The sequence below is a fragment of the Bos mutus genome, chromosome 15, assembly GCF_027580195.1.
Source record: "Bos mutus isolate GX-2022 chromosome 15, NWIPB_WYAK_1.1, whole genome shotgun sequence".
NCBI lineage: Eukaryota > Metazoa > Chordata > Mammalia > Artiodactyla > Bovidae > Bos > Bos mutus.
The window spans coordinates 78,938,317-79,010,405 of record NC_091631.1 but is presented as its reverse complement, the minus strand read 5'-3'; the positions used below and the strand labels follow the sequence as shown (position 1 = coordinate 79,010,405).

General features: G+C 36.9%; 2 protein-coding genes and 1 pseudogene across 2 annotated transcripts; 2 read left to right on the top strand and 1 right to left on the bottom strand.

Annotated features, from left to right (window-relative positions):
- The first annotated feature begins 3,702 nt into the window (after positions 1-3,702).
- Positions 3,703-4,392, top strand: LOC106701221 (olfactory receptor 4C13-like). Its single transcript, XM_070383120.1, has one exon. It carries the CDS (start codon positions 3,703-3,705, stop codon positions 4,390-4,392), a length of 690 nt encoding a protein of 229 aa, XP_070239221.1.
- A 25,411-nt stretch (positions 4,393-29,803) lies between these two features.
- Positions 29,804-30,736, top strand: LOC102267058 (olfactory receptor 4C16). The gene is given in 1 exon segment (XM_005903399.2): positions 29,804-30,736. A coding segment is annotated over 1 exon segment (933 nt).
- Positions 30,737-53,487: 22,751 nt separating this feature from the next.
- Positions 53,488-54,430, bottom strand: LOC102266777 (olfactory receptor 4C16-like; annotated as a pseudogene).
- Between the last annotated feature and the right edge of the window lie 17,659 nt (positions 54,431-72,089).

The window sequence follows — 72,089 nt, the reverse complement described above, 5'->3', positions numbered from 1 at the left end:
ATGAGTGCTGATCTATACAGAAATATTTCTGAGGTGAATTTATTTAAATTTATTGATAAAATTACTTCAAATATCAAATTGGTATTTATTTATTTACATAGATAATTGTAATGGGCCTTACAGTAGGTGGTAGCAAAAATGTGTCATGTCACTTCACTTGTAAAATAATTTAGATAAGGATCCTGGTCCAAGATTTGGTCTCCTGGCTTCTTATTTCTCTTTGTCAAATGACATTCTTCTTTCCTGTCTTATATTTCCTTGTTATAAGTTGTGAATATTTTTGCCTAGTTTTCATATTCCATATGAATATTGTACAATTAATTTAAATGGCTTCAATAAGTGCATTTCAACATATCTCAGTATAATTGAAGAATAGAATTACCTTCAACATTATCATGCTAATTTAATTCCAAAACTGACACAGGAAAGAACTAATTCAAAGAAGTACAGTGCACTTTACCTGGTGGTGTGAAATGACAATATTGCAGCAGGATTTATAATTATAAATTAATGTATATAGGAAAGCAATATTTTAAAATTATGATTAGCATGAATAGTAAATCAATTTAAAAATAATTATTATAATAAAATATAAAAATCAGTTGCCCACAGATGTTTAAATTGTATAATACTAAATAGTAAGACCTCATAATAAACACATTATCAAATATCTAAATTCATAAATACTCAACTATTTTCTTACTCTTATGATAGTGTTTTGTCTTCTTGTAGACACAAGAGGAGGTCAAAATTAAAGATGGGTTCTATAAAAGTTCTCCTGTGCTCTTCAGTTAATTTACATGAAGTAATTGAGTACTTGGAAAGGTCTGCTAGTGATGGTGGAATACCTCGCGGGTCCTGTTAGCCACAGCTAAGAAACTACAGATTTTCCTACAAACAAAATATATGGTAGTACTTTTAAGGCTCATCCAAAGGTATCATTTATACATCAACAAAGATACTTATTGTAGCTGAGCTAGTTGACAATTTAAAATCTCACAACTTCGCTTTTTTCTCAGTGAACTAAGAGCTGCCTGAAGCCCTGGACATGGATCCATGTCACATATATGTGAGCACAGATGAGATTCTTTTTCTAGGAAATTGTATAATCATAGGTTTTGGGGTTTAAATGGATCTTACAAATCATGTAATCACCACTTATCTTCACCTGAAATCGAAATCCCATTTTCAGCATACAAAATTTTAAGAAAGATAGACACATATATAATATCATTAATTCAGAAATAGAAAGTTTTGGGCCTTTTTTCTTATTAATATATATTTAAACATAGTTTGAGTAATACACTAGTTATAATTAGAATAGTTATGCAATTCAAATTCGCATCTAGACTTTCTCTACTTTATATTACAAATTAAGAATCTTTCAGTGATACTGCACAATTTAAAAAATCTACACAATAAGCAAAGTGATGCCCTACATTTAATTATCCATTTCTCCAATTTTTAACATTCCGTGTTGTTTCTAAAATTTATGCAACTCTTAATATTTGTGTTGAACATAATTATTTTTGTCCTTTAAATATATTTTTATGTTTTATAAATATATTTTTTTGTATATTTTAAATATATTTTTGTAAAAGCCCTGTATTTTCTGTCAGGGTTTATTCTTAGAATGAATATTGTAGAGCCAAAGAAAAATGGAAAAGTGGTTTATACTTTTTCATGTTTATTTCAAAAATTTTTATTAAGTAGGAAGTATATTATATCCTTTTCTATTCTGTTGGGGGAATCCAACCCGAAAACAATAAAATGCAAAGGAGCTGCTGCATAGTTTTTACATAGGTATAAAATTTTTCTCCAGATAATTAAAAAATAAAAGTTTATCCATTTATCTTTGAAAAGAAAGACATATGTTTTGCAGAGTACATTTTACATTTATGTTTTCTCTTCTATTTTATTTGGAAAATGTTCCCCAAATTTTTAATTCTATTATTAATGGTAATGCGGTAGCCTAGGACCAGTGAGATGAATACCATGGGAAGTTGGGAGAAGACATGAGTCTGTATGCAGCGGAAACATAAAGGGATGGGAATTCCATTCCTACCATGGATGGACAACTTGGTGCTGTTTGGTAATGAAACTTCAGGTGTCAAAGGCATCTAACTAGGACACTCTTCATGCATGACATTGTGTGAATAAACATACATTAACATACACAATATTTGTTGTATGAGTAAGCATATAATAGATACTTAAGTAGAAGATTTCGTTTGTGTTTGTGTTAGTCTGTGTATACATGTTTAAGTGTAGCAGGTTAACTTTCTATCTTACCTACCAATCTATTTATTTCTGTTTTCCACATAAAATTTTTATTTTCAGAACTTTGAAAATAAGGATATCTTCTGTGTGAAAGATCTGTGTGTACTTAACACCTACATGAGTTGTTCGTCCACATCTACAGAAGCTGTAAATTTACTGAATATGTTAAACTGTATGTGGAACACAAATTTGAAGACTAAATAACAATAAACAAACACCATAATTAAATTGAAGGTAAAATAACCCACTAACATGCTCTTTCCTAGAGATAACTAAATGTATTCATATTTATTACACATATTTAATAGTGTGTCAGGAACTATTAAACTGGAGTACAGCTTCCTTTCAAATATTTATGGTTCTCATAAAGTCGAGACTAATGGTAAACAGAGCAGGGGGAAAAGAACACTTGAATTTATCACAGGTTTATGGTCAGGGGAAGCAGTCATACTTTACTCACGGCAAATGGCAATTCACTAAGTATTTATTCATCACCTAACGGATTTCAGGGGTTTCCCAGGTAGTGCAATGGTAAAGAGTCTATCTGCCACTGCAGAGATGCAGGAGATACATCTTCAATCCCTGGATGGGGAAGATCCCCTGGAGTAGGAAATGGCAACCCACTCCTGTATTCTGGCCTGAAAAATTCCGTGGACAGAGGAGCCTGGTGGGCAGACTATAGTTCATGGGGTCAAAAAAAGTGGGACACAACTGAGCACCCATACAATAGTTTTCAGACACTGCAGATATCATATCAGGCACTAGAGATAAGTGAAGAAACAATGGGATAGTTTATGTGTTCTGGTTGATACCAGGTAGAGTGTCTCCCAATGACTGATACACATTTTCTTAAACTCCCTTCTTATAACATATAATTATTGATGGCGCCTTTCCATCCACTTTAGAGCTGAGAATTTAAATGTAAATTCTCATGGAAGGGGGAAAAATTCTTAACTTTGAAATGATTGTAAACTTAGAAAGTTACATCTGAGAATTATAATTTGTGACTGCACAGACACAGAGGAAAACTCAGAAGCATGGGACACTCTGAAGCTTTGCAGAGTTACATTGAGTGAGAACTAGAATGAGAATTCAGATCTCATGTAGACATCCCAGTGTTTTCTCAGCAAATTACACATAAAATGTTGTTCTGGAGGTGTTTCACATGACACAGGGGCTAAGTGTCTGAAGAGATGGAAAGCATTATGGAGAAAATAAGACTTGAAATAAGTACTGGGGCAAAGTGCTAAGGAAATGCCCCACAGTTACAGTGAATAGACTGTTTTTGTTTTGTTTTTTTTTTGGTTTGTTTGTTTTTGTTTTTTCCTAAGAAGTTTAGAACACAATCCTTTCATGATTAATAGGTATCATTCTTTATTCCTTTGTAGGTAACTGAGGCCCGAGGAACCTGCTGCTTACTAAATGGATTTCTTCAGGCTTCCCAACAATGTGACTGAATTTGTTCTCCTGGGACTCACACAGAATCCACACTTGCAGAAAATACTCTTTGTTGCCTTTATGTTCATTTTCCTATTCACCATCTTGGCCAATCTTTTCATCATCATCACCATCTCCCTCAGCCCCACGCTTTCACCTTCCATGTACTTCTTTCTCATCCATTTGTCTTTGTTAGATGCCTCCTTGACCTCCATCAGCACCCCTAAAATGACTTTTGACCTGCTGTACAAGAGGAGAACCATCTCCTGGGGTGGCTGCCTGAGTCAGCTCTTTATGGGACACTTCCTTGGAGCATCAGAGATCATACTCCTCACTGTCATGGCCTATGACCACTATGTGGCCATCTGCAAACCTCTGCACTACATGACCATCATGCGACAGGGGCTCTGTCAGCTCCTGGTGGTGGTGGCCTGGATTGGGGAGATCCTGCATGCCACCAAGCAGATTCTTTTCACAGCAGATTTGACCTTCTGTAGTACCAATGTCATTGATCACTTCATGTGTGATCTCTACTCACTATTGGAAATTTCCTGCAGTGACACCTACAGGCCTGGAATTGTGGTGGCAGCTAACACTGGGGACATGGCCTTGCTTATTTTTTTCCCTGCTTCTCATCTCCTACATCATCTTCCTGAGCTCCCTGAAATCCCATAGCTCTGAAGGATGACGAAAAGCCCTCTCTACATGTGGCTCCCACTTTACAGAAGTGGTGCTCTTTTTTGTTCCTTGTATATTCGCTCACACACATCCTGCAGCCACTAACCTGCAGACAAGGTGGTGACAGTGTTTTATGGAATTCTCACTCCCATATTAAATACTATCACTTACACAGTGAGAAACACAGACGTGAAAAATGCCATGAGGAGTTTGTTGAAGAAGAGAGTAACTTAGGCTGCTCATGATGCCAAGAGAATAATGATTTACATAATAGAGACAATTATTTATGTTGTTAGTTATGGGAGACAATTAAGAATTTTTTCCATCATTGACCAAAATATAACACCCAGAAACTAACATTTGTTGATTATTTAATATTGACTATGCATTTTTTAGGCATTTTGGTAAGTTTTAATATATTTTCCTGAGGTTTCCAAGTTAGTGTTATTGGATTCAGAATAAGCAATGGAAAAAACAACTATACACCCTTTTTTTATGGTTTTATGATTGTACAGGAAGTTTTTCTCCATAATCTTAACTATTTACCACAATATATTTATGTGGTAAATATATGTTAATTGGATGAAATTGGCTTGTCCATAGGACTTTGAACTCAGAATTTCTTCCATTTTTCTTCACCTGATGTAAAGCAAATAAGGGGTAGAAATTCTTAGGTAGATATGTGGAGAAGGGACAATCGAGGAAAGGAACAGCAGCTGGAATTTTTTCTGTACTATGAACTAATCAAAAGGAAATAATAACTCACTGTCTTTGTGTGTGTTAGTCCCTCAGTCATGTCAAACTCTCTGAGACCCCATGGAATTTAGCCTGCCAGGCTCCTCTGTCCATGGAATTTTTTAGGCAAGTATACTGGGGTTTGTAGCCATTTCCTCCTCCAAGGTATCTTCCTGACCCAGGGACTGAATTCACATCTCCTGTGTCTCCTACATTGCAGGCATATTATTTTACTTCTGAGCCACTGGGGAAGCCTGAATAATTCACTATCTGAAATTATTTTCTTAACAAAAGAAAATTTGTAAGTATTCTTAATTTGCTCTATTTTGTTAAACACCTTTATGAGTCACATTTTTATTTTGTATAAAGGAAATATTTTCATGTTCCATACCAAGACTTTAGGAACCATTTGAAACAAAGTATGAATCTTTTTATAAATCTCAACAAAAAAAGCATATGGGTAGGTTCCAAAGCTATTGTGCTGTAATTCAGTTCAGTTCACTTCAGTTGCTCAGTCCTGTCCGACTCTTTGCGACCCCATGAAGCACAGCACACCAGGCCTCCCTGTCCATCGCCAACTCCCATAGTTCACTCAGATTCACATCCATCGAGTCAGTGATGCCCTGCAGCCATCTCATCCTCTGTCATCCCCTTCTCCTGCCCCCAATCCCTCCCAGCATCACAGTCTTTTCCAGTGAGTCAACTCTTCGCATGAGGTGGCCAAAGTACTGGAGTTTCAGCTTTAGCATCATTTCTTCCAAAGAACACCCAGGACTGATCTCCTTCAGAATGGACTGGTTGGATCTCCTTGCAGTCTAAGGGACTCTCAAGAGTCTTCTCCAACACCACAGTTCAAAAGCATCAATTCTTCTGCCCTCAGCTTTCTTCACAGTCCAACTCTCACATCCATATATGACTACTGGAAAAACCATAGCCTTGACTAGATGGACCTTTGTTGGCAAAGTAATGTCTCTGCTTTTCAATATGCTATCTAGGTTGGTCATAACTTTCCTTCCAAGGAGTAAGCGTCTTTTACTTTCATGGCTAGAGTCACCATCTGCAGTGATTTTGGAGCCCCAAAAAATAAAGTCTGACACTGTTTCCACTGTTTCCCATCTATTTCCCATGAAGTGATGGGACCAGATGGCATGACCTTAGGTTTCTGAATGTTGAGCTTTAAGCCAACTTTTTCACTCTCCACTTTCATTTTCATCAAGAGGCTTTTGAGTTCCTCTTCACTTTCTGCCATAAGGGTGATGTCATCTGCATTTCTGAGGTTATTGATATTTCACCCAGCAATCTTGATTCCAGCTTGTGCTTCTTCCAGTCCAGCGTTTCTCATGATGTACTCTGCATATAAGTTAAATAAGCAGGCTGACAGTACTTGACGTACTCCTTTTCCTATTTGGAACCAGTCTGTTGTTCCATGTCCAGTTCTAACTGTTGCTTCCTGACCTGCATATAGGTTTCTCAAAAGGCAGGTCAAGTGGCCTGGTATTCCCATCTCTTTCAGAGTTTTCCAGTTTATTGTGATCCACACAGTCAAAAGCTTTGGCATAGTCAATAAAGCAAAAAGAGACGTTTTTCTGGAACTCTCTTGCTTTTTCGATGATCCAGTGGATGTTGGCAATTTGATCTCTGGTCCCTCTGCCTTTTCTAAAACCAGCTTGAACATCTGGGAGTTCACGGTTCACACATTGCTGAAGCCTGGCTTGGAGAATTTTGAGCATTACTTTACTAGTGTGTGAGATGAGTGCAATTGTGCAGTAGTTTGAGCATTCTTTGGGACTGGAATGAAAACTGACCTTTTCCAGTCCTGTGGCCACTGCTGAGTTTTCCAAATTTGCTGGCATATTGAGTGCAGCACTTTCACAGCATCATCTTTCCTACTTAAATTCCTTAAAAAAATTTTTTTGGGGGGGTGGGAGTTGATTTTATTCTTTTTTGTAATTTTACAATATTGTATTGGTTTTGCCATAAATGAACATGAATCTGCCATAGGTGTACACGTGTTACCCATCCTGAACCCCTCTCCCACCTCCCTCCCCATACCATCCCTCTTGGTCATCCCAGTGCACCAGCCCCAAGCATCCTGTATCATGCATCAAAACTGGACTGGTGATTAGTCTCTTCTATGATATTATACATGTTTCAATGTCATCCTCCCAAATTATCCTACCCTCTCCCTCTCCCACAGAGTCCAAAAGATTGTTCTATACATCTGTGTCTCTTGCTGTCTCGCATTCAGGGTTATTGTTACCATCTTTCTAAATTCCATATATATGCATTAGTATACTGTATTGGTGTTTTTCTTTCTGGCTTACTTCACTCTGTATAATAGGCTCCAGTTTCATCCACCTTATTAGAACTGATTCAAATGTATTATTTTTAATGGCTGAGTAATAATCCAATTTTGACACTATACTCAGTATTTATCCTTGGTGGGGGATAATGATAAAACAATAGTGTAGTCTTTTCCACATAAAAGTAAACTATGGCTGACATCCCCATTGTTCCAAAGTTCATTTGAAAGTATAACATTATGCAAATAGCAACTAAATTTTTTTAAATTTTATTTAATTTTTAAACTTTACATAATTGTATTAGTTTTGCCAAATATCAAAGTGAATCCACCACAGGTATACATGTGTTCCCCATCCTGAACCCTCCTCCCTCCTCCCTCCCCATACCATCCCTCTGGGTCGTCCCAGTGCACTAGCCCCAAGCGTCCAGTATCGTGCATCGAACCTGGACTGGCATCTCGTTTCATACATGATATTTTACATGTTTCAATGCCATTCTCCCAAATCTTCCCACCCTCTCCCTCTCCCACAGAGGCCATAAGACTGTTCTATACATCAGTGTCTCTTTTGCTGTCTCGTTCACAGGGTTATTGTTACCATCTTTCTAAATTCCATATATATGCGTTAGTATACTGTATTGGTGTTTTTCCTTCTGGCTTACTTCACTATGTATAATAGGCTCCAGTTTCATCCACCTCATTAGAACTGATTCAAATGTATTCTTTTTAATGGCTGAGTAATACTCCACTGTGTATATGTACCACAGCTTTCTTATCCATTCTTCTGCTGATGGGCATCTAGATTGCTTCCATGTCCTGGCTATTATAAACAGTGCTGCGATGAACATTGGGGTACACATGTCTCTTTCCCTTCTGGTTTCCTCAGTGTGTATGCCCAGCAGTGGGATTGCTGGATCATAAGGCAGTTCTATTTCCAGTTTTTTAAGGAATCTCCACACTGTTCTCCATAGTGGCTCTACTAGTTTGCATTCCCACCAACAGTGTAAGAGGGTTCCCTTTTCTCCACACCCTCTCCAGCATTTATTGCTTGTAGACTTTTGGATCGCAGCCATTCTGACTGGTGTGAAATGGTACCTCATAGTGGTTTTGATTTGCATTTCTCTGATAATGAGTGATGTTGAGCATCTTTTCATGTGTTTGTTAGCCATCTGTATGTCTTCTTTGGAGAAATGTCTATTTAGTTCTTTGGCCCATTTTTGGATTGGGTCATTTATTTTTCTGGAGTTGAGCTGTAGGAGTTGCTTGTATATTTTTGAGATTAGTTGTTTGTCAGTTGCTTCATTTTCTATTTGAACGTATAACATTATGCAAATAGCAACTAAATTTTAAAAATCTTTATTTCTGGCTTCATCTGGTCTTAGTTGCATCATGTGAGCTTAGTTGCCCTGTGGCATGTGAGATCTTAGTTCCCCAATGTAGTGTTGAAACTGTGGCTACTGCTTTGGAAAGTGGGATGTTAATACTGGGCCATCAATGACGTCCTGGCAATTCAATTTTGAAAGAGTAATGAGTCATTCTAGTGACAACACAAATTATAATGTTACAATTAAAATCATATTGTACTTCTGCAAAGATAGATATAATGTAAATGAGTAACAGGACTTAAAAATTCACCCAGTTTCATAGGATTTTTCCATAGGATACTTTTGGTTGTAAGTGACAGAGAGATCAACTGATTTTTTTTTTTTTTAATTTAAGGATATTTGTTGAATGGCTAACATAACGACAAACTTCAAAAAAAAAAAAAAAAAAACTAAGCTTCAGTTAGTTGATATATTGGATCAATTATGCCATAAAGGAATCCTTTTCTTGTTGTTTTCTTGTCTGACTTATCTTAAATCTGACTTACCTGGCACTTAGAAGGATTGCTATTGTAACAATTCAGAGAAAAGTCTCTTCTATGACTCTGGCAGAAGTAATTGACCATGATCATCACATACATACATGTGTTAAACCACAGTGGAGATAGGGCAGAATATTTTGCATTTCAGGCCATCTATTAACACTTGGCTACCTCTTGCTACTCATATTGTGACAGCAAATAAGAAACTATAGGAATCTGGCCTGCATTTTGGGTAGATTGAAGACATGAGTAGACATTGCAGGGGTGAATTTCTAGGCTATACCTATAGCTAAGCCACTAAAATCCACTGAGAAATTAGTGGAAGGTGAAGGGAGAAGATCAGAGTTGATAGTGAAGAAAAAGACAATAGGTAGACATTGCAACTTTATGATCAGCAGCAGTGTCAAGTGGCACAGTTCATTATTACTCTAGCCATTCTCCTCTAATCTGTCAAGAAAATATTTTTACTTAGATTCACCACTTCTGAATTCATCATCAGCATTGAAATGAAAGAATACAAGATGAATGTGACTGAATTCATTCTAATGGGACTTACCCAGGATTCTCAGATGCAGATAATTCTATTTTTGTTGTTACTTATCATCTACATGGCAAATCGATGGGGAAAAAAATGGAAACCATGACAGACTTTATTTTCTTGGACTCCAAAATCACTGCAGATGGTGACCACAGCCATGAAATTAAAAGACACTTGCTCCTTAGAAGAAAACTATGACAAATCTAGATAGCATATTAAAAAGCAGAGACATGACTTTGCTGACAAAGATCTGTAGAGTCAAAGCTATGGTTTGTTCAGTAGTCATGTACGAATGTGAGAGTTGGACCATGAAGAAATCTGAGCAACAGAGATTAAATACTTTCAATCTATGGTGCTGGAGAAGACATTTGAGAGTCCCTTGGACAGCAAGGACATCAAACCAGTTAATCCTAAAGGAAATCAACCCTGAATATTCATTGGAAGGACTGATGTTGAAGCTGAAACTCTAATAATTTAGCCAGCTGATGTGAAGAACCCACTCATTGAAAAGGACCTCGATGCTGGGAAAGACTGAGAGCAGGAGGAGAAGGGAGTGACAGAGGATGAGATGGTTGGATAGCACCACTGACTCAATGGACATGAGTTTGAACAAGCTCTGGGAGATGCTTAAGGGCAGGGAAGCCTGGCTGCTGCAGTCCATGAGGTCACAAAACATTGGACACGACTGAGACACTGAACAACAATAATAACAAAAAGTTTCCCTGCTCTGGTATAGAGAGGGATAGCTCAAAAGATCCTGATACTGCCTCTGAGTTGAGAATCTGAAATTCATGCTCAAGGAAGAAAATCCATCTATAGTCCTGGAGAGGTTAGATGTGAGAAAGACAAAGAGAAAATTATGCAAAGCTAAGAGGATCCATCTCAAGTATCTCATCAAAATACTGATCTGTGTGTGCATCTGAGGAAAATATCTGGGCCTGGGGAAAGATTCACCCAAATGAATTAGAGAGAAGAGTGCTTGGTTCTCAAACTAGGCCAGAAAGAGAGCCTACTCTTGTTAGCTGGAAAACCTCATAGTTCACAGGGACAGTGCTGTTGGTTGAATGCTTAGAAATATTTTCATTAGTTGTGGGATGTGATTACCTCTAGACTGAGCATATCCCATGACCTACTTCAAGACCTATATCAGCAATATATTAAAAAAAAAAATCCTAAAAGAAAACACCCAAAGGAATGAAAACAAGTATTATGTTAAAAATTTTGTGTTTGCTATACTCAGTTGTGGATGTGACTGGTGATAGAAGCAAGGTCCGATGCTGTAAAAAGCAATATTGCATAGGAACCTGGAATGTCAGGTCCATGAATCAAGGCAAATTGGAAGTGGTCAAACAGGAGATGGCAAGAGTGAACGTTGACATTCTAGGAATCAGTGAACTAAAATGGACTGGAATGGGTGAATTTAACTCAGATGACCACTATATCTACTACTGCGGGCAGGAATCCCTCAGAAGAAATGGAGTACCCATTATGGTCAACAAAAGAGTTCAAAATGCAGTACTTGGGTGCAGTCTCAAAAACGACAGAATGATCTCTGTTCATTTCCAAGGCAAACCATTCAATATCACAGTAATCCAAGTCTATGCCCCAACCAGTGACACTGAAGAAGCTGAAGTTGAACGGTTCTATGAATACCTACAAGACCTTTTAGAACTAACAACCTAAAAAGATGTCCTTTTCATTATAGGGGACTGGAATGCAAAAGTAGGAAGTCAAGAAACACCTGGAGTAACAGCCAAATTTGGCCTTGGAATACGGAATGAATATGGAATGAAGCAGAGCAAAGACTAATAGAGTTTTGCCAAGAAAATGCACTGGTCATAACAAACACCCTCTTCCAACAACACAAGAGAAGACTCTACACATGGACATCACCAGATAGTCAACACCAAAATCAGATTGATTATATTCTTTGCAGCCAAAGACGGAGAAGCTCTATACAGTCAACAAAAACAAGACCAGGAGCTGACTGTGGCCCAGATCATGAACTCCTTATTGTCAAATTCAGACTGAAATTGAAGAAAGTAGGGAAAACCGCTAGACAACTCAGATATGACCTAAATCAAATCCCTTATGATAATACAGTGGAAGTCATTAATTGGGACTCAAGAAAGGGAAGAAGGTTTTGAGATTTTAAAGACAGAGGAAAAGATGGGACTATCACTAGCATGTATAGCCCTTTATCACTGACAGTCCTAATAAATAGTCCTGTAAGCACTTTAGAATAGTGAGAGAGTAGATGGAAAGTGAAACTGCAGTGTGATGGTTTAGTAGCTTCGACTCACTTGACATCCAGGTCAAGAACTTAAAGAGAGATTGGTCAGTGTGGTCTGAAATACTACTCACAGGATGAACTGCAATTTAGTGAAAAATTCACGCAGTCTATTAGTGTTTATCTGAAGACAGGGAAACCTACAAAATTTCTAGGTGAAATCTGAAGTTGGATTTAGCTCACTATTTGAGTTGAGCACCACCTTGTGGGAAGATAGCGTAAGTGTCAAAGGGTTGTAAAAATTGCAGAAATCATCAGTAAACAGATTATCCTAATCTGTGCAGAGTTTGGATTGTGTGATTTGCCCCCCTGTCTGTTTAGGTAAAAAGGGTATGAGGAATGAAATTGCATTTTGTGAAGGGAAAAGGAAGTAAGCCTGACTTACAAGTGGCTTTTTAGGATCGAAGATGACAGTAATAGGTACAGAAATGGAAAAGGTTTGTGAAAAGTGAACCCTGAGGAAGAGTTTTGTATATGGTATGTTAGGTAGGTAGAATAGGGAAAAGGAGTTCAAAATGGCGGTGGCTAAAAGACAAGGAAGGGAAAAGCCTGCGAAAATAGAACAAAGGAAGGTCCGAGGACCAGAGTGAAGACCTCAAGTAGAACAAACAGCACTCCTGGCTAAGCCCAATTTGCATAGGGCAGGCCCAGGGGGAGGAAAAAACATATAAAAGGAGGAGACAAAGCACTCGCGTGCTCTCTCTTTCTCTCCCTCCCTCCCTCTTCCTGCCCCCACCCCCCAAACCCATCCCCTGTGCATGCGCTCTTTCTTTCTCTCTCCTGCGTGCTGGCATGCTCTTCCACTCTCTTCTCTTCGTGTCTTAGGGTTGGCATGCCCTAATGCTTTGAGGATGGATTCTCCTGCTATTTTCTAAGTAAAATAGAGCTGTAACACTGATTTGTCTAAGAGCTATAACACGGTTTGTCCAAGACCCGAGAGCTGTGATGCACCGAGGGCTTTAAATCCGTTGCTCCAAATCTTTGATGTGAATGAGACAGAACCAAGGAACATATACTTGCCTGACAGTTAGGACTAAGTTTGGGGCTTCCCTGGTGACTCAGACAGTAAAGTGTCTGCCTGCAATGCCAGAACCCGGGTCCCTGGGTCAGGAAGATCCCCTGGAGAAGGAAATGGCAACCACTCCTGTACTCCTGTCTGGAAAATTCCGTGAACAGAGGAGCCTTGTAGGCTACAGTCCATGGGGTCGCAAAGAGTCAGACATGACAGAGCGACTTCACTTCACTTCACTTCTGTTTAGGAAATAATCCTGGGAACTGATATTTATCTGAACATTTATCATAGTATTGTCTTAGCTTATTTGTCCTCAGATGTGACAAAGTCTCCACTTAAAAAAAAAAAAAAATGTGTAGAGAACTCTGTAGTAATAAGTTTTCCTTTTCCCTCCAGATTAAAAGTCTTTGTCTCTATTTTTTTTTTTTTTTTTCCCCTAAAAAGTCTGAACAGAAGTGTTGTGCTTCGGTTAAGAATACTGTCAATACTGTATCTGGCAAACTCTCCAGATTTCAAAACAACTCAAATCTGGCAGAAAGCTATTATTACTTCAAGAGCAGTCCCCAGAACACTATTCCTGATTTTATCCCACATATTTGTTGCTAACTATTCTTATAATGGGGGGGGGGGGAGGCGCTTCCTTGGTGAATCAGATGGTAAAGAGTCTGCCTGCAATGCTGGAAACCAGGGTTCGATCTGGGTCAGGAAGATCCCTTGGAGAAGGGAAAAGCTCCCCACTACAGTATTCTGGCCTGGAGAATTCCATGGACTGTATAGTCCAGGGGTCGCAAAGAGTCTGACACTTTCACTTTCACTTCAGTTTAATACCCCATTCACATCAATGGACAGATCATCCAGAATTTATGACTAGATTATGGTGAACTCTTCCTCACTACAGAAACAATGCATTTCTGAATACTGTACCTGGTGCCCAGTGACTTAGGCAGTTTTCTATTCTGATGGGTAGGAAACCAGAACTATTACAGGTCCTGTGTGAATTCTTAGGATTACTTCCTCTAGGAACTAATTTTGCCTAATATCCTAAAGATACTCAACATCCTTAGGATCTCAACTCTCCACAGTGTTACTTGCACATAAAGAGTTGTTCTCCAGTAAAATCATTAATAATACATTTTTTAGTCAAACAAGTTTATTCATGTTGAAAAATAAATATCCAAAATATGGGCTGGTAACTCTGGACAAAAAATGAGGGGAAAACCTACCAGATACCAAAAATATAGCAGACAGCTACAGTGACTATAAAAATGTGGTATTAACACTAGAATAGGCATATCGTTTAAACTGAAAACAAACCCCTGAAATTGAATATAATGGATAAAGGACTTACCTGATGGCTCTGCATGCTTTCCCATGCAGGGGGTGTGAGTTCAATCTCTAGTTGGAGAGCTGAGATCCCACATAGCTTACAGCCCAAAAACCCAAACATAAAACAGAAGAAATATTGGAACAAAGTTCAATAAAGACTTTAGAAAATGGTCTGCATCAAAAAAAAAAAAAAAAAAAAAAGGCTTAAAATAAAAGACAGTGGATAAGAGATTTTGGAATAAGGTTAAAGTGATATCTCAAATTATTGGAAAAATATAAACTATTCAAAAAAGTTGTTAGGACAATGTGTAGCTATCTGAAACACATTCTTTTTACCATGGTAAAAAAAAAAAAAAAAAAAAAAAAAACTTTAAATGGAAAATACCTGTCAAATTAGCAGAGAAAACTATGGCAAAATTATTTTATGACTGTGCACTATAGAAAGTTTTCCTAATGATGATGAAAAGGAACCTGGAATTGGAAGGGTTACTTATCAAGATTGATACTTTTGAACTCTGGTGTTGGAGAAGACTCTTGGGAGTCCCTTAGACTGCAAGGAGATCAAACCAATCAATCCTCAAGGAGATCAGTCCTGAATATTCATTGGAAGGACTGATGCTGAAGCTGAAACTCCAATACTTTGGCCACCTGATGAGAAGAACTGACTCATTGGAAAAGACCCTGATGGTGGGAGGGATTGGGAGCAGGAGGAGAAGGGGACGACAGAGGATGAGATGGCTGGATGGAATCACTGACTTGATGGACATGAGTTTGAGCAAGCTCTGGGTGTTGGTGATTGACAGGGAGGCCTGTCCTGCTGCAGTCCATAGGGTCACAAAGACTCGGACTTGGCTGAGCGACTGAACTGAGCCTATCATGATAAGCGATTTTAACAACCTATCCCATGAAAACTGAATTGAACCACAGTTGCAATTATAAGTCCTAACAGTAGAATATGGCTATTATAGGAATGAAAGTGAAAGAGTTAGTTGCTCAGTCATATCTGACTCTTTGCAACCTCATGGATTGTAGCCCACCAGGCTCCTCTGTCTATGGAATTTTCCAGGCAAGAATACTGGAGTGGGTTGCCATTCTCTTCTCCAGAGGATCTTCCTGACCCAAGGATCGAGCTCTGGTCTCCTGCATTGCAGGCAGATTCTTTACCATCTGATCCACCAAGGAAAGCCCTTATTATAAAAATATAGCAACAAATATTTGGGATAAAATCAAGAATAGTGTTCTGGGGACTTCTCTTAGGGAAGTAATAATAGCTTTCTGCCAGATTTAAGTTGTTTTGAAATCTGGATACCGAAAATGGAAAAGTTTAAAGAATGAGAACAAATGAGAAGGAAAGAAGAATGGTAAAATTAGTCATTTTCTTAAACTTATAGTGAGAAGAAGGTCCTGTGCTTATATTTTGGGAACTTCTTCTAGCCATGTGAGTATTTAGGCAAAGGCATGGATAATCAAGGAACCTAGCCTCATGCTTTCAGGAGAGCTCAGCTTCCTATGATCCAATGTGTTTGAGGATTTCAGTGAGCACAGAAGCTCGTCTTGTCTTAGATTATTCAAAACTCTATGATTATGGGGTAGGGTGGTGGTTGGATTCGGGGGCATTTGTGGCAATTGTCTCTCTAGTTTTCCATTAAGTTTGTTACATTCAGCAAGTAGAGAAAGACAGCAGCTGGGAAAGTTCTGGGAATCTGAGCCTCCATGCATCTTCTGTGTTTTGACATTTTATATGCAAGTTGAGGTAAACGTAATGAAAGTGTTAGTCACTCAGTTGTGTCCTACTCTTTGCTGCTCCAGGGACTGTAGCCAGCCAGGCCCCTCTGTCCATAGAATTCTCCAGGCAAGAATGTTAGAGTGTGTAGCACTCTAACATAGAGTGTTAGAGTGTGGAGTGTTAGAGTGTGGAGAAGATCCCCTTCTCCAGGGGATCTTCCTGACCCAGGGATCAAGCTGGGGTCTCCCAGGTTCTCCCATGGACAGAGGAGCTTGGCAGGCTACAGTCCATGGGGTGGCAAAGAGTCAGACAGGACTGAGCAACTAACACTTCCACTTTCACTTTGAAGTATATGCATATATTTATCTTTGCAAGGGCAAAATTCTCCAAGATGAGTTTCAATCATGAAAGCTGTGAGGATTAAATAGCTCAAAGAAAATTATGATCTCTTAAATAATTTTAAAAAATAGGAAAATAGATTGATAATTTATGTGAATATTTAGAGTTTGTTGACTATATATTAGGAGTCTGTTATTGCCTTTTTGACCTAAGAAATGTCTTCAAAAAATTAAATCATTTTAAAATTGGGATAAATATTAATGGTTAGAGGATGCCAGAATTCTAATCATGTGAGAGTTTGATTTCTAGCATGTATAACAGCAAAACACATAACTTTTAAGAACTTTAATTCATTTAAAATTATTTAATTCACTTAAGTCAAGGATTCTTCAAGAAAAAACAAAACAACAACAACAAAAAAAAAAAACACTCTGAAAATTCTTCACTTGGATAGTGGTAAATTAAACAAACAAACAAAAAACAGAAACAGAATATCTTCTGGGCCAGTTCAAAGTATAAGGAGGAGGAAATTTCTCAAAATGTACAATAGCATATATGGTAAATCATAGTATTAAAAACGAAGACACAGTAAATAATACAGTATAAAGGAAAAGATGTTAAAGAAAATAAGGTAGCTAAGGTCATTGATCCAGTTTATATCCAGCCAGCCTTAGACAACTGAGATGGGAACAGGAATGCCAACGTACAAGGAACTTGTAGGCCCTGAGGTTAGAGTTCACCAGAGCTAGCATCAAAATGACCAAAAGCCAAACACTGAAGATTTCGAATTTAATCTAAAGCCACTCTAATCTGATAGCACAATTTACTATGGATTTTTTATGATCCAATTGGAGGAAGGAGCTCTGCTCACATGTTCCCAGAAGGCTGGGGCACCACAAAATGTTGCTCAGATTCGGTTCAGATGATCACCCATGATGAGTTAGCTTTACTACACCCCACTGATACCACAGTGGTCTCGCTACAGACTCAGATGGGCCAGCATCCTTCTCTGACACCACACAGCAAGAATGGAAATCTTGGCAGTTGTCAGTTTTTCAGTCATAATTCAGTAGCTGGAAACACCAGCCAATTATGTTACAGAATGCCCTGGTGAGAACCAATGCAGAAAGATAATTCTCAAAACATTTGTGAGTACAGAAGTGGTACCCAGAGCATGAGCCATTCTCAGTTAGTTCCATGAAGAACTTACCTTCCCTCCCTCAAAAGCCTATGCATTTTTAATCTGATCCATCCCACACCCTAAGTTTTCTTTCTCCTCTTCCTGTCAAGTTGTGATAACTTTTTGCCAGCACCTTCACATTCACAGAGAACCCTGCCAATAATCATTATTACATACAAATCTTCAAACCAAACAAAAAGTTAATTTTTAGAGATAAATGTCATATATTTTAAAGGATTTTCTATGTCTGTGTGTACATGCGTGCGCGTACACACATGCACACAATTCAGAGCAGTTCAGTTGCTTAGTCATGTCCAACTCTTTGTGACCCCATGGACTGCAGCACGCCAGGCCTCCCTGTCCATCACCAGCTCCCAGAATTGGCTCAAACTCATGGCTATTGATTTAGTGGTGCCATCCAACCATCTCAATCTTTCCCAGTATCTGGATCTTTTCCACTGAGTCAGTTCTTTGCATCAGGTGGCCAAAATATTGGAGTTTCAGCTTCAACATTAGTCCTTCCAATGAGCATTAAGGACTGATTTCCTTTAGCATGGATTGATTGGATCTCCTTGCAGTCCAAGGGACTCTCAAGACTTCTCCAACACCACAGTTCAGAAGCATCGATTCTTCAGCACTCAGCTTTATTTATAATCCAACTCTTACATCCATACACGACTACTGGAAAAATCATAGCCTTGACGAGACAGAAATTTTTTGGCAAAATAATGTCTCTGCTTTCTAACATGCTGTTTAGGTTGGTCATAACTTTTCTTCCAAGGAGTAAGAGTATTTTTATTTCATGGCTGCAGTCACCATCTGCAGTGATTTTGGAGCCCAAGAAAATAAAGTCTGTCACTGATTCCACTGTTTCTCCATCTATTTCTCATGAAGTGACGGGACCAGATGCCATGATCTTAGTTTTCTGAATGTTGAGCTCTAAGCCAACCTTTTCACTTTCCTCTTTCACTTTCAACAAGAGGCTCTTTTGTTCTTCATTTTCTGCCATAAGGGTGGTGACATCTGCATATCTGAGTTTAATGATATTTCTCCCGGCATTGTTGATTCCTGTTTGTTCTTCATTCAGCCCAGTGTTTCTCATGATGTACACTTCATGAGAAGTGTACACATTCATATAAGTTAAATAAGCAGGGTGACAATATACAGCCTTGATGTACTCCTTTTCCTATTTGGAACCAGTCTGTTGTTCCATGTCCAGTTGTAACTGGTGCTTCTTGACTTGCATACAGAGTTCTCAAGAGGCAGATCAGGTGGTCTGGTATTCCCATCTCTTTCAAAATTTTCCACAGTTTATTGTGATCCACACAGTCAAAGTCTTTGACATAGTCAATAAACCAGAAATAGATGTTTTTTTCTGGAACTCTCTTGCTTTTTTGATAATCCAGTGGATGTTGGCAATTTGATCTCTGGTTCCTCTGCCTTTTCGAAATCCAGCTTGAACATGTGGCAGTTTATAGTTCATGTATTATTGAAGTCTGGCTTGAATAATTTTGAGGAGTACTTTGCTATGTGTGAGATGAGTGCAATTGAGCAGTAGTTTGAGCATTCTTTGGCATTGCTTTTCTTTGGGATTGGAATGAAAACTGACCTTTTTCAGTCGTGTGGCAACTGCTGATTTTTCCAAATTGGCTGGCATATGAGTGCAGCACTTTCACAGTATCATCTTTCAAGATTTGAAATAGCTTAACTGGAATTCCATCACCTCCACTAGCTTTGCTTGTAGTGATGCTTCCTAAGACCCACTTGACTTCACATTCCAGCATGTCTGGCTCTATGTAAGTGATCACATCATCGTGATTATCTGGGTCGTGAAGATCTTTTTTGTAGAGTCCTTCTGTGTATTCTTGCCATCTCTTCTTAATATCTTCTGCTTCTGTTAGATCCCTACCATTTCTGTCCTTTATTGAACCCATCTTTCCATGAAATGTTCCCTTGGCATCTCTAATTTTCTTGAACAGATCTCTAGTCTTTCCCACTTTATTGTTTTCCTCTATTTCTTTGCATTGATTGCTGAGGAAGGCTTTTTTATCTCTCCTTGCTATTCTTTGGAATTCTGCATTCAAATGGGTATATCTTTCCTTTTCTCTTTGCTTTTAGCTTGTCCTCTTTTCACAGCTATTTGTAAGGTCTCCTCTGTCAGCCATTTTGCTTTTTTGCATTTCTTTTTCTTGGGGATGATCTTGCTCCCTGTATCCTGTACAAAGTCTCGAACTCCATCCATAGTTCATCAGGCTCTGTCTATCATATCTAGTCCCTTAAATCTATTTCTTACTTCCACTGTATAATTGTTAGGGATTTGATTTAGGTCAGACCTGAATGGTCTAGTGATTTTCCCTACTTTCTTCAATTTAAGCCTGAATTTGGCAATAAAGAGTTCATGATCTGAGCCACAGTCAGCTGTTGGTCTTGTTTTTGCTGACTGTATAGAGCTTCTCCTTCTTTGTCTGTAAAGAATATAATCAATCTGATTTTGGTGATGTCCATATCTAGAGTCTTCTCTTGTGTTGTTGGAAGAGGATGTTTGCTATGACCAGTGCATTCTTTTGCAGAACTCTGTTAGCCTTTGCCTTGCTTCATTCTGTACTCCAAGGCCAAATTTGCCTGTTACTCCAGGTGTTTCTTCTTACTTTTGCATTCCAGTCCCCTATGATGAAAGGGACATCTATTTTTGGTGTTAGTTCTAAAAGATCTTGTAGGTCTTCATAGAACCATTCAACTTCAGCTTCTTCAGCATGCACACACACACACACACACACACACACACACAACTGAATATCACAGAATTGTGAAAGTCCTATTGGGTAATTTTACTAATTAATTTGCAGCAAGAAACTGAAGTGAAAAAAATGAAATGAATAAGAAGATATTGTCTCCTAGTCACACCTAAAATGTTCACCAATATTTGAGAGTAAATATGTTATCTTAGGGCTTCCTGGGAGCACAGTAATAAAGAATCTGCCTGCTTATGAAGGAGACAAGAGAGACATGGTTTTGATACCTGGGTCAGGAAAATCCCTGAGGTAGGACATGGCAACCCACTCTAGTATTTTTGCCTGGAGAACTCCATGGACAGAGGAGTCTGGTGGACTAGAGTCCATGGAGCCAGAAAGAGTCAGACATGACTGAGAGACTGAGCACACAAACATGCACGTATTAACAATGAATCTGAATCTTGTGACTGAGTTGTGATAGCATGATTATGGAGATTGTACATGACAGTAAGTTATACAGTCATATCCTGGAGGGCAGAGAGGTCACAAACGACACTAATGTCGGCTTTTAGCTCTTCCACCTTTCAAATGCTGAATTCTAAGTTGATAAAAATTTTTGGCTGAAGACCAGGCATGAAACTGAACTTCAGAACTTACCTATTTAACAGTCTTTTGAAAAATACTCAAATTTGAGAAATAATTGACTACACATTGAAAACTACCCTTAGGTGCCATGTATACAAACAAAGAAAACTTCCCAAAGGGACACACAGTCTTGAATGTGAAGATGGCCATATGCCCATGCTCTGAGTGACAGGAAGTGGGAGAAGCGTGATCTTAGGAAGATGCTCTAGGTGAAAGCAGAGAGTTGGCATGAACTTACAGATGGGGAGAAATGAAACGGACCTCGGTCTCCATCCCTGACTGTGCAGAGCACTAGAGACAGAAGCACCATTCAAGATGGCTGAGGTAATGTCTTCAGAGAACATTTTATTACGTTGGGGGAATTGCAGCCTGCTAATAGGAGCCATTTTCAGTAGCTCAATAGTAGGATTAAGTCCAAAGCTTCTTGTCAAGAAGCCACTGGTTGATAAAAGAAGTTGTCACTGGGGAGCTGATAGACCAAAGTGCCAATTAGAGTGGGTAATGCTTTGGCACCGAGTGTTCTGACTAATTAAAGCAGTGCATAGTCCATGGACACCACAGACTGCACTGGAAGGAGGCAATGACCATGATTTGCCACATACTTCAGAGAATGCACTTTTCCCTGCCCTGATCCATGAGCCAAAGGCTGGGACTGGAGTCCCAAGGCATCTCTAAGTAAGGCTGATCTAAAGAATATGCCATAGTCCTTGCCTCAGTGTAGCTCATAGCTCCAAGAAATTACACTCTAGAGAAACACCTGGCATTTTCATGTAGAAGCCTCTACATCAAGGAGTAAATACATTGGATTACATTTTAGTAAAGCCTTTTTTTTTTTTTTAAGAACAGTTTTAGGTTCACAGTTTAATTGAAAGGAATGTACAAGTTTCTCATATACCCCTACCACTATACATATGTAGTATCTCCCATTATCAACTTCTCCTAGACTTGATTTGTTCCAAATTTGTTACAAATGATGAACTTAAATTGACACATAATAACCCAAAGTCCATAGTTTACCTTAGGGTTCTATCTTGTTGTTGTATGTTTCATGAATTTGGAGAAAAGTATAATGATTTGTGTCCATCATTATATCAATAGTATCATACAGAGTGTTTTCACTGCTCTGAAAATCCTGTGCATTTCATCTATTCACCTATTCATTTCATCTATTCCCACTAATTCATATTGAATCTCTAAATTATGAGATAGAATAAAGTTTAATATATTTTTTTGAGTCCATCACTCAATGTAAGCAATCTGTCATAGTTTAAAGTACTTCCAGACTGTGCTTGCCATGATATGGTACTGCTACTTCTAAGTCACTTCAGTCGTGTCCGACTCTGTGCAACCCCATAGACAGCAGCCCACCAGGCTCCCCCATCCCTGGGATTCTCCAGGCAAGAACACTGGGGTGGGTTGCCATTTCCTTCTCCAATGCATGAAAGTGAAGAGTGAGAATGAAGTCTCTCAGTCATGTCCGACTCTTAGGGATCCCATGGACTGCAGCCCACCAGGCTCCTCTGTCCATGGGATTCTCCAGGCAAGAGTACTGGAGTGGGGCGCCATTGCCTTCTCCGATTATATGGTACTAGGTACTAGATTTACTTGGGATTCAAGGTCCTGGAAGTTAGTCTATTTATAGAGCTCTTTAACAAACCAATGGGAAAGTAAATATTATACATCTCTTCATCATTTAAACAACAGAATATATTATTCTACTTGGCTAGGGTTTTGAATCCAGGCCATATTCAGGTGAAAAAAGAACTCTGATACTATGCAATACTCTAATTAATATCCTTCATTATAATTCCTCTTCTCCTAAATTCTAAAATGTGTCTTTAACTGATGTAAGCATGCAGCAATATGGAAATGCTTTTATAAATATTTTCTTTAGTAATAGAAACAATCATAAACCTCTAATCTGATTGTATAGATCACATATTTTAATAAACAATAATAAGTTTTTCTGCCTCAAAGAAACTATTTTTCCTTCACAGGACTCTGGATCACATTAGCGTTGAAAAAAATTATCTTACAAATGGCAAGGAAAAAGAGGTTAAAACTTGACATTTTTAAACTGACATTCAAAATTATGAACTCTGGTTGTTTTGAGGATTTTAATTTTATCCATGTTCTTAATTAAAACAACAACAACAAAAGAGAACATACTTCTATTTAATTCTTTGCTAATCGTGTGAAAATTTTTAACTCTGTTCACAAATATTCTATTTGTTTTCTTTTTTTGGCACATAACTGGATTGCATCTCCTTTCTCCTTACTGAAATTTATATTAGTTTGTAAATCTGAACACTGGCATATACTGAAACCTATTAATTACACTCCTAGGAAACATATTTTTATGTTCATAATTACTGTTCATAGTAGTCCGTCAAAGATCTATTGACTGGGTATTGAATAAATACATTTTGAAATAATACCACAATGGAGTGTAATATATCAGTGGAAATGAATTTACAACTAAATTCAACAACCAAAATAAAACATAGTATTGTTGGATGAAAAAAAATAAAAGCAATTCCAAGAAGTCTGCATAAAGGATGTAAATTTCTGTAAAATTCAAAGCCAGGGAAAATATATATGATAAAAGTATTTTATTTTTAGGACAAAATTAAAATACTTCTTACTTTTAAGAAGAGGTGGGCAGCAGATAAGAAAGTGGTTTAAAATGTTTTATTATGGGTAATATTTTACTTCTTGAGATGGTAGTAAGTTTACTAGGATTCATTTTATTATTTACATAAATGCAAAAAAGCAGTATGGAGTAGGAAATAGCAACCCACTCCAGTATTCCTGCTTGAAAAATTCCATGGATGGAAGATCCTGGCAGGTTAGAGTCTACAGGAGTTGCAAAGAATTGGATGTGTCTGAGTGGACACACCTGAGCTGGCATACATGCACAAAAAAGCAATAACATAAAAAGAATAAATGAAAGATGGTAAAATTGTTTGGAAATGAGTGAATTCTACAGTTGAAAACTTATTATAAAAAATGGGTTTCTTCTGTTGTTTTGTTCTTCTTCCTTTTTTTGTTAACTTCATTTTTAATCAGACTGTCTCCATTATGGTAAAATTAAGCAGGAGTTCCCAGTCTACATTTTTGGCAATTCTATTAGGAAAAAAGATACTGACTTTTCTCAATAGTGAATAAAAATTATTTTAATAAGATGTTTTCCTTAATAAGTGTCTCTTTATTAGTTAGCAAAACAAATGGAAATTAATTAGAAAAAAAAAAAAGATTTCTACTCAGTGCTCACGTACATTTCCATCCTCAGACCACTTGCTACAAACCTGTGGTTTCCAGGTGAAGGAAGGCTCTAGGCACAGAATGCAACCTAGATTGTAATTAAACATAGTTTTCAAGAGTTAGAGAATAAGAACAAAGGGGTACTCTAGAGCACTGGGTGTAGCAGAGTAGCTTCTTGGTGATCCTTTTTTTTTTTTTTTAACCAAAGTCAATTTTTTTCTTCTTCTTCTTCTTCTTCTTCTTCTTCCTCTCCTCTGTCACCATCCCTGCCATCCATCTGAATTTTCCTCTTTTTCCCTGGTATCTTTGGTCAGCCTGAGGCACCTAATGCCTTCAAACCCTTTTCCATACTTGGTTCCTGAGTACAAGGAGGGGCAATTTACTCTTCTACTGGCTAAGAGGACAAACCAAAACTTAAACTTATTACAACATTGAGGATGTTTCTGATGAGCAAAGAAAGGGAAACATTAGGGAATACTACTCTCTGTGATGCTAATATCTAACATCATTATGTCTTAAAATATTCCCTTTAGAATGTATTATTTTTTTTTCAGCATTCCATGAGAAGGCTGTTTTCAAAAAGGGATGGAAAGCCTGATGCTAATTTAGAGGGTTCTAACAGGTAAGTGACAGACTACTCACATGATTGTAATGAGAGAAGCATCATGCAGAATAATTTAGCAAATTTAAAAATATATTTCCATATGTCTTATTCCCCTTAAGAAGGATGTAGAAACTAATACAGATAGTGACTGCGGAATAAGCTCTTTGGAGAATGCCAACTTCTCCACATCTAAGAGACAGCTTTAAATAGAAAGTTGTATATCACATATGAAAAGTATTACTCCTTGAATGTTTCTAAAATGATATTTTAAGCATATAACTTGTAGTTGACATGCATCTGGATTTATTTTGAAAGAGTGGATAACTACACCTGATGGAAGGTTCAGAGGAAACATAACAAAGTGGAGGTTAAGAACTGCATAATGAAGGTGAAGCGTAATATGCCATATATGTGTGAGAGAAATTTCCATCTTTCTCTGTTTTAAGCTTTTGAGGGATAAAGAATCTTGGGTTGATCTGTTCACCTTCCCACAGAGAAAGGTACTTTTCATAGAAATTAAATGAATGTAGAGATTTTCCTCGGAGAAGGCAATGGCAACCCACTCCAGTACTCCTGCCTGGAAAATCCCATGGATGGAGGAGCCTGGTAGGATACATCCCATGGGGTCGCTGAGGGTCGGACACGACTGAGTGACTTCGCTTTCACTTTTCACTTTCATGTATTGGAGAAGGAAATGGCAACCCACTCCAGTGTTCTTGCCTGGAGAATCCCAGGGACGGGGGAGCCTGGTGAGCTGCCATCTATGGGGTCGCACAGAGTCGGACACGACTGAAACGACTTAGCAGTAGCAGCAGCAGAGATTTTCCTAAAGATAAAAGTGAAATATAAACATATCACAGAGGATGGTATAGTTTAAGAGAGTCCTTAAGGAAGCCAAAGTTTTCACTGTGGCTTCTGCAATAAAACAGATTTGTCAAGTAGAAGGGCTTCCCTGGTGGCTCAGACTGAAAGAATCTGCCTGCAATGTGGGAGACCTGGGTTCGATTCCTGGTTTGGGAAGATCCCCTGGAGGAGGGCATGGAAACTTACTCCAATATTCTTGTCTGGAGAATCCTTGTGGATAAAGGAGGCTGGGAGGCTACAGTCTATGGGGTCGCGAAGAGTCAGATATGACTGAACGATTAAGCACGCACACACAACCCTGTCAGGTAGAAGGATCAACATGACACCTTGTGTTTCACTCTTTTTTTCCGTCACCTTTTCTGTGTGTTTTTCTTTCAGCTCATCTCTTTTAGCTACCAGCTCAACACACTCTCTATTACTGTTTTGAGAAATTTAGCCATTCTAAAACTGGCTAAATTTGTTTGAAAAATTTAAAGTAAGTGCAGTAGTTAGTAGAAGGTAATGCTGTTTTATCAGTGCAGTTTTGTCTCTAGATTATTACAATTCATTTTTGTGTCAGATACCTTTGAGAATCTGACTTCTGGGAAAAGTTGACATATGGTTATACAGAGAGACATAGAAAAATACCCATCTATGTTAGAAGAATAGGAAGAATACCAAGACTGTCCTTGTATTCTTGAAGGGCCACGGATTCATGTAAAAAGTGTAGAAAATTCACAATGATCATCTTAGGCATGCCAAAGTCCTAAAATCTTACATGGCCAAGTGGTGCTGTTCTGAGTACAACATGTTCTACTCCAGGTTGTGGAGCTGATTAAATTATTTAAATTTTATCTCATTTTGTTTTTTTCAAACATATAAATTGGGAGCACATTTACCTGTTCACCATACCATATATACTATACAGATGGCCACAGTAAGTTAATAATGTGAATGTATCTTTAATCAGAATAGTACTAAAACAATCATATGATTATTACAAGAAGTAACTATGATGGTTCAGCTTAAAAATACTTATTAAGCATGTACATTGTACAAGGCATTTGGTTTGAATCTGGGGAGAGCAGAATCCTAAAGACTTCAAAAATTCTTCTACGAAAGACGCTAAAGGAAGCTCACACAGTTTTGATTTTAAGCATAGTATATGATAGCATAAAAAAAGCTATAAAAGAAGCTTTAAAGAACTGGAGAACTTCCTTCAAAGCAATCACTGATGGCTTTCATAAAAGATTACTTTTTTTTAATTAGTTTTTTTTTTTAATTGAAGGATAATTGTTTTACAGAATTGTGTTTTCTTCTGTCAAACCTCAGCCCGGATCAGCCATAGGTACTCTAGGCAGTTGGGTCCTGAGTTTCAAGACAGAGTGCTGCTGCTGCTGCTAAGTCACTTTAGTCGTGTCCGACTCTGTGCGACCCCATAGACGGCAGCCCACCAGGCTCCCCTGTCCCTGGGATTCTCCAGGCAAGAACACTGGAGTGGGTTGCCATTTCCTTCTCCAATGCATGAAAATGAATAGTGAAAGTGAAGTTGCTCAGTCATATCCGACTCTTAGCAACCCCATGGACTGTAGCCCACCAGGCTCCTCCATCCATGGGATTTTCCAGGCAAGAGTACTGGAGTGGGGTGCCATTGCCTTCTCCACAAGACAGAGTAACTAGAAATAAAATTACACTTAAGGAAGGAAGGAGACTACTGAATACACTGTTGATTGAATATTGGATAAAAATTCACAATTATTTGCAAGTTAATGATTAATCTTGTGCATTTATGGGCTTTCCTGGTGGCTCAGGTGGTAAAGAATCTCCCTGAAAGGCAGGGGACCTGGGTTTGATCATTAGGTTGGAAAGATCCTCCGGAGAAGGGTATGGCAACCCACTCGAGTATTTTTGACTGGAAAATTCCATGGACAGAAGCATCAGTCTGTGAACTTGCAAAGAGTCAGACATGACTGAGTGACTAACACACACACATGTACTTATAATGTTAAAAAGCACATGTATTTATGATTCTTAATTTATCTTACAAGTGTATGTCCTAATGTATAAATAAGGTTGTTCTAGAAATGGACAATTTAAAGAGATTGATAACATACAAAACAAAAGCCATATACTCAAAAGAGTGGCCACAATCACAGATAATATTTTCAAGTACAACTACTTCATGATGGATCACTCATTCAAATGCACATGGAAAGGATGAGTTTATTGCACTGACTAAAATACCAAGACTTAGTTCCCTGACCATTTAAGATCTTTGCCAATGATTGCATGGTCTAAGAGATTATTTTCTAAAATAAGAAATATTAAATAACTTTGACACTTTCCCAGTAGGAGTTTTTGATTTGCAGGAAGATAATACATGATTCAACTACTTTGAGGGGAAGAAAATTTATTGAGGGGGAGAAAAATAACAAATACGGATCATTGTCTATTTGGTTTATCAGTTTGTGCTTCGGTGGCTCACAGCTTTCAAGATGATGCACTGAAAATATGGTGGGACTGAGGATGGATACAGTGGGGTAAGTTTTCCAAATTATACTTAAATTTGTCACATTCAGTTTATATGTTTACTTGCAAATGGTGTTCTTTTCACTATCATATTGACAATAAAAACCTAGAGGAAAAATTTTGTTCTATGAAGTGAAGTCAGTGATAATATTTCTTTCCACATGTGAAAAAATACTAACTCTTCATTGAAGGAAATGATGTTTCAAAGTTGAATAATGATTGATTTTGCAAAGACAGAAAACAATTTGAATATAGGTATTTACTGACTATCCACTGTTCCTCTTGACTAAAATTATATGTTCCCCTCTCTTCTGAATATTTGTTCTATTACAGTGATGTGGAGATTCCGGGTGCCCAGATAAAACAAATCCTACTGGGGATCACAACCATGGTTAGGCCCGAAAAAAGCTATCTGCTGACACCTCTTTAAAGGCCTCAGTTCTAAAACGCTTAAGCAAAGCATCTGAAGTTTAAGCATATAAACTATTGAATGAATACCCCTAGTAATTTACATGTAAACTCTGGAACTATGCATTTTTTGAAGGGTGTTTTCAGAAATGGGAAAAAAGAAAACTGGAAATGGAAATATTTGTGATATTATCAACCACTGAAGAATGTTCACTTCTATCCATTGAAGTTCACTTCTCTCCATTAGTGTATGTCAAGTAGTAAATATCATAAAGTTGTTTCAAAGTAAGGACATTATATTTAAAGATTATAAGTGCTTTTTCTTCCTCTTTTTAAGCTGTCACATATGGAACAGAATGCACAACGGAGTGGATCACATTATAGACTAATAAAAATAAACATTTATATAAGCAAATATAACAAACAGTGATATATATAAAATATATAATATATTATATTATAATATAATAATTATATAATATATAATTATTAACATAAAATTGTATTAAATAATATGTAATTATATAATATAATTTATATTATATTATAATTATAATATAATAATATATATTATATATAATTGATATATAGAGGCATTTTTTTGGGTATGAGACTGGGCTATTTTTTACATTTATATTATGAACTTCCAAAGGCAGTAAAATATATACAAAATGCCAACTGATACAGTATCCAAACATACTCTCTCCCCTCTGATTAAATGAACATGAAAGTAATTAAATTAATATAATGGAGCTGTATTTCTTAATATTCATTAGGCAAAATTAATGATAATCATGTAAATTACACAAATGGTTGTATTTGAAGAGTGCTATAGAAAAGTTTAATTTTCACAGTCTTACAAGGGACTCATAATGACCCCATGAAGTTGTCATTACAACTTAAGTGTTGAGGTGCCTTGTTAAGAAACCACAACTAAAATGTCCATGATGAAGAATATTTGTCTCACTTAAAATATTCCAAAAAATCACACCTCACACCATGAATTAATTCTTTTCTATATTTTGCAGATAAAGCATTTAACACCCATCCCTTCTCTGCATTGATAAGATCATGCAGCTGAATAATAATGTGACTGAGTTTATTCTGCTTGGGTTGACACAAGATCCTGTTAGGAAGAAAATAGTGTTTACCACTTTCTTGATTTTCTATTTGGGGACCTTGTTGGGGAACTTTCTGATTATTACTACCATCAAGACCAGCAGGGCACTTGGGAGTCCAATGTATTTCTTCCTTTTCCATTTATCTTTGTCTGATACCTGTTTCTCTACATGCATAGCCCCTAGGATGATTGCTGATGCCCTTTTGAAGAATGCCATTATCTCTTTCAATGAGTGCATAGTACAAATTTTTTCATTCCATTTCTTTGGCTGCCTGAAGATCTTCATCCTCATCCTCAAAACTGTTGACTGCTATGTGGCCATCTGTAAGCCCCTGCATGACATGACCATCATGAGTCATCAAGTCTGTGGTGTGTTGGTGGCTGTGGCCTGGGTGGGGTCCTGAGTGCATTCTTCAGCTCAGATTTTTCTGACCCTGAGTTTACCTTTCTGTGGTCCCAATGTGATTGATCATTATCTATGTGACTTGCAGCCTTTGTTACAACTTGCCTGTACAGACACCTATGTGACCAACCTACTCTTGGTGTCCAACAGCGGGGCCATCTGTACAGTGAGTTTTGTTATGCTGATGTTCTCCTATGCTATCATCTTACATTCTCTGAGAAACCACAGTGCTGAGGGGAAGAAAAAAGCCCTCTCCACCTGCATCTCCCACATCATTGTGGTCATCTTGTTCTTTGGTCCTTGCATATTTATATACACTCGCCCTGCAACCACCTTCCCCATGGATAAGATGATAGCTGTGTTTTACACACTTGGAACACCTTTGATCAACCCTCTGATTTATACACTGAGGAATGCAGAAGTGAAAAATGCCATGAGGATGTTATGGAGCAAGAAGCTGGTCTCAGATGACAAAAGATGAATGGAAGTTTCAAAGTGTTCTTCATAGTTTGGATTGATCTAAAAGAAGCTCATAGACAATAATATCCTCTTATTATGGAGTTAATAAAATCCTAACTCAGAGCGTGAAGATTACTTCCTTTAGTAAAATGGGCAATGTGCCCACACATGCTAGTTAGTATTGAGTCAAATATTTGTAGAACTGACAGCATCAGGTACACAAAGTCACGTAAGATCATGGTCTTAGTTATTCACTGTTGTCTCTGCCTCTCTTGTCTGTCTAATATCACTGTGGTTTTGATCTACTGTTTTCTTCCCTTGCATTTACTTCTGGATTTCTCTGTTTAACATTACACTATATGCTTTTATCTACAGCCTGACATATTTTTGTCTCAAAGAGTTTATTTCTTAGATATTGTGATCAAATGTCTGATTGTTGACCTTCAGCTTGGTTGTTCTTACTGACTTCAGCATAAATCATCAGGTTCAAACAATAATAGTATATACATATTATAAAGACAAAATATCCTGCATCGAACCTGGACTGGCAATTCATTTCATATATGATATTATACATGTTTCAATGCCGTTCTCCCAAATCGTCCCACCCTCGCCCTCTCCCACAGAGTCCAAAAGACTATTCTATACATCTGTGTCTCTTTTGCTGTCTCGCATACAGGGTTATCATTATCATCTTTGTAAATTCCATATATAGGATCACCCAGAGGGATGGTATGGGGAGGGAGTAGGGAGGGGGGTTCAGGATGGGAAACACATGTATACCTGTGGCAGATTCATGTTGATGTATGGCAAAACCAATACAATATTGTAAAGTAATTAGCCTTCAATTAAAATAAATAAATTTGTATTAAAAAAAGACAAAATGTTTAATCTAGGAAACCTCTCTTCTTTTTCTTGGGTTATAGTTCAATTTATTTTATTTATTTTTTTTGTATGTTTGCCTAATTGTTCTAGAAAAGTGACAGAACATTATGACAAAATTCACACGTTTGTAGTATTTTTTCCTTAGGTAGGTTCTGACTGTTGGGGCTGACCTCATATTAACAATCCTTCTATTAAAAAAAAAAAAAAAAAACTTTTTGCTATTAAAATGATTCCTTCTATTTTGAGGGATCTATTAAGTTTTATCTTGAGCCATACCAATTATAATAGTATGTTTAAATATTACTTTATTATGATTATAGCATAGAAGCTGTAAATTAAGGAAGATATATCTATGTGAGCTTTAAAGAAATGTGTACATGTAGTCAATGGTAGGGAATTTATAAATAAGAGTTAATTGAATAAAAAACATTATAACCCAGAAGAGGGTATTTAGGCTTTGAAACATAGTTATATCACATATATGAATTGTTTTAGTGAGTTTTAAGACAATATAGAAAGTAGAGTAACTTAAGAAATACTGAGATATTTGGATGAAAATTAAATGTATCCAGTGGAGATGGATATCATCTTTCACCATTCATTATCACTGAAGTCTCTAATTACATGATCATTAAGAAATTTTCTGATTTGTCAGATTTCTTATTTGTATGTTTATCCATATAGAAAATTCAATAAGAGTATTTTTTGTTTATTTGGAACGTCTATTTCTATTATAAGCTAGTAATTTTATTATGAGTACTAAATTTGTATTACTTTCATTGTACCCAGAAGTTTATACTCTTTCTTTATCTTGAGAAAAAGATCAGTGTGGAAATGGAAACTTGTGAATTCTGCAATGAACTCTAGCACCTTTCTATACACATCTTTTTTTTTTTTTAATTCTGAGAACATCTTTTTTTTTTTTAATTCTGAGAATTTCAAGGCTAATCCCTCACAGTTTTTATTAATCACATCTGCTACAGTAAATAAGTCATCTGTGCTATCACATTCTATTCCCTTTGGATTTCTTGATATGTCATTATAAGAAAAAAACTAATAAATATATATTTTTAAAAATAGAAATTTCTGTTAAATGTGTTGAGCTACCCTTAAAAATATATTCCCTTTCCTTATAAACCCTCATTAAAATAAGGAACAAAATCATAAAATTATGTGTCAAAGCACATGACAGAAAAAACCAGACAGGAAATATCAGTTGGTAGAAGATTCTCATGTGTTTTTTGAAACATAGATATAAGTGGTAGATAACTAAGTAACTTAGCAGAGTAGAAGTTACAACCATCTGAGAAAAGAGATAAGTAAGACCATCAAGTTCCACAAAAAGTAGGCATGAAACATACATTGAATTATATAAAGATTATTTCCCCAGGTTACTTTCTGCTAGTCAGGTGACACTTCCTCTATTCCATCCCACCAAAGATTGGAAGTTTGTTATTTTTAAAAAATGAACAAAAGTGTTCCTGATATCACTGTGGAGGGCAGTGATAAAATGCACAACAGAATGTACAGAGAAATTAAGTGAAAATCTACATAGTGAAATGTGAGACCCTTTCTTCTCAGGGCTCCCAGGATGTCAGCAGTTAGTATACATCACGAGCTCACCATTTCCAGGACTAGGCACAAAGCCCAAGTAAGAGAATGGAACTGTTTGTTTTGTTTGGGGTTTTTTGGTGAGGGAATAAAATATAAGATCTGTATTATATACTCTAATTACCTTAAAATAATTATACCTCCAAATACGTACTCATTGCCTATAACATGTGTAGATTCCAAATGACTTTTTGCTGTTGTTGATGTTAACTTCCTTTGCCTTAAACATAAATAGTTTCTGCTTTCAGGTAAGATGGCAAGACTGGTGAATGGGAAGATAGAGTGATAGAGACCTGCCTTCAGATGAAAGGAAGAGGGGATGGTCACACATTGGGCCTAGCAACTTCTCTATTTTCCTCGATAATTTAGCTCTGATCCTATATCTATAACACTCATGCTCTGTAGCTGACTAGACCATTTTCTTACAACTTTCTAAGGTTAGTGGTCATCTATTAATATCTGGTTATTGACCTAAAACTATATAAAGGTCCTCATCTTATTTTTCCTGTCAAGGAAACAAACATTGTATTTTTGCCTATCATTTATGCTATTCAAAACAGATTTTCCAGTGAATGTTCATTTCCCATGTGCTGTTTAACATGAAAGAATGCTAAGCAGAGTTTAGTTGTTTTATTTCTTGCATATTAAAATTGCATTTATCACTTTAGAGAAAATGAATCAGGCACTGGGGTTCAATCAGGCTCACTTATTTATAGAAAATAAAGAATGTATCTTTTTGTTGTTTTTATAAAATCAAGTTAATAATAAGGATCCTTGTGCCTTAGGATAAACTAGAAAGTTATTAACAGTTCAGGGTTCTGGGAGTCCAGACTCCTGCCATAACTGCCATTCTCTGAGCTTGTCTGTGATTCTTTTTTTTTAATCTATTAATTTACATTTTTAAAATTCTCTATTGCCTTCATGTTGTCTGTTTACTCAAAATGTCTGCTTTCCCATGGCTCTGGGTTGTCAAGGTAGCAATTCTTTCTCCATGTATCTTACAATATTCTTCCCCTTTTCTCGGGTGTATGGGGCTTCCCTGGTGACTCAGATGGTAAAGTGTCTGTCTGCAATGCAGGACACCTGGGTTCGATCCCTGGGTTCAGAAGATCCCCTGGAGAAGGAAATGGCAGCCCACTCCAGTATTCTTGCCTGGAAAATCCCATGGACAGAGGAGCCTGGTAGGCTACTGTCCATGGGGTCGCAAAGAGTGGGACACAACTGAGTGACTTCACTTCACTCGAGTGTATCCAATTCCCTATTCAGAATTCCAGACAGGAAATCTGAGTAAACTTGCATTTGAATAGACTAAACTCAAGTCATTGGTCAAACCATGTAGTAACTCCCCAAGAAGTTGTTATCTCTGGTACAGCTGCTATGATATAGAAGAGTTGGTGTGGAGGATAATGGGGTAAATATTTATCCCCATTATCCGCAATTATCCCCAAGGCAATTTATCAAATTTATTTAGTATGGACCATTATTCATCATGCTGGGAAAAATGAGGAAAACATTATAGTAACTAATCAAAAATTTACCTGGACATTTTAAGTAAATGTGACTTGTTTTTTGTTTTGTTTCGTTTTGTTTTCTTCCTAGCTTTATTGAGAGACTATTGACATATGACATATAAGTTTTGTGATGATTTGATACAAGTATATATTGGAAAATGAGTATCACAATAAATTTACTTAATGCATTCACTCCAAATACTATTATGGGTGTGTATATGTGTGTGCTCATATGTGGTGATAATATATAAGATCTACTTTCTTGATAACATTCCAACATATAATCAGTTCAGTTCAGTCGCTTAGTCATGTCCAAGTCTTTGGGACCGCATAGACTGCAGCACACCAGGCTTCTCTGTCTATCACCAAATTCATGTCCATCTAGTCAGTGATGCCATCCAACATATAATACATTATTGTTAATTACAGTCACCATTCTACACATTAGATCACCCAAACACTTATTTTTAGGTGAGAATTTCTTTTCTTTAATTAATATTGCCCTATTTTTCCTACTTTCTGGCCCCTGGAAACCACCATTCTAGTATTTCTATAAGTTTAGCTGTTACAGACTCTGCATGTGAGAACACACAGTTTGTCTTTTTCTGTCTGACTTATTTTACTTAGCATAATGCCCTCAGGTTCCAGCCACATTGCTGCAGAAGGTAGGGTTTCCTTCTTTTATATTGTTTAAGAGTATTCCATTGCATATGCACACCACATTTTATTTTCCCATGAATCTTGATGTACACTTAGGTTATATCCATATTTGGTTATTGTGGATAACACCACATTAAACATGGGGGTAAAATATCTTTTTAAGACTTTTTTTTTCCCCCTTAGATATATATCCAGGTGTAGAATTGCTAAATCATTTGGTAGTTCTCTTTTTAATTCTTTGAGGAAACTTCATACTTTTTCCATAGTGGCTACATTGATTTACATTCCCACCAACAGTGCACAAGTGTTCCCTTTTCCACATCCTCAAACAAATCCTTGTTTTTATAACCCTTCATCTAGGAAGACTTGTACAGTTTTAGGACTTTTAAATTTGAGTAAGTGTGATGGGTTAATGGAGACTGACTAGTCTGCACAAAGAGGGAGCACCAGCACTTCAGGTTTCTTCTGCACCATTCTTTAATCCTAGGGTCTCAGAATCTCCTTACAAGCTCACACATCAAGTGATCTCTATCCCATTGTTGCAATCATGTTCCTTATTCCTCTTCCATAATGCCCTTTGTCTACCTTTCCTGTAGATCCAGTTTCATTTAGGCTGGAGGAAGGGAAATATGGCATCCAGTAATCACCAGTGTCAGGGAATCAAGGAATCATACTCTGGTATGTAGGTTAGTTTCTTTATTCATTTTTTATTTTGCATGAGCTGGAAGAAGGTGTGAAAACATTCAAGTCAACAGTGATAAAAAAAGAGAGGAAAAGAAATACATATAAAAAAAACAAATTTTGCTATGTAAACTTCCCACCTCAGTTTATAAACAGAACCATTCTGGCATTCAAGAGTTCTAGTAGTCTCTGATTCACTCTTTCTATTTCATCAAATCTATCATTAATTTGCCATTCTGACAATGTCTTATCAAATAATGTTTTAACATATTGACAAATATGACTGATTTTTCATATTGTTAAATCATTAACTCACTGTTTTGTATTTATATTTTATTACCATCTGTGTGTCTTTTACAAATATATGTTGCTTATTCAATGTCCATGCTGACCTTATCATATTTTTGTTGTTGTTCAGTCACTAACTCCTGTCCAACATTTTGTGACCCCATGGACTGCAGCATGCCAGGCTTCCCTGCCTTTCACTATCTCCCCGAGTTTGCCCATACTCATGTTCAGTGAGTCAGTGATGCCATCCAACCATCTCATCCGCTGTCACCCCCTTTCTGTCCTGCCCTCAATCTTTCCCAGCATCAGGGTCTTTTCCAATGAGTTGGCTTTTCGCATTAGTTGGCCAAAGTATTTAAGCTTCAGCATCAGTCCTTCCAATGAATATTCAGGGTTGATTTCCTTTATGATGGACTGGTTTGATCTCTTTGCAGTCCAATCAGCACATCACACTGATACAATTGGGTGTGTGTGTGTGTGATTATATAGGAATTTCTTTTAATTTTTTTTTTTTTTCTAAAAGACTTCAACTGTTTTAAAGAAAACTGCAATGAGAATTCTATCACCTTTAACTTAGTATTCTTTGCTACAGTTCAGGTATATTGATAACAAATCTAGGTGCTAAATTTAAACTAATCTAAATTTAGCTAATAAATTAAGCTCAACTTCTAGATAATGAATCTAGTAACAGAGTAATTATTTTGATTATTTTATGTGTCTCTTACTGCATAACAGATTACCACAAAGCAATATCCTAAAATAGCACCCATTTACTATCTCACAGTGTTTCTTGTCAGGAGTTTGAGTTTCTGTCATCAGTTCAGTTCAATCGCTCAGTCATGTCCTACTCATTGCAACCCCATGAACTGCAGCACACCAGGCCTCCCTGTCCATCACCAATATCCGGAGTTCACCCAAACTCATGTCCATCGAGTCGGTGATGCCATCCAGCCATCTCATCCTCTGTTGTCCCCTTCCCGTACTGCCCCCAAACCCTCCCAGCATCAGAGTCTTTTCTAATGAGTCAACTCTTCGCGTGAGGTGGCCAAAGCTTCTGTCATCAGTGAGGTCAAAATCAAAGATCTACTGGGCTGGGCTTTAATCTGCAGGTTCCAGGGAAGAATTGCTTTCTGGTCCATTCAGATTGTTGTCAAAATTCAGTTCCTGTAATTATAGGACTGAGGTCCTGATTTCCTCACTGGCTTTCAGTTAAGGGTCATTCTCAGCAGGTTGAAGTCCTTGAATGTAACCCTCTGTCTTCAAATGCAATCGTGCATGTAATTCTTCCTGATTGCACTCTGAATTTCTATAATTCCTCTTCTGTTATCAGCCAGGGAAAATTCTCTGTTTTTAAAGAACTTATGGGTTTAAATTAGAGTTCAAATATGACTCAAAGTTAACTGATTTAGTAACCATAATTAAATTTTTGAAAAATCCCTTATGACATGTAATTTAACATAGATGTGATATATTACCATACTTAAAATCCCAAGGGTTCAGGCAGGAAATCTTGAGGGGCATTTTGGCATTATGCTTACTGCAGAAATATAGGAGTCTTTTTAAAAATCATAGCTTTAGCAAAAGAATCAGAGAATATATCATTCCATATTTCAAAAGGATAGCTCTATTATTTCTATTAAGTATGTCATCTTTCTATTCTCTATCAAAATTTTATCCATGAGAAAAGATAACATTCCCTTCGACATGGAAACAGCCTTTGAAGATATATGTGACATTTTAAAATCAATTTAAATGAACATTTAGGTGGAGCTTCCCTTGGTGGCTTAGATGGTAAAGAATTTACCTTCAATGCAGGGGACCTGGGTTCAATCCCTGGGTCAGGAAGATCCCCTGGAGAAGGTAATGGTTACCCACTCTAGGATTCTTGCCTGGAGAATTCTGTGGACAGAGGAGGAGCCTGGTGGGCTACAGCCCATGAGAGTTGGACATGACTGAGCAACTGACACTTTCACTTCACTTTCACTCTTACACGTCAGTGGTAAAGAACCTGTCTGCCAATGAGATTTAAAAGATGCAGGTTCAATCCCTGGATTGGGAGCATCCCCTGGGGGAGGATATGGCAACCCATCCCAGTATTCTTGCCTGGAGAATCCCATGCACAGAGGAGCCTGGCAGGCTATAGTCCATAGGGTTGCAAAGAGTCAGACTCAATAGCAATAATACTATCACTAATAATAGAGAATACATATTAATTATGTATAATGAAATATATATTCTCATTATATTTGTAATAAAGAATCTGAATCCAAATTAATTAAAAATCTTTCCCAAAGTCACATTGCTGCTTAAAAGTACATTTGGTAGTCATACAGACTTTCTAGCTTTAAGCATCTTAGGTGGTATACACCTAAGATAAGTTATCCTGGACATTTGGTCTCTTACATAAAATTGCTACTTCTTCTCTTGAGTACTTAGATGCATATCTAATTAGTTTTGACACTGTTGCTCTGTCCCCTCATTGGCCATCTTCCTGTTATTATCACATTCACACACACCATGCACATACACACATGAAAATAATCATTCCTCCTTGCCATGTTTTTGACATTAAAAGCACAAAAATTAAATTGTAGGCAGTGGAACACAATTATAAGTTTAGTTCAAGTAAAATGCAAAAGTAAATTATTTTAATTGTATGCTACTTTGATGTCATTAAATAATCAAAACTATGGTGGTGGTGGTTTAGTTGTTAAGTTGTGTCTGACTCTTGCAACACCATGGACTGTAGCTTGCTAGCTCTTCTGTCCATGGCATTTCCCAGGCAAGAATACTGGAGTGGGTTGCCATTTCTTTCTCCAGGGGATCTTCCCAACAGAGTGACTAAACCCACATCTCCTGCCATGTGGTCAGATTCTTTACTGACTGAGCCACCAGTGAAGCCCAATCAGAATTATAAAGATTATCTTATTCATTTACTTTATCCCTGCTGTTGAAATTCTATTAGAACAGACTGTATAACTTGAATACCAGTGCATAGCTGGAGTCTTAACTATACAGTTAAAATTTTAAACATGGTTTTGAAATATTCAGCTCATTATTTTATCATTTTACTCTAAATTAAATATCCAGAAATGTTGATTAAGTACTTACTATGTGTCAAGTGTTGCAGTACTTTTTACAATTGTTGTAGCATTAGAGAAGCATTTTGGCCAGAGTCAGTTTCTAATATGCTAGTTAGAAAGAAAGTGAAAGAAAGTGAAGTCGGTCAGTTGTGTCTGACTCTTTGCGACCCCATGGACTACAGCCTACCAGGTTTCTCTGTCCATGGGATTTTCCAGGCAAGAGTACTGGAGTGAGTTGCCATTTCCTTCTCCAAGGGATCTTCCTGACCCAGGGATTCTCCTGAATTGCGGGCAGACGCTTTACCCTCTGAGCCACCAGGGAAGCCGTACTAGTTGCCTATTGTCAAATTACCTCTTTCGTGCCTCTGTGGAAACAGTACTAGGACTCTTACCACAGTTAGCTCTTTATCATGACGGTTTTCAATTACCGCTATAATGCTTGCCATCATTAAAATTTGAATTATTAAATACAAAATGAGAAACAGTTGACCCTGATGTCACTGAGTTCATAATCTATTGCAAAGATAAGAGACTATCAATATTTAGCACACACACACAAAGCCCAAATCAAAACAAACAAGCAAAAACCTCAGACTGTCTATGAAAGGTAAATCAAATGATCTGGTGAAATTATATACTGGGATTAGAATGTGTTGGTTTGGGGTATGGATTTATTGCTGAAAAAATAATATAATCAGGATAAACTTAGTGGAAATGTAGATGTTTAACTTTGGTCTAATTACATTTTAAAATTTTCAATATAGTTCTTTAACATCCTATTGAAAAATCCAAACCAACTTTTTGGCCAACACAAAATTATAATGAATACCTCAGGTTTTATTCCCTGTGTAGAAAGTCAAAAATGAATTTTAAAACTTTTTGGTCACTGATTATTAAACCTACATTTGATATTTGAAGCAATCTAAAAGAACATATTTTATAAAGCACACTTGAAAAGCTAGAGTGGAAGCAGATTAAAATCACCAGGGTTTATTTTTATCTACCTTGTCAAATAATTACTATAGGGACTGCCATTGGAACTGCACCTGGGTTCCTCTCGTGCGTTTAAATAGCCCTCCTGACTTCTTCACTGCAGATTTACCAGGAGCTCCCAAAGCCCGTGCATGTAGGGAGCTGGACTTGCTGATCGAAAGGAAAAAGACAAGAAAGAAAGGTCTATATGTGTTTGATGTATTTTCCTGCAATTTTGTGACATAATTCTCATTCTTATTTTGAGTATACCTAAAATAGATGTTAAAATATTTATTTTAAATATAATTTGTACAAAGCATGAGATTTTTCGTTGCTTTTATCCCTTAAGAGATTTATTATTATTTAGATTTAGGAGACAAGTGTGCATGTGTGTGTGTGTGTGTGTGTGTGTGTTTATAGGTTGTCTTGAGTTTAAGAAGTCAAGGATATTCCTTCATGTTGATTGGAATTGGTGATACTAAATATGTGAGTTCTCTTTTGCTTCCTTTTTATATCTTTTCTTTCTTCCTTATTTCTTTATACTTGCATGCATAACTTTATGTAGTCATCTCTTTAAATTGCTATAGCATGACCAATCCTTATCTACTTTTTAGTCCAAAGAAATTATTTTTTCAGAAACGTGTATTTTTTTAAAATATATCTGCTTGGTAACTATGTCTTTTATAGATTTAACAGCCTTTTAAGCTTATAAGTTATTATGTGACAATCTGTGATTTTAATAGGTCACATAAGAACTTGAATTCTGTGTTAACAGAAATGGACAATAGAAATGCTATCTTGAAATTCTGATGTCAAACTTGGGACAGTTAGATGCTAGGACGGAAGGGTAAGAGAATTCTAGAATGTTTTACAATATACTTTTGATAGAAAAACAATGAGAAAAAAAGTTGAAAGAATGTTAAATCATTAAACAAGACAAGAAATAAGTGAAATAAAGATGATAAAAATGATGAAAACTAATTTATAAATGATTTAGTAATTCACTTGATTTTTGAAAGGAATAATTTTTGGAGCTGGAAAAAAACAGCTTGAGAACTACGGTTCTTCATTTTCTTAAGAGGAAAGAGATACTCATCAAGTGTGAGGATTTTTTATCTAAGTCATGTGATCAGGGAGTGGCAGATCAGGAGCAGAGCCTGAATCCTCTGCCTTCCTGTATCATACGTCTGGTATTTAGAATGAATAGTGATAGCATAGGCAGACATTTCAGTGACCACAGCCAGAAAAATTCCCATTATGTAACCAATAGCTATTTCTGTAAAAAAATGTAGATTAGGTGTGTGTATGTATATATATACATTTTTAATTTTTTTAATTTTTTAAAAAATTAAAAAATTTTTAATATTTTAAAAATTTTACATATATTTTCAAATTGAAAAAACAACTGCTGAAAACTAGAAAACAACAAGTAAAATATGTGGATGAAATAGTTATTCTCTTGAAGGGTTCGTTTCAATTATTTTTAATTGTAAAAGAGATTATCTTTTATAAGGTACTGGAGGTCTCCATAAATAAAGTTTTAAACTTTATTTCTGTTCTTCCACTTGTAAAGTGGGTAATCCAATTACCTATTTTATAACCTGGTAGTTAATTTGGAATTTTCAGTAGTGATTAGTTTTCAAAACACTTTATGACTTTTATAGAAATCTGTACTCAGTGGTATGTTAAACTCATTGAAGAAAAAGTATTCCTTGAGCTCCCCTTGTCTTATAAATGGTGAAACATCTATAGAATATTAGTCCTTTTTGAATTAATAATGAAAGAGTTACTATTTAGCTAGTTATTGCAATGCACTAGATGTCCATATCTGTACCTAAATGCTTTATATGGATCTTTTAACTGGATTCTCACAAGAATCTTATGTAATAGGTACTATTATCATCACTGTTTTCACATGAAAAAAATGCAAGGCTCAGAGAATATGTAACTCACCTAAGATTATTTAACAGTTAAGTAGCGGGCCACCTACTGGAACCCATTTAGTTGAACTCAAGCACTCTCCTTAACTATTGATAAGCTGTCTTTTGGGGGATATTATTGCCAATTTTATTTTAAGAACTGAAGATTACTCAGTTCTCTTTTCTTTCTTTTTTTTTAGTATGGAGTATTTATTAATTTTGCTTTTTAATATACTTAATTTATTATTTTTTATTTTTTATTATTATTATTTTTTACTTTAAAATATTATATTGGTTTTTGCCATACATCAACATGCATCCGCCACGGGTTCTCTTTTCTAAGAAACACTTTCTTTGAGACTGAGAAACCAAGATGATCCTGAACATGAGGGGGCTAGTTTTTTTTTTTTTTTTTTTTTTTTATTCCTTTTTTGAACATTGTGGTAAGGGAAAATAAGCCTTGGTTTCTTAACCATCTCTGTCAGGATGTTCTCCATGTAGATTTTTTAAATGAATATATAACAGAGCTGGTGTTTTCAGTTAATTAGAAGGAGTTTATATAATGACCTTTCTAGTGAGTCCCTTGAATATCAAATACCTTTCATGTAGCACACCCTAATTATTTAGCATCCTCTGCTGCAAATTCACTATTTCCTGCTATAAAAGCTGTAATAAGAGTCAGTGTTGGTTCAGCAAAACAAGGAGGAGTGAAAAAAGAGCAAATTTAAAATTTGATCCCTCAATAATAACAGCTATTAGATTTAACAAATGATCTTGGAATTTAATTAAATCCTACCAGAACTACAAATGTATAACTAGACTTTTTAATGTTGCTACAAAATCCATGCCATGTAAAAGGAGAAGCTGCTGCTGCTGCTGCTAAGTCACTTCAGTCGTGTCCGACTCTATGTGACCCCATAGACAGCAGCCCACCAGGCTCCCCCATCCCTGGGATTCTCCAGGCAAGAGCACTGGAGTGGGTTGCCATTTCCTTCTCCAATAAAAGTAGAAGCAGATATTAGTATAAATGTAGGTGTATATATAGATGTGTTTCCCATTTCCGTATCTTAGATACCTCTTTGTGGAGAAAAGTTGGGGGGTGAAATGCATCAGTTTGTTATGTTTACATATTTAATTACAGCTGATGGCATCAATGTCTACATTTGTTGCATTCGTTAAGAAAATGATGTAAATGAGAAATAAGTTATATGTGTGTTCTGAATTCTAGTAAAGGATTGGTTTATATTTTATTTTAATCTCATTCATTATGTATTGTATACTTCTTAAACCATATTACAAAATAAGAGATTTTAAATGAATTTTAATTATGGAAGCAATACTGACATTACACCTTCTTTCGTAAAGAAATCAAAGTGTTGTTTACCACCGAAATCCCCTCTGGCCATCTCTCTTTTTGTTGCTGACAAGTAAATCTTTCCTCCACACTTTTCCATGTTAATTTATAAGTACAGAGGTTCTGATAACAACTGCACAATATTCAGTGGACATGATTTTTGTTTTTTTAACATACAGGTATTATACTTTGATTATGTTTTATTCAAAATATATCTTAGTGATTTATATCAGGGTAGATGTGACACATGGATTCAACATTAAAATTTCCTCATAGTTTTCTTAATAAAAACATAACACATCTTATTTCTATTCTATTTTCAAGTATTTAGGTCATTTCTTTTTTTTTTTTTTTTTTTTTTTTTTAATGGAGACAAGTCTTCAACAAATGTCTTTATGTAGTTTCAGGGAAAGTTGCTCTGGGTCACACATAAAAATTGTATATGTACAAACTTTTTATTTTTATGAAGTTGATGAGTGGAGATAACATCTCATTGTTTATTCTGCATTACTCTGATTTTAAGGAGATTGCGTATTTTCATACACATCTGATTGGCTACTGGTAGCTTCCTTTCTATGCATTGCCTAGTGAAATGCATTGTTCTTTTAGAAAACTGGGCTATATATCTTGAATTTATTGACTTATAGGATTTGTATTTATCTAATTTTGTCACTTTTTTGCTTCTAATTTATTTGTTTTTAATTGGAAGATATTTTCTTTACAATATCACATTGGGTTTTGCCATACATCACCATGAATCAGCCATAGAGACAGGAGTCATTTTGCCATTTTTTAAAATATTTTGTCCATGTGGGATTTTATCATGCAGAAAATTTAAATGTACTATATGATTCTTTATGAATTTGCTTTAGTACTTTGCTTTATAAATTTCCTATACTATGATAGAAATTGTTTCTAATTATTTTTCAAACATTTTTTTCTAATTTTACTTGATACATTTATATCTTTCAATTATCTGGAATATAATCTTTTTATGTGTCCTATGAGGTGTGCCCTTTTGTGTGCCTTTTTTTCCCTCCAGAGAGTAATTCAAAGTCCTCACACCCAGTTACTGAAAAGTCCATTATTTTACATCAGCTTGAAATTTCAATAAAGCATATACTAAATTTCAACATACTTATATGTTTACTTATTGACTATGTTCAAGTGAAGCAATTTGTCTTTAGCAGTTACTCTTTAACTGCCACAGTTTTATAATATGCTTCGATTCTGAAAGGTATGTCTTTCCTTTGTGTACTTTCTTTTTAAAAGTTAGGTTAACTATGTTGATTATTAACTGTTTCTTAAGTTTGAAATCAAATTCTCAAATTCAGGAAAAATTGTCAGAACTTTTGTTTTAATTGCTGAATGTATTGATTAATTTAGAAAAAACAACATTCCTTTAATGTCAGATGGAGTAAAGTGCAGTATTCAATTGCTCTTATAACATTTCAGAAACACATGTATCAATGCATAAGCTTTATCTTTTTATGAAATGGAACTTTGAGTGTAACAGTTTTGTGAAATATTTTATACCAGGTTGCATATAGGAAGAGAAATAGTGTTATATTTTTCACCAAAGAGAAATTTCATTTTAATTAAAATATTCTATGACTTGGTCCTGTGAGCATGTAATAAGCCTGGTTTAAAAAAAAAAAAAAGGAATTTCAATTCAAGGAGGCACAAGATGATGGAAGGCATTAAGTGAAAATGAATCTTTAAATGCAGTCTGCCCCTCCCTTCATGATGCTGTCATAAAAGGAAGCGCTAGAAAGTGGGACTAAAGGACAAAAATGATGGAATTTCCTATGTTAGCCTGGAAAGTGAACTGGGAAATAGGTTGATTACTGGAAGGCAAAATGTACTGCTCAGCTGCTCAGTCATGTTTGACTCTTTGCAACCCCATTGAGTGTAGCCCCCGAAGCTCCTCTCTGTGTGAAATTTTCTAGGCAGAAAAATGGAGCAAGTTGCCATTTCCTACTCCAGGGGAATCTTCCTGAGCCAAGGATCTAACCTGCATCTCTTGCATCTCCTGCATTGGCAGGATTCTTTATCACTGTGCCACTGAAGAAGCCAAATGTACCAGAAGCCCATACAATGGAGCAAACTTTCCCCAAAGATGTGTTCTTTGCTCTTTCTTGGCCTCCATTTTGAAACTGTTCAGGAGAAAGTTTCTTAAGACACTTTCTGAAATTGTCACCCAGATGTTCCATATTTAAAATTATGACCTCATTGAAATCTAATGATGTTATTAAACTGTCAAAATTTGGCATACATTTAGTTACTGGGGAGCACTAAGAATTATAGTGAGCCTCCTGCCCTTGAAGAACAAATAACCTTCATGCTATTTCATATGTACCAGAGACTGAAAAATCACTCTTAAGGTAGAATACTGAAATTTCATCTAAAATTTGACACCCCCCCACCACAATGTTTCATCTTTTATTTGTTCTGCCCTTCATAGTAGATGTGAGATTGAGGAATTTACCATAATTGCATAAGTTAATTTTTCTTGGAATATAATTGCTTTACAATGTTGTGTCAGTTTCTGCTGCACAATGAAGTGAATCAGCTATATGTATACATATATTTCCTCTCTCATCATGGTCAACAAAAGAGTCTGAAATGCAGTACTTGAATGCAATCTCAAAAACGACAGAATAATCTCTGTTCGTTTCCAATGCAAACCATTCAATATTACAGTAATCCAAGTCTATGCCCCAACCAGTAACCCTGAAGAAGCTGAAGTTGAATGGTTCTATAAAGACCTACAAGACCTTTTAGAACTAGCACCAAAAAAAGATGTCCTTTTCATTATAGGGGACTGGAATGCAAAAGTAGGAAGTAAAGAAATACCTGGAGTAACAGGCAAATTTGGCCTTGGAATATGGAATGAAGCAGGGCAAAGACTAATAGAGTTTTGCCAAGAAAATGCACTGGTCATAACAAACACCCTCTTCCAACAACACAAGAGAAGACTCTACACATGGACATCACCAGATGGTCAACACCAAAATCAGATTGATTATATTCTTTGCAGCCAAAGATGGAGAAGCTCTATACAGTCAGCAAAAACAAGACCAGCAGCTGACTGTGGCTCAGACCATGAACTCCTTATTGCCAAATTCAGACTTAAATTGAAGAAAGTAGGGAAAACCACTAGACCATTCAGGTATGACCTAAATCAAATCCCTTATGGTTATAAAGGGGAAGTGAGAAATAGATTTAGGGCCTAGATCTGATAGATAGAGTGCCTGATGAACTATGGAATGAGGTTCATAACATTGTACAGGAGACAGGGATCAGGGCCATTCCCATAGAAAAGAAATGCAAAAAAGCAAAATGGCTGTCTGAGGAGGCCTTACAAATAGCTGTGAAAAGAAGAGAAGCAAAAAGCAAAGGAGCAAAGGAAAGATATAATCATCTGAATGCAGAGTTCCAAAGAATAGCAAGAAGAGATAAGAAAGCCTTCTTCAGTGATCAATGCAAAGAAATAGAGGAAAACAACAGAATGGGAAAGATGACGGAATCTCTTCAAGAAAATCATAGTTACCAAAGGAACATTTAATGCAAAGATGAGCTCGATAAAGGACAGAAATGGTACGGACCTAACAGAAGCAGAAGATATTAAGAAGAGATGGCAAGAATACACAGAAGAACTGTACAAAAAAGATCTTCACGACCCAGATAATCACAATGGTGTGTTCACTGATCTAGAGCGAGACATCCTGGAATGTGAAGTCAAGTGGGCCTTAGAAAGCATCACTATGAACAAAGCTAGTGCAGGTGATGGAATTCCAGTTGAACTATTCCAAATCCTGAAAGATGATGCTGTGAAAGTGCTGCACTCAATATGCCAGCAAATCTGGAAAACTCAGCAGTGGCCACAGGACTGGAAAAGTTCAGTTTTAATTCCAACCCCAAAGAAAGGCAATTCCAAAGAATGCTCAAACTACCGCACAATTGCACTCATCTCACACTCTAGTAAAGTAATGCTCAAAATTCTTCAAGCCAGTCTTCAGCAATATGTGAACCGTAAACTTCCAGATGTTCAAGCTGGTTTTAGAAAAGGCAGAGGAACCAGAGATCAAATTGCCAACATCTGCTGGATCATAGAGAAAGCAAGAGAGTTCCAGAAAAACATCTATTTCTGCTTTATTGACTATGCCAAAGCCTTTGACTGTGTGGATCACAATAAACTGTGGAAAATTCTGAAAGAGATGGGAATACGAGACCACCTGATCTGCCTCTTGAGAAATTTGTATGCAGGTCAGCAAGCAACAGTTAGAACTAGACATGGAACAACAGACTGGTTCCAAATAGGAAAAGGAGTTCATCAAGGCTGTATATTGTCACCCTGCTTATTTAACTTACATGCAGAGTACATCATGAGAAACACTGGACTGGAAGAAACACAAGCTGGAATCAAGATTGCCGGGAGAAATACCAATAACCTCAGATATGCAGATGACACCACTCTTATGGCAGAAAGTGAAGAGGAACTAAAAAGCCTCTTGATGAAAGTGAAAGAGGAGAGTGAAAAAGTTGGCTTAAAGCTCAACATTCAGAAAACGAAGATCATGGCATCTGGTCCCACCACTTCATGGGAAATAGATGGGGAAACAGTGGAAACAGTGTCAGACTTTATTTTTCTGGTCTCCAAAATCACTACAGATGGTGACTGCAGCCATGAAATTAAAAGACGCTTACTCCTTGGAAGGAAAGTTATGACCAACTGCGGGGAGCTGGTGGGAGGCACTCCACCCATGGCAAAGGTCATGAGGAAGGAGACTCGACATACGCAAAGGCGGAATCGAGCCCGGAGTCCCCTGGAAATCCTCGAACATCTACCCGCATAACCAGAGCCTGCCTACTTTACTACTTTGTGCTCTCACCTACACCTCTGACTTTATGGGGGGCTGTCCCCCACCACCTCTTTCAGAGAAGGAGTTAACGTAGAGCTCCAGTTAATAAAAACTCCTGGGCGTGACAAGAGTGTTTTAACCTACAAACTCCTCTGAAGGTTCTCTAGCCTGCCTGACAGGCTTGTCCGGCCACATGTGATTGCTCACAGCCTCCCAACCGTGAGAGGCACGAGATGCTTTAAACCTTCTAAAAACAGGTTTTGTAGAGAAGTTAGAAAACTATTAGTGTAAGTATAATGGGCTGATTAGAAATTGTATTGGTGAAGGGTTTTTCATTTGTTGAGCCAATGTTTGTTGCTAAGTCTCCACATCTCCTGCCCTTACACACATTAATGAATATATAGAAGAAATAAGTATTAACCTTTTATATAAATCACGTTAGACCTTAAGCTAAGTAAATTATTTCCTTAACTAAAATCCACTACACCCTCACCCTATAGGAATGTAACTTTATTTGGGTGGCGTCTGTTTTAAGAATAATCACCCCTGGAGAAATAAGTGTTGACTGACTGCTGTCACAAGGAGAGGGTCATAAATTGTCAGCAGGCCCCTGGCCAGAAGATGATGTAACACCCTAAGACCTCTGTATACATTTGTATGAAGCACCTGACTTTAATAAAAGTCAGGACTGCTGTCCCTGCATGACTTTTGTATAACATCTCCGTGTATAAAAACAGACTCTGGAAAATAAAGAATTGGGATCAGTTTCTCGAAATACTGGTCTCCCCATGTCACTCTCTCTCAAACTCTGGCTGAGTCTCCATCTGGAGTGCGGAACCCGCCATGCTTACTAATTATGCCTGGGCTTCTAAGATCCAACTGGGAAGGCCTCAGTGTCTCCTCTCCTTCAGGAGAATGGAAGGACGCCTGTGGCTTACGTAAGTGGTACAAACTTCTTCTTCTTCTTCTTCTTCTTCTTCTTTTTTTGTGTGTGTGTTTTTTAGTTTTATTTATTTTTTTAATTTTATTTTATTTTTAAACTTTACAATATTGTATTAGTTTTGCCAAATATCGAAATGAATCTGCCACAGGTATACCTGTGTTCCCCATCCTGAACCCTCCTCCCTCCTCCCTCCCCATACCCTCTCTCTGGGTCGTCCCAGTGCACCAGCCCCAAGTTTTATTGGTCTCCCACGTAAACCAAGCTACTCAGCCTCTTTTCTCCACTGAATTTTCCTACTGAGCTATCCTCATTCTATTACTCTTTTTATCTCTAATTAATATCTAATTAAAGCTATTGTATCCTGATCTTCGCTGACGCCATCCCCACTTTGAACTCCCTGGATCAGCCAGGTCTGGACCTCGAAGACGCTTACTCCTTGGAAGGAAAGTTATGACCAACCTAGATAGCATATTCAAAAGCAGAGACATTACTTTGCCAACAAAGGTTCGTCTAGTCAAGGCTATGGTTTTTCCTGTGGTTTTTCATGTGTGGATGTGACAGTTGGACTGTGAAGAAGGCTGAACACTGAAGAATTGATGCTTTTGAACTGTGGTGTTGAAGAAGACTCTTGAGAGTCCCTTGGACTGCAAGGAGATCCAACCAGTCCATTCTGAAGGAGATCAGCCCTGGGATTTCTTTGGAAGGAATGATGCTAAAGCTGAAACTCCAGTACTTTGGCCACCTCATGCGAAGAGTTGACTCATTGGAAAAGACTCTGATGCTGGGAGTGATTGGGAGCAGGAGGAGAAGTGGACGGCAGAGGATGAGATAGCTGGATGGTATCGCTGACTCTGATGGACGTGAGTCTGAGTGAACTCCGGGAGTTGATGATGGACAGGGAGGCCTGGCGTGCTGTGATTCATGGGGTCGCAGAGTCGGACACGACTGAGCGACTGATCTAATCTAATCTGATTTCCTCTCTCTTGAGTCTTCCTTCCACCTACCCATCCCACTCATTTAGGTCATCACAGAGCACCAAGCTGAGTTTCCTGTATTTTATAGTGTGTTCCCACTAGCTAGCTAGCTATTTTACACATGGTGGTGCATATATGTCAATCCTAATCCCCCAATGTGTTTCACCTTCACCTTCCTCCACTGTGTCCACATGTCCATTCTCTATGTCTATGTCTCTATTTCTGCCTTGGAAATACATTCATCTGTACCATTTTTTCTAGATTTCTCATATATAATTATTAATATGCAATATCCCCTTTTTTTTCTTTTCTGACACTTCATTCTGTTTGACAGACCACATCTCTACAAATGACCCTATTCTGTCATTTTTATGGCTAAGTAATATTCCATTGTGTATATGTACCACATCTTCTTTATCCACTCACCTGTCATTAGGCATTTAGCCTGTTTCCATGCCCTGGCTATTGTAAATAATGCTACAATAAATACTGGGGTAAATGTGTCTTTTTGAATTCTGGTTCTCTCAAGGTATATGTCCAGGAGTGGGCTTGTTTGTTCATATTGTAGTTCTATGGTTAGTTTCTTTAAGGAATATTCATACTGTTCTCTACAGTTACTGTATTAACTTACATTCCCTCCAACCATGAAAGAAGGTATTCTTTTTTTCCATACTCCCTCCAGCATTTATTGTTTGTATTTTTTTTTTATATATAATGGCCATTCTGACCATTGTGAGGTGAAACCTCATTGTAGTTTTGATTTTCATCTTTTCATGTGTCTCTTGACCATCTGTATGTTTTCTTTAGAGAGATGTCTCTTTAGGTTTTCTGCCCATTTTTTGATGGTTATTTGCATTTTGATATTGAGATCCATGAGTAGTTTGTATATTTTGGAAATTAATCCTTTATCTGTTGCTCCATTTGAAAATGCTTTCTCCCATTTTGAATATTTTCTTCCTATCTTGCTTATTGTTTCTTTTGCTGTACAAATGTTTTTGAGTTTAATTAGGACCTGTTTGCTTTTGTTTTTTTTTTTTTTTTCATTAAGATAGGAAGTGGATCAAAAATCTTGCTTATGTCAAAGAGTATTTCTCCTATGTATTCTTCTAGCAATTGTATAGTGTTCAGTGTTACATATAGGTCTTTTGTCCATTTTGATTTTATTTTTGTGTATGATATAGTAGGCCAACTTTCCCAACACCATTACTGAAGAGACTGTCTTTTCTCATTGTATATTCATGCCTCGTTTGTCATACATTAGGTGCTCATAGGTGTGTGGGCTTATTTCTGGGCTTCTATCCTATATCATTTATCTATATTTTTATTTTTGTGCCAGTAAAATTCTGTCTTGATTACTTTAGCTTGAAGTATAGCTTGAAGTCACAGTCACAGCTCTGTATTTCTTTTGCAAGATTACTTTGAATATTCGAGGTCTTCTTTGTTTCTATCAGTCAGTTCAGTTCAGTTCAGTCACTCTGTCATGTCTGACACTTTAAGACCCCATAGACTGTGTTTCCATACAAATTGTAAATATTTTTGTTCTAATTCTATGAAGAATGCTATTGGTAATTTTATAGGGATTGCATTGAATCTATAGATTTATTTCAATAGAATATTCAATTTCACACTATTTATTCTTCCGATCCAAGAACATAATATATTTCTCCATCTGTTTGTATCATCTTTGGTTTCTTTCATTTCAGTGTTTTATAGTTTTCTGAGTATAGGTCTTTTGTTTCATTAGGTAGGTTTGTTCCTGGGCATTTTATTCTTTATGTTGCAGTGGTAAATGGGGTTGTCTCCTTAATTTTTCTTTCTGCTCTTTCATTGTTAGTGTATAGGAATGCAGGGGATTTCTGTGCATTAGTTTTCTATCTTTCAACTTTACCAAACTTGTTGGTTCACTCCAGTAGTTTTCTGGTGACATCTTTAGGATTTTCTATGTGCAATATTATGTAATCTGCAAACAGATAATTTTACTTATTCTTCTCCAATTTATATTCTTTTCTTTATCTTCCCAGATTGCCATGGCCAGGACTTCACAAACTATGTTGAATAATAGTGGTGAGAGTGGAGCCTTGTCTTGTTCATGATTTTAGGGGAATGGTTTCACCACTGAGAATGGTATTTGCTCTATATTTGTCATGGATGGTCTTTATTAACTTGAGGTATGTTCCTTCTATGCCCACTTTCTGAAGAGTTTGTACCATAAGTAGGTGTTGAATTTTGTCAAAATTTTTTCTACTTATATTGAGACGATTCAGTCAGTTCAGTCACTCAGTTGTGTCCAACTCTTTTTGACTCCATGGACTGCAGCACATCAAGCTTCCCTGTCCATCACCAACTCCTGGAGCATACTCAAACTCATGTCCACTGAGTCGGAGATGCCATCCAACCACCTCATCCTTTGTCATCCCCTTACTCCTTGGAAGGAAAGTTATGACCAATCTAGATAGCATATTAAAAAGTAGAGATATTACTTTGCCAATAAAGTCTGTCTTGTCAAGGCTATGGTTTTTCCAGTGGTCATATATAGACGTGAGTGGACTGTCTATATTGAAGCACTGAAGAACTGATGCTTTTGAACTGTGGTGTTGGAGAAGACTCTTGAGAGTCCCTTGGACTGCAAGGAGATCCAACCAGTCCATCCTAAAGGAGATCAGTCCTTGGTGTTCATTGGAAGGACTGATGATGAGGCCAAAACTCCAATACTTTGGCCATCTCATGCAAAGAAGTGACTCATTGGAAAAGACCCTGATGCTGGCAGGGATTGGGGGCAGGAGGAGAAGGGGATGACAGAGGATGAGATTGCTGGATGGCATCACCGACTCGATGCACATGAATTTGGGTGAAGTCCGGGAGTTGGTGATGGACAGGGAGGCCTGGTGTGCTGCGATTCATGCAGTCACAAGGATTCAGATATGACTGAGTGAAATGAACTGACAGTAAAAGATAATATTTTCTGGGGACTTGTAGGTCAATCTAAACTTGAAGAAAAATATGAAAATTTTAATATTTATCTTCCATTTATCTTTTGTCACCTGTTGTCAGTTTCTTGCCCCATAACATTCTCATGGCATTTTTCACTTCTGTATCCATTAGTGTGTAAATCAAAGAGTTGATCAAAGGTGTTCCAAGTGTGTAAAACACAGCTATCATCTTATGTATGGGGAAGGTAGTTGCAGGGCATGTGTATATAAATATGCAAGGACCAAAGAGCAAGATGACCATGATGATGTGAGAGATGCAGGTGGATAGGGCTTTCTTCCTCTCTTCAGCACTGTGGTTTCTCAGAGAATGCAAGATGATAGCATAGGAGAACAGCAGCATGGCAAAACTCACTGTACAGATGGCACCACTGTTGGACACCAAGAGTAGGTTGGTCACATAGGTGTCTGTACACGCAATTTCAACAAAGGCTGCAAGTTACATAGATAATGATCAATTACATTGGGACCACAGAAAGGCAGACTCAAGGCTAGAAGAATCTGAGCTGAAGAATGAACACAAGACCCCACCCAGGCCACAGCTACCAACACACCACAGGTTCGATGGCTCATGGGGGTCATGTATCGAAGGGGCTTACAGATGGCCACATAGTGGTCAACAGCCATGAGAATAAGGATGAAGATCTCTAGGCAACAACAACAACAACAACAAAATGTGATGCAAAGACTTGAGTCATGCACTCATTGAAAGAGATTGTGCTCTTTCCCCTAAGGGCATCAGAAATCACTCTAGGGGCAATGGAAGTTGAGAGAAAGGTATCAGATAAAGATAAGTGGAAAAGGAAGAAGTACATTGGACTTCCAAATGTCCTGCTGGTCTTGATGGTGGAAATAATCAGGAAGCTACCCAGTAATGTTCCCAAATATAAAAACAAGAAAGTGACAAACACTATTTTCTTCCTAACAGGATCCTGTGATAACCCAAGTAGAATGAACTCAGTCACATTATTGTTCAGCTTCATGATTTCATGAATGAGATAAGAGATGAATGAGAAATGGATTATCTGCAAAAAATAAATCAATATACGGTGCAATATATGATGGAATATTTTAAGTAAAATCAAATTTGCTTACTAGGTATATTATTTCCAATAATTTATACTATATGTTTGTTTCTTAGTAATAACGTTTGTTCTTCAATTTGTAATGGCCATTTCATAGGGTCATTATGAGTCTCATATAAGCTTGTGAATGTTAAACTTTCCAATAAGACTCTTTAAATACAATCCCTTGATAGACCTGATATGATTATGATTAATTTTATGAATATATGTAATATATGGCTTCATTTTGTTATTCTCTTTGTCATTTTTTGGCCGTATTGAATGTATATTCAGAATCCCAAGAATTGTGCATCACTCATTATTTAGGGTATATTTGACTGCCCTTGGTGGTATGACATAAAGTCATACATCATCCTTAGCACCTTAAAGAATATCTTGTTCACACATAACTTATACATTTTCCATTTATTATACATATTTATTTTAAAAGTAGCACAAACTGTCTTCTAGATACCCTAGTTTGAAAAGAGAAAAGACATATTACTTTAAATAATCTGTTTCAACCTCCAAGCACATTTATATTAAGTCCTTGATGTATATGATGAACAGAGTGAATGATCTCTGTTATTTGATAATATTTCAAAAATACCCATTATTCTTTTTTCATTCTCCAGTCTTGGAAAAGTACATTTTAAGCACTCACATTTCCTGAAGTTACATTTCAAAATGACTTCCTGAAGTTAAATTTCTAAATGAAAGAGAATTTATTAATTAAAAGCTTATGTTTAAAAATTCAAGCTTTTACCTAAGCTTGTTAAACCTGAGGTGGTTTTCTTTTATTGGAGGATGTCACCTGGCAGTTGGTCTAGGACCTGGTCATGGTTATATTCCCAGTAGAGATTGTATTCTCAGGTACCTGAAAACTTCACATTGCTGCAAGAGCAGGAAAGCAGAAGAGGGAGGGTAATGTAATTTTCCAAAAGAGTAATAATAAATAACAACTGACTTCTTCATTCAGTTTGTTTCTGTCCTGGCAAATAATTATTCAACTTAAAATGTCCCTTCTTTGGATGAAGATTTCTGTTTTCATATTTTAAAAGAAATATTATCATGGGGTCATTTCCAAGAACACCTTTTTTCTTTAGTTCTTTGTTATAAAGATGATGCTGGCAAGTGGCACTATATGCAAGTATAAATAAAAAATGAAATGTCATGCATTTAAATATCATCTGGAAGACTTAATTACTCCATTGTGCCTCTCCTCAATCCATCCAACCTTCAATGCATGTCTTGAAAGTTGTGAACAGCCAAAGTGCAGATTATGACAGAATAGCTAGGGACAAGATTTCCTTTCAATGTATTTTTCTCTCTCATGGTGAACTTTCTTCTCTTCAACAGAGATGAAATATCCCTTATTCCTGGGGTGGGGGGGTACTCTTCAGAATATGTCTAATAAAGTTACTCAATTTGGGTTTTCAAGTATTAAAAAATCTCTTTTGACTTGCATAATCTTAAACTAATATATCAAGACTAATTGTCCTGATATATTAATCATTACAAGAAGCTCTTCCTTTCCTTCACTGATTTTAAAGAGTGATGCACCATAACATATTTAACACTTGGAAATATGATAACCATTGGAAACAAGGTGAAAGTCTATTTCACATCAGTATTCCCTGACATCAGTCACTCCTTTGAGTATTATAGTTTTGGATTTGTATGTTGTCAAATGTATTTTCCTATTATTTTCCAGGACAAGCTTATCTCTCTTTTCACATCTGGACTTGTTTATTTAAGATAACTTGAGAATCATAAACATGTGTGATAATTAACTTGTTAATAATCATATGTCCTCATCAAGTATTTAATCAGTAGTTTCAGAAAGACATTAAATGTATCCACTCAGATCTACAGCCATAAAGTCCATTTTTGTGCATTTAAGTTCCAAACAATTCAAACTACTTTAGTCACTAGTTTATTTGAAAAATACTGTGTCCGCAGACATCAGTACATTTCAGTGATTCCCCTTGGATCTTGAAAGAAGGAATCTTAACCTATTTTGTAGTATACAATACTTCATGACTTAGAAAATGGAGACTATAATTCTCAAGTGAACTATATCAAAGCCTTTATATGATCAGGGTGTATTCATGATGCAATGTGAGCATGTAATAAGTAGTAGATACATCATGTGAAATCTCTATAATGTAAATAATGTAGCAGCCAAAGATGAAAAGTAAATAGATGTAGAATATCCGAACTCACCTTGCTCTCTTCTTTCTTCCTCGAGTGTCTTTCCATTTCTAGCTGTTTCAACCTTCTGGGAACTTCAAACTAAATTTCTGAGAAATATCCTCTAGCTGGCCTTCAGAGATTTTTTTGTGAGAAAGGAAATCCACTCTTTTGCTCTCTAAAGGCTTTATCTATAATTTTCTTATAGTATTATTCTTATTGGTTATAATAAGGATATGTATGCTTACTTTAGCTTTCTTCCTGGAATGAGAATATCAGAAAACTACATGTTCTTTGAATATCATTCTCCACAGTTCCAACACAATGCTTTGTACACTGCAGATGCTCAGTAAGAGCTTTTAACTTGATCGTTTCCTATAACTCCATAAAAGGTAACATTTACCTCATTTTTTTCACATTATGTTGGTTACAAAGTCACAGTTTTATTAACTTATAGGGATCATCTATCTATCATCTAGAGTAGGTAGACAAATATGCTCTAATTTTACATAGCCAAAAAGAAGGAAGAAAACAAATATAAAGGTAATTTATCACTTAACTGTTAGAAGAGTCTCTGAATTTGTATTATCTACCTGTCCTTTTCTGTTACCAACTTTCTTAAATACTGAGAAAAAAAAAATACACACACAAAGCAACAATGGTTCCTCTCTGCATTCCAGGGCAAATATTTTCAGACTCAATGGTGTAAGTTTTTTAGCATCATAGAGTGTTTATTCCCTAAAGTTTCTTTTCAATCAAATTCATCCCAGATGTAATAACCTCAAAGTTTGTTTTATTCAATTAGCCTGTTAAGAACAGCAAGTTAGGAGGAGCTAAGATGGCGGAGGAGTAGGCCAGGGAAAACACTTTCTCCCCCACAGATTCATCAAAAGAACATTTAAACGCCAGGTAAATTCCACAAAACAAATTCTGAATGCCGACAGAGGATATCAGGCACCCAGAAAAGCAGCCCAAGTCTTCGAAAGGAGGTAGGAAAAAATATAAAAGACAAAAAAAGGGACAAAAGAGGGAGGGACGGAGTTCCATCCTGGGAAGGGAGTCTTAAAAAGAGAGAAGTTTCCAAACACCAGGAAACCTTCTCACTGCCGAATCTGTGCCGAGCCTTGGAAGCACAGAGGGCAACATAACAGGGAGGAAAAATAAATAAACAATTAAAACCCACTCATTGCGAGCCCTACGGTAACTCCCCTAGTGGAGAAGCAGTGCAGATGCCTTCATCCGCCATTAGCAAGTGGGGGCTGGGCAGGGAGGTGCGGCGAGGGCTGCATCGCAGGAATCTGGCCTGAATACCCTGAACACTATCTGAGCGAAATAATTTGGGCTAGCAAACCAGACTGTGGGATATCTACCACGCAAAAAGCCAGCCCTAACCTATGACACCGCCAGGCCCGCGCACGGAACAAAGGACTGAACAGAGATAGCCAGCAGCAGACCATCCCCCTCCGGTGATAGGCAGCCAGAGCCGGAAGGGGACAATCGCAGCCCCAGAGAGACATTATCTATAAAACTGTAAGCAGGCTTCTTTGCTAACTAAAACTTCTTGGGGGTCTGGACAGTCAACATCTGCCTGAGAAGGTGTGCCGGTGCACACCTAGATAACCAAGTGGCGGGGAGGCGATAAGTCGCAGCAATCGCATGCACCAAACACCTCATCACCTGAGCTGCTCGGATCTGGGAAGGGCACAAAACGCAGGCCCAACCGAGAGTCTGCGCCTCTGAGGACTGCCCGAGTGCCTGAACCTGAGCAGCTTGGACCTGGGAAGTACAGGCAGCCCAGGGCCGGCCACGGATGGTTCTCGGTGGAGCAACCTAGAGCCTGAGCAGCGTGAGCAGAGAGGCTACACGCGCCGTGAACGGGGGGGCAGACCCAGTGTGGCTGAGGCACTGCGAGCACACGCCAGTGTTATTTGTTTGCAGCATCCCTCCCTACCTCCCCTCAGCACGACTGAACAAGTGAGCCTAAAAAAAAAAAAAAAAAAGTGTCCTCCACCGTACCCTTTGTGTCAGGGCGGAAACCAGACATTGAAGAGACGAGCAAACAGAAGAAGCTATAACAGGGAACCACCTTGGAAGCTACAGGCAATAGATTAAAACTATTAATGGTTTTAATAGTTTTACTACCAACTACATAGGAAGGGGCCTATAGATCTTGAGAAATATAAGTTGGAACAAGGAACTAGCCAAAAATGAACTGAACCCACAATACTCACAACAAAACTGGAGAAAGTCCTAGATGTATTTTTACTATTTGTATGATCATTCTTTCTTTCTTTCTTTTTTAACTTATTTTTTTAATTAAAAAAAAAATTTTAAGTCCTCTATTATTCCTTTAATTTCCACTTTTATAACTAATTACTTTTGCAAAAAAAAAAAAAAGACCCTATTTTTTTTAAGCAAACTTCATATATATATATATATATTTTTTATAATTTTTTTGACTTTTTTTTTTCTTCTTTTCTTTAACATTGTATTTTTGAAATTCCAAACTCTACTCTAGATTTTTAATTTTAGCTTTTTGGTATTTGTTATCAATTTTGTACCTATAGTTTTTTTTTTTTTTTAAATAATTTCTGTGACCCTTTTTCTTTTTCTTTTTCTTTTTCTCTGTTTCTTTCTTTCTTCTTTTAAATAACATTGTATATCTGAAATTCCAAACTCTACTCTCTATTTTTAATTTATGCTTTTTGGTATTTGTTATCAATTTTGTACCTGTATTTTTTTAAATAATTTATGCGACTTTGTTTGTTCTTGTTTGTTTGGTTTTTTTCTCTTTCTTTTTCTTCTTCTTTTTTTAACATTGTATTTTTGAAATTCCAAACTCTACTCTAGATTTTTAACTTTTGCTTTTTGGTATTAGTTATCAATTTTGTACCTATATTTTCTTTATAATTTTCACGACCTTGTTTGTTTTTGTTGTTCATTTTTTCTCTTTCTTTTCCTTCTTCTTTTCTTTAACATCATATTTTTGAAATTCCAAACTCTACTCTAGATTTTAAATTTTTGCTTCTAGATATTTGTTACCAATTTTGTACCTTTAAGAACCCAATCTTCAGTACCCATTTTTCACTAGGGAGCAAGATTACTGGCTTAACTGCTGTCTCTCCCTTTGGACTCTCCTCTTTCTCCACCAGGTCGCCTGTATCTCCTCCCTAACCCCTCTCTACTCTACCCAACTCTGTGAATTTCTGTGTGTTCCAGACGGTGGAGAACACTTAGGGAACTGATTACTGGCTGGATCTGTCTCCCTCCTTTTCATTCCCCCCATTTATCCTCCTGGCCACCTCTGCCACCTTCCTCCTTCTTCTCTTCTCTGTATAACTCTGTGAACAACTCTGAGCAGTCCAGTTGTGGAGTGCACATAAGGAAGAGATTACTGAATAGCCCACTCTCTCCTCTATTGATTCCACCTCATCTCATTCGGGTCACCTCTAACTCCCTCCTCACTCTTCTCTTCTCCATATAACGCTGTAAACCTCTCTGGGTGAAACAAGTTTCAGGGCAAGACATACCAAGCAAATTCTCCAACAGCAAGGAACACAGCCCTGAGCTCCAAGATACAGGCAGACCAAAGTCACCCCAAAACCATAGACATCCCATAACTCATTACTGGACATTTCATTGCACTCCAGAGAGAAGAAATACAGCTCCACCCACCAGAACACCGACACAAGCTTCCCTAACCAAGAAACCTTGACAAGCCACCTATACAAACCCACACAGAGTGAGGAAATGCCACAATAAAGAGAACTCCACAAACTGCCAGACTACAGAAAGGACACCACAAACTCAGCAATTTAAACAAGATGAAGAGACAGAGGAATACCCAGCAGATAAAGGAACAGGATAAAAGCCCACCAAACCAAACAAAAGAGGAAGAGATAGGGAATCTACCTGATAAAGAATTCCGAATAATGATAGTGAAATTGATCCAAAATCTTGAAATCAAAATGGAATCACAGATAAATAGCCTGGAGACAAAGATTGAGAAGATGCAAGAAAGGTTTAACAACGACCTAGAAGAAATAAAAGAGAGTCAATATATAATGAATAATGCAATAAATGAAATTAAAAACACTCTGGAGGCAACAAATAGTAGAATAACAGAGGCAGAAGATAGGATTAGTGAATTAGAAGATAGTATGGTAGAAATAAATGAATCAGAGAGGATAAAAGAAAAACGAATTAAAAGAAATGAGGACAATCTCAGAGACCTTCAGGACAATATTAAATGCTACAACATTCGAATCATAGGGGTCCCAGAAGAAGAAGACAAAAAGAAAGACCATGAGAAAATACTTGAAGAGATAATAGTTGAAAACTTCCCTAAAATGGGGAAGGAAATAATCACCCAAGTCCAAGAAACCCAGAGAGTCCCAAACAGGATAAACCCAAGGCGAAACACCCCAACACACATATTAATCAAATTAACATAGATCAAACACAAAGAACAAATATTAAAAGCAGCAAGGGAAAAACAACAAATAACACACAAGGGAATTCCCATTAGGATAACAGCTGATCTTTCAATAGAAACTCTTTAAGCCAGGAGGGAATGGCAAGACATACTTAAAGTGATGAAAGAAAATAATCTACAGCCCAGATTATTGTACCCAGCAAGGATCTCATTCAAATATGAAGGAGAAATCGAAAGCTTCTCAGACAAGCAAAAGCTGAGAGAATTCAGCACCACGAAACCAGCTCTCCAACAAATACTAAAGGATATTCTCTAGACAGGAAATACAAAAACGGTGTATAAATTCGAACCCCAAACAATAAAGTAAATGGCAAAGGGATCATACTTATCAGTAATTACCTTAAACGTAAATGGGTTGAACGCCTCAACAAAAAGACAAAGACTGGCTGAATGGATACAAAAACAAGACCCCTATATATGTTGTCTACAAGAGACCCACCTCAAAACAGGGGACACATACAGACTGAAAGTGAAGGGCTGGAAAAAGATTTTCCATGCAAATAGGGACCAAAAGAAAGCAGGAGTAGCAATACTTATATCAGATAAAATAGACTTTAAAACAAAGGCTGTGAAAAGAGACAAAGATGGTCACTACATAATGATCAAAGGATCAATCCAAGAAGAACATATAACAATTATAAATATTTATGCACCCAACACGGGAGCACCACAATATGTAAGACAAATGCTAACAAGTATGAAAGGAGAAATTAACAATAACACAATAATAGTGGGAGACTTTAATACCCCACTCACACCTATGGATAGATCAACTAAACAGAAAATTAACAAGGAAACACAAACGTTAAACGATACAATAAACCAGTTAGACCTAAATGATATCTATAGGACATTTCATCCCAAAACAATGAATTTCACCTTTTTTTCAAGCACACCTGGAACCTTCTCCAGGATAGATCACATCCTGGGCCATAAATCTAGTCTTGGTAAATTCAAAAAAATAGAAATCATTCCAAGCATCTTTTCTGACCACAATGCAGTAAGATTAGATCTCAATTACAGGAGAAAAATTATTAAAAATTCCAACATATGGAGGCTGAACAACACGCTGCTGAATCACCAACAAATCACAGAAGAAATCAAAAAAGAAATCAAAATTTGCATAGAAACTAATGAAAATGAAAACACAACAACCCAAAACCTGTGGGACACTTTAAAAGCAGTCCTAAGGGGAAAGTTCATAGCAATACAGGCATACCTCAAGAAACAAGAAAAAAAGTCAAATAAATAACCTAACCCTACACCTAAAGCAATTAGAAAAGGAAGAAATGAAGAACCCCAGGGTTAGTTGAAGGAAAGAAATCATAAAACTTAGGGCAGAAATAAATGCAAAAGAAACAAAAGAGACCATAGCAAAAATCAACAAAGCCAAAAGCTGGTTCTTTGAAAGGATAAATAAAATTGACAAACCATTAGCCAGACTCATCAAGAAACAAAGGGAGAAAAATCAAATTTATAAAATTAGAAATGAAAATGGAGAGATCACAACAGACAACAAAGAAATACAAAGGATCGTAAGAGACTACTATCAGCAATTATATGCCAATAAAATGGACAACGTGGAAGAAATGGACAAATTCTTAGAAAAGTACAACTTTCCACAACTGGACCAGGAAGAAATATAAAATCTTAATAGACCCATCACAAGCGCGGAAATTGAAACTGTAATCAAAAATCTTCCAGCAAACAAAAGCCCAGGTCCAGACGGCTTCACAGCTGAATTCTACCAAAAAATTTAGAGAAAAGCTAACATCTATCCTGCTCAAACTCTTCCAGAAAATTGCAGAGGAAGGTAAACTTCCAAACTCATTCTATGAGGCCACCATCACCCTAATACCAAAACCTGACAAAGATGCCACACAAAAAAAGAAAACTACAGGCCAATATCACTGATGAACATAGATGCAAAAATCCTTAACAAAATTCTAGCAATCAGAATCCAACAACACATTAAAAATATCATACACCATGACCAAGTGGGCTTTATCCCAGGGATGCAAGGATTCTTCAATATCCGTAAATCAATCAATGTAATACACCACATTAACAAATTGAAAAATAAAAACCATATGATTATCTCAATAGATGCAGAGAAAGCCTTTGACAAAATTCAACATCCATTTATGATAAAAACTCTCCAGAAAGCAGGAATAGAAGGAACATACCTCAACATAATAAAAGCTATATATGACAAACCCACAGCAAACATTATCCTCAATGGTGAAAAATTGAAAGCATTTCCTCTAAAGTCAGGAACAAGACAAGGGTGCCCACTTTCACCATTACTATTCAACATAATTTTGGAAGTTTTGGCAACAGCAATCAGAGCAGAAAAAAAAATGAATCCAAATTGGAAAAGAAGAAGTAAACTCTCACTGTTTGCAGATGACATGATCCTCTACATAGAAAACCCTAAAGACTCCACCAGAAAATTACTAGAGCTAATCAATGATTATAGTAAAGTTTCAGGATATAAAATCAACACACAGAAATCCCTTGCATTCCTATACACTAATAATGAGAAAACAGAAAGAGAAATTAAGGAAACAATTCCATTCACCATTGCAACGGAAAGAATAAAATACTTAGGAATATATCTACCTAAAGAAACTAAAGACCTATATATAGGAAACTATAAAACTCTGGTGAAAGGAATCAAAGAGGACACTAATAGATGGAGAAATATACCATGTTCATGGATTGGAAGAATCAATATAGTGAAAATGAGTATACTACCCAAAGCAATTTATAGATTCAATGCAATCCCTATCAAGCTACCAATGGTGTTCTTCACAGAGCTAGAACAAATAATTTCAAAATTTGTATGGAAATAAAAAAAAACCTCGAATAGGCAAAGCTATCTTGAGAAAGAAGAATGGAACTGGAGGAATCAACCTACCTGACTTCAGGCTCTATTACAAAGCCACAGTTATCAAGACAGTATGGTACTGGCACAAAGATAGAAATATTAATCAATGAAACAAAATAGAAAGCCCAGAGATAAATCCATGCACATATGGACACCTTATCTTTGACAAAGAAGGCAAGAATATACAATGGAGAAAAGACAACCTCTTTAACAAGTGGTGCTGGGAAAACTGGTCAACCACTTGTAAAATAATGAAACTAGAACACTTTCTAACACCATACACAAAAATAAATTCAAAATGAATTAAAGATCTCAACGTAAGACCAGAAACTATAAAACTCCCAGAGGAGAACATAGGCAAAACACTCTCTGACATACATCACAGCAGGATCCTCTATGACCCACCTCCCAGAATATTGGAAATAAAAGCAAAAATAAACAAATGGAACCTAATTAAACTTAAAAGCTTCTGCACAACAAAGGAAACTATTAGCAAGGTGAAAAGACAGCCTTCAGAATGGGAGAAAATAATAGCAAATAAAGCAACGGACAAACAACTAATCTCAAAAATATACAAGCAACTCCTACAGCTCAACTCCAGAAAAATAAATGACCCAATCAAAAAATGGGCCAAAGAACTAAATAGACATTTTTCCAAAGAAGACATACAGATGGCTAACAAACACATGAAAAGATGCTCAACATCACTCATTATCAGAGAAATGCAAATCAAAACCACTATGAGGTACCATTTCACACCAGTCAGAATGGCTGCGATCCAAAAGTCTATAAGCAATAAATGCTGGAGAGGGTGTGGAGAAAAGGGAACCCTCTTACACTGTTGGTGGGAATGCAAACTAGTAGAGCCACTATGGAGAACAGTGTGGAGATTCCTTAAAAAACTGGAAATAGAACTGCCTTATGATCCAGCAATCCCACTGCTGGGCATACACACTGAGGAAACCAGAAGGGAAAGAGACACGTGTACCCCAATGTTCATCGCAGCACTGTTTATAATAGCCAGGACATGGAAGCAACCTAGATGCCCATCAGCAGATGAATGGATAAGAAAGCTGTGGTACATATACACAATGGAGTATTACTCAGCCATTAAAAAGAATACATTTGAATCAGTTCTAATAAGGTGGATGAAACTGGAGCCTATTATACACAGTGAAGTAAGCCAGAAAGAAAAACACCAATACTGTATACTAACGCATATATATGGAATTTAGAAAGATGGTAACAATAACCCTGTGTACGAGACAGCAAAAGAGACACTGATGTATAGATCAGTCTTATGGACTCTGTGGGAGAGGGAGAGGGTGGGGAGATTTGGGAGAATGGCATTGAAACATGTATAATATCGTGTATGGAATGAGTCGCCAGTCCAGGTTCGATGCACGATACTGGATGCTTGTGGCTGGTGCACTGGGATGGCCCAGAGGGATGGTATGGGGAGAGAGGAGGGAGGAGGGTTCAGGATGGGAAACACAGGTATACCTGTGGCGGATTCATTTTGATATTTGGCAAAACTAATACAATATTGTAAAGTTTAAAAATAAAATTAAATTAAAAAAAAAAAAACAGCAAGTTAATCTACCTTGTACTCGGGAACCAGATCAAACAAAGATTTGTAGTTATTATATTTTCCTTGGTCAAAAAAAAAAAAAAAAAAGATAGGGAAGAGGAGGAAAAAGACAGAGTAGTGGAGAACAGGAAGAAGAAACTATGTTACTGGTAGGAGAGAAAGTGGACCACCAAGAAACTACTATGCTCCCACCAGTGCCCTAATTACCCACCCCTGCATTAGGAAACAAAATTTTCTAACCCTTATAATTTTGTTGTTGTTGTTGGTAACTACAATTCAGAGAAAGCACTATGGTGCTTGAAAACATAAGTTCTATGATATGGAATCCAGATTTTCCCTGTCAAGGTACTACAGTCATAAAAAAGAATAAATTTTGCCATTTACAGCAATGAATGAATGGTACTGAAAGATATTATGCTAAGTGAAATAAGTCATACAGAAAAAGACAAATGCTATATGATATCAACTATATATGGAATCTAAATAACAAAGCAAGCTAATAATACAACAAAAAGGAAATGTACTCACAAAAATAAAGAACAAACTACTGGTTAGCAATGGGGGAGGGAAGGAGTTAGGGGCAAGAAAAGAATAGAGGACTGAGATACTAACTATTATGTTTAAGATAAATAAGCTATAAGAATACATTTTACTACATAGGGAATATAGTCAATATTTTATGAAAACTATAAGGAGAATAATCTAAGCACTTAAGAATTGATGCTTTTGAACTATGGTGTTGGAGAAGACTCTTGATAGTCCCTTGGACTGCAAGATCAATCCAGTCCATCCTAAAGTAGATCAGTCCTGAATATTCATTGGAAGGACACGATGTTGGGGCTGAAACTCCAATACTGTGACCACCTGATGAAAAGAGCTGACTCATTGGAAAAGACCCTGATGTTTGGAAAGATTGAAGGTGGGAGGAGAAGGGGACAACAGAGGATAAGGGGATGACAGAGGATGAGATGGTTGGATGGCATGACCAACTCAATGGACATGGTTTTGGGTGGACTCCGGGAGTTGGTGATGGACAGGGAAGCCTGGCATGCTGTGGTTCGTGAAGTCATAGAGTCAGACACAACTGAGCGACTGAACTGAACATATAATATTGTACATTATGCTTAAAGAAAGACTATATTAACTGTGTTTAATTAAAAACAAAGAAAGATGTAAAAACTTCTTTAGTGAACTCTAATTGTTTATACCTGACAAGAGTATTTTCTTTCTTGAATAACTGAATCTTGAATTTCCTCTGAGAAAATATCAACACAACTTAATTTTTCACTATACAAACTTTAAGTGATATCATTTCACAAAGTTTGGAATATGATTCTCCCTAGCTTATTTAGAAACATTTCCCCCAGGCTGTAATATTTGTGTTGGGGATCTATCAGCAAATAAGATACAGTCATTGCTTTTGTTTGGAGTATTAAGTTCCCCCCCCAAATCAGTTTTTTCCCTAAAAGAGTTTGAGTGTAGAGATCTGGAACTTCTGACCATCAACAGTTGGAGAAAGTCAACATGAAAGCAGAACTAAGAGAGAAATCAATTGTATAATAACACTTATCTGTAGAATTATGGCAGAAAGTGAAGAGGAACTAAAAAGCCTCCTGATGAAGGTGAAAGTGGAGAGTGAAAAAGTTGGCTTAAAGCCCAACATTCAGAAAACGAAGATCATGGCATCCGGTCCCATCCGGTCCCATTTCATGGGAAATAGATGGGTAAACAGTGGAAACAGTGTCAGACTTTATTTTTCTGGGCTCCAAAATCACTGCAGATGGTGACTGCAGTCATGAAATTAAAAGACGCTTACTCCTTGGAAGGAAAGTTATGACCAACCAGGATAACATATTCAAAAGCATAGCCATTACTTTGCCAACAAAGGTTCATCTAGTCAAGGCTGTGGTTTTTCCTGTGGTCATGTATGGATGTGAGAGTTGGACTGTGAAGAAGGCTGAGTGCCAAAGAATTGATGCTTTTGAACTGTGGTGTTGGAGAAGACTCTTGAGAGTCCCTTGGACTGCAAGGAGATCCAGCCAGTCCATTCTAAAGGAGATCAGCCCTGAAATTTCTTTGAAAGGAATGATGCTAAAGCTGAAGCTCCAGTACTTTGGCCACCTCATGCGAAGAGTTGACTCATTGGAAAAGACTGATTCTGGGAGGGATTGGGGGCAGGAGGAGAAGGGGACGACAGAGGATGAGATGGCTGGATGGCATCACTGACTCGATGGACATGAGTCTGAGTGAACCCCGGGAGTTGGTGATGGATAAGGAGGCCTGGCATGCTGCAGTTCATGGGGTCACAAAGAGTCGGACACGACTGAGCTACTGATCTGATCTGAAATTATTTTACTGTTTTCCATTTTATACTTTTATTTTTATACTTACTTAAATAATATCATAAATACTTGCAAACTTACCAACCATCTTAAGAATTAAAATGCTAACAGTAATTAAATCTATTCCTGACTACCTTCCTACCTGTTCCTGCTTCACTCTAAAGTTTACCAATACTCTAATGTTTATAGAGATCAATTTAAACAAAAATGAAAAGTACAGTGAGTTCCTTTGTAACACCGCCAGTAACCCCTATTATTAATATCTTGATTAAAGTTATATATGTTTTAAAATAATCTATGAATTTTTATTGATACATCATTATCACCTAAGGTCCGTAATTTACATTACCATTCACTCTTGGTGTTGCACAGAAACATGACATTTAACCAACTTTACAATATCATAGAATAATTCAGTATCCTAAATATTTTCTGTACTCCTAATTATGCCCTCTTATTTTCTTCTAACCCCTGCCAATCACTGATCTTTTTACTGGACCCAAGGGTTTCTCTGTGATATATAACACAGTTTGATTCATATAGTATCTCGACTTTCAGATTGGTTTCTTTCATTTAGCAATAGGCACTTATGGTTTCTTCATGATTTTTGTGGTTTGATAGTTCATTTCTCTTTATTACTGAATAATATTCCAAGGCATGGGGGCTTAATATTTACTTTATCTGGTCATCTACTGAACAACATCTCGTATATTTTTCATATAGACTTAAGTTTTTAAGTCATTTGAGTGATACCTTCCTGGATCACATGGTAAATCTATGTTTAGCTTTGTAAGAAAGGGCCAAACTATCTTCAGAGTGACTGTACCATTTTGCATTCCCGCTGTAGTGAGTGATTTTTCCCATGTTCTCAACATCTTCACCAAGATTTGATACTGTTAGTGTTTTCAATGCAGTCAATTTATAAAGTGTGCTTGTGGTATCTCATCATTTTATTTGCAATTCCCTAATAACATATGATGTTGAGAATCTTTTTGCATACTTGTTTTCCATCAGTACATCTTTTTTGGTGAGATATCTGTTCAGATCATTGCCCATTAAAAAAAAAAAATCAGATTGCTTGTTTTCTTATTGTTGGACTTCAGTGTTCTTTGTACATGTTGGATATGAATCATTTTGTCAGATATGTGTTTTTATGAATAACACCTCTCAGTCTGTAGCTAGTACTTTCATTGTCCATAATTAGATCTCTTCCAAAGAAGACTCATATAATTTTAATGAGGTTCATCTTAACATTTTATTTTTTAATTTTTGGTGTAAACATAACTTTTAAAAATATACTTTCTCTTTTTATGTACCATTTTAGGTTTATAGCAAGTTTGAGTAGAAAATACAGAGATTCTCCATACCATCCACCTTTCCACTCCTCACACATACACTCTTCCCCTCCATCAACTCCCTGAACTACACTGGTACATTTCTTGGAATCATTGAACCTGATGCATCATTGACACATCATAATAATCCAAATTCCATGGGTTAAGTTTGGTCTCACTGTTAGTGTAGTACATTATATGGGTTTTGATCTATGTAAAATGACAGGAATTTATTATTACAGTGAAGTGAAAGTTGCTCAGTCGTGTCTGACTCTTTGCAACCCCATGGACCATACAGTCCATGGAATTTTTCAGGCCAGAATACTGAAGTGGGTAGCCGTTCCCTTCTCCAGGGAATCTTCCCAACCCAGGGATCGAACCCTTGTCTCCCGCATTGCAGACAGATTCTTTATCAGCTGAGCCATAAGGGGAGCCCATTATTACTGAATAGTAGGGTACTTTCAGTGCCTTAAATAATCTCTGTGTTCTGCCTACTCATCTTGCTTGTGAAAGTTAATGAAGGGAAACCTCATTAAAATGATGTCAGTAAATCAAAAGGGGGAGGTCTAAGGCACATTCAGTCGGTAAGGAACCCAGCTGAAAGAGATGCACTTGCATCTCGGGCAGGATGTAAAACTCCTGTCATCAGAAGGAAGAAAGAGTTTCACTTTGACTGACAATATGTTGGCCACAAGAGACTGTGACAACTCAGGTAAAGAAAGTCACTGTAGTTCAAGCTCCCAGTTTCCTCCAGTGGACTTTTTGTTTATAACAGCTTCTCCTAACTTCCTTTTGATGATAAGACAATTTTCTCTCCTTTGCTTTACCAGATATATGTGATTCATCACAGTTACTCATCCCTGTTCCTGAATAAATCTCCTTTACTGGTAAAAATAACTGGCTGTTTTATTATCTAGATTAACTCTTCCCTCTCTCCAACCCCTGCCAACCACTGATTACTGTATTTTCTCCTTTTTTTAATGTCTTTTACAGAATTTTACATAGCTGGAACCACATAGTAAGTAACCTTTTCAGATTAGCTTCTTTTATTTCAGTATTATGCATTTAAAATTACTTTATGTCTTTTCATGGCTAGATAGTGGGATTCTGTGCTCAAAAATATTCCATTGTGGATATTTCACAGTTTATTTACCTTTTCACATATTGAAGACTATCTTGATTGATTCTAATATTGTGGATATTGCACAGTTTATTCACCTTTTCATATACTGAAGAATATCTTGGTTTACCATTGGTAAATATGAGTTAAAGCTGCAATAAATATTTGTGTGCAGGTTGTTGCATAGACATAAATTGTCAGCACCTTTGGGTAAATACCATGTTGTGTGATTGTTGGGTTTTGTAGGAAGACTAGGTTAGTTGTGTAAAATGACACAAAAGTGTCTTTCATGTGTATCCCATTAGGTAGTGCATGAGGATTCCTATTGCTCTGCATCCTTGTGACCCGTTAAAGTTGTCAGCATATTGGATTTGACTTTTTATTGGTGTATAAGTGGCATCTTACTGTTGTTTTAGTTTCGATTCTTTAATGGCATTTAGCACTGATTGTGGAGAAGGCAATGGTAACCCACTCCAGAACTCTTGCCTGGAAAATCCCATGGATGGAGGAGCCTGGTAGACTGCAGTCCATGGGGTCGCAAAGTTGGACACAACTGAGCGACTTCACTTTCACTTTTCACTTTCATGCATTGGAGAAGGAAATGGCAACCCACTCCAGTGTTCTTGCCTGTAGAATCCCAGGGACGGGGAGCCTGGTGGGCTGCTGTCTATGGGGTCACACAGAGTCGGACATGACTGAAGTAACTTAGCAGCAGCAGCAGCAGCAGCACTGATTGTCTTTTGTAACTTGCCATCTATATATCATTTTATACTTTGGTACTTTATTTTTTGAAGAAGATAATTTTTAAGGATATTTATTTATTTTATATGATTTTTATTGTAATAAGAACACAACATGAGACACACCCTCTTAACAAACTTGAAGTTACACCACACAGTTTATTAACTATAGTCACAATGATTTTGCACTGTCTCTGGAACTTATTCATCTTGCATCACTAAAACTTTGCCCTTGTCTTTGGCAACCACCAGTCTATTGTCTGTTTCTATCAGTTTGGCTATTGTGATAAGGAATTTGTCCTTCTATATCTGGCTTATTTCACTTAGCTTAATGTCCTCCAGGTTCATCAAAGTTGTTGCATATGGAAGAATTTCCTTATTTTTAAAGACTATTTAATAGTCCATTGTGTATATATGTCACATTTTTGTTATCATTTCTTCTTTCGATAAACAGGTTGTTTTCATGTCTTGGCTGTTGTGAACAATGCTACAATAAAGATGGATGTATAGATATGTCTTTACATTCCTGATATTAATGCATTTTAAGACATAGACTCAGAAGTGGAAAGTTGAACCTTATGGTAATTATGTTTTTCAGTATTTTGAGGAACTGCCATTTTGTGTTTCCTAGGTGCTGTGTTATTTTAAATTGCTCCCAGCAGTTCACACAGGTTCTGATTTCTCCACAAATGTCCCAACATTTGTTAGCTTGATTATTTTGATAAGCCCATTTTCATTGGTGTGAGGTGATATCTCACTGTGGGTTTTGATTGAATTTCCCTGATAATTAGTGATGTTGCATATTCATCTACCAGTTGACAATTTTTATGTCTTCCTTGGAAAAATGTCTATTCAAGTCCTTTGTTCATTTAT

Coding starts and splice junctions, on each gene's coding strand:
- LOC106701221 (XM_070383120.1), top strand. CDS start 3,703: ATGGATTTCTTCAGGCTTCCCAACAATGTGACTGAATTTGTTCTCCTG.